Here is a 72089-nt window from a genome sequence, read left to right on the forward strand (position 1 = left end):
GTGGTGTGTTCAAAGAATTTGTCTTGCTATTCATCTTATATTTGAAAAAGAAAATTTGGTTTAGGTGTATTTGCTTTGATGATCCAAAATTCTTTTAATACGTGAAGTTGAATTTCAAGTTCGTGACAAGCATGGAAAATTCATTTGCCAAGTTTAAATAATAGGTAAGTAAATTAATTAACTATCTCATTTTTTCAAAAAATTTTTTAATACTTGAGTTGTAATATATCCATAACAACATCCAATCATGAAATCAAATACGATACATTTACAGAATTTTAAAAAAAAAATTTTCACAATTTTTTTAACTAATTTGATGACTGGAACTTTAAACCTCGACACTTGATTTGACTAGATAAAATATTTTGTTACGTTTCCGAGAAAGATACCAAAATAAGAAATTAAAAAAGAAAAACTCAGAGAGAGATTATGAGCCACCTTGAGACTTGGTCATGGCCTGTGGCAAGTTGGCCACCACATGATATATGATATATAAAAGAAAAAGAAAGAAAAAAACAAAAGAGTAGATAGATATTTTTATTGAAATGGAATAGAAGAAAGAAAAAGGAGGTGGAATTAAGCTTGGAATATTCTATTGATCAGGATTTCAAAGACTCTGCAGTATGAATGCAGGAATCATAATATGTTATTAGAATATACGTATAAGCTGTTTACAGCTTATCATATATATTGAAACAAACCATGAAACTATACACTCTGGTACGGAGACAATCAGTCAATACGTATAAACATCATGCGACGCGATCTTCATCATTGCCTCTTTTTAATTATTTATATAAAATATTAAAAATACTTTTATTTCGTATTTAAAACGAAAAGAGAAAAAGGACGAAAAATTCACTTGCACGTAACTTGTGATTTGGAAACCCTAATGTCGAAAAAATTTCTTTTCTTTTTTTTTAAATAAGAGGAAATCTAAATGATGCGAATAACGTGGGAAGCAAACATACTTGACCTAAAAAAATAAAAGAGAAATCACGAAGTCGTTTTACAGATATCGAGAATATAACTCTCATTTTAGTTTTATTCAGTTTTGAAGAGCTCTGACAAATGTGTTTTAATAAAGGTTTTAATTTCAAGTTGGTAAATGATGAATTTTCGATTTTAGCAGTCAGATTTAAATTTTAATAGCTTTTTATTAAAAAAAATCATAATAATTATTGTGATACGTAAAAAAAATATATAATAAGATGGAAATGCAGTAAAATATAGTGTTATGTAATAATTATATAAAGGATAAGCAAAGACTAATTAACAAGTCCAAGAATAAGGTTGGACCAACTTTTTCACGCGTGCTATGCAAATGCATGCCCTTAATCTGCGCTTGAATCCACGTGCATCTTAAAACGCAGAGTCACGTTCATTTTCTTAGTCGTAATCATTTATCACTTATCTTTGAATAATATTGTAAAATATTTATTTTCTATGTTATTTTCGACTATCCAAAGTAGTTTGTTTAATTGATAAGAAAATTTTTCTTTCATCGTTTATTAGGGTATGATTTTTGTGAGGAGCACTTTAATTTTTAAAAATAAAATATCAAATGCAGTAAATTAATATAAAAAAATTTTAAAATCATTTAATAAAGAAATTAAAACTAGAAAAAATTTGAAAATATTCCTAATCATATTATGTAAAAATATATATATCATGATCGAGAAACAAGTATATTTTTGCTTTTAAGAGTTGCGAGATGAGTTTTTAAGAGTGTTTCTTTTAGAGGAAATGATTGAAGATCCGGAGATAAAGGGCAATGGAATTGGTGGAAGGAGAACATGTGAAGGCAAGATATGAGGCACATGGTTTGAGCTAACTGTTGCACGCCATTAGGATCTTAAGCTCTTAGTTTGAAGATAACTTTTTTTTTTTTTCCAAAAACTCAAAATTACTTGTTTTTTTTATTCATGATTAAAATAATATGGCTAGAAACAAGGTTTTTGGAGTCCCCATGTTAAGCACTCACATGAAGCAATAATTACTATTTATCAAAAAAAAAAAAAGACTAACAGACAGTGAAGGGAAAGAATTTAACATTTGATGTTTAAGGAGTTTAAGATGGAGGTTATAATCGGTAGGAAGAAAAGAGCTGGCAAAGAAAATGTTTTCTAGTGTTGACAAAGATTTCTATCAAAGGGAAAGACTAGGGGCAGTCGATCCCGACACCAGAATTTCAACACTGCGTACGCAAAGAATACCAATCCTCCTCTAATATTAAACTTCATCCTCAATTTTGTACAAACGATAGAACAAGTCTTAAACCTGCTACCCAATACTTCCATTTTCAAACCAAAATACTCTCCTGCTACATGGTAGGTACGAAGGAGAAAGGGAAAGAAAAAAGGACTGCCATTTGCCCGTTCCTCAATTTCACTTTAGGAAACAGAAAAACATAAATTTATAACTTACAAAGAAAAAAAAAATTAATACAATCCACCCTTGATACCGCAGGCAATGACATGAAATATTGATGCAAACGAATTCAATTCCTTATAATCTATTTGTATTAACTAAATACTCAGATTCGACTTATTTGAACTAAAAAAATAAATATTAGACTCAAATAACTCATGGGTGTTATCAATTTTTTTTATTTTTGAAAACTATGTGCATATAGAAATAAAATATAATATTTACTTATTTCAAAAATTTATTAGAATTGCTATGCCAAACTCAGAGCTCAATTTATGTAATAAACTAGTGATATTCAAGTCAAATTGGAGTAGCACAATTAGTTTTCAAACTAAGAACAAGCACAAAAAGAGTTTATTTTTATTTCTAAATGCAACTAAACTCATGTCAACCTGATATTATATAAAAACTCAACTTGATTATACCACAATATAAGCTCTTGCTACTTATATTCCTCCTACCTGATTCTTGCAATAATTACTTCGGATAGTTCCTTTTTTCAAAATTTTTTACTTCTTTAAATCCGTGATGCATATGAGAACTAAACCAAAATTATAGTAATAGCATTAGCAAATGCCAACTTACAAGTGGGGTAAGAAACTAAAATGAAAGGAATTTAACGCCAAAAGACTGCTTTTGAAGTTCAAATTTCAGTTTACGGCCAACAGTTTTTTGCTTTTCTTGGTTTTGTGCTTTGAGGAATTGCTTTGCTTCTTGTATTCTTCATATAACTGCAAAGACGACATAATTTGGTCCAGCTCACCCCTTAATCTCTCGTTCTCCTTAATGTCCCGAAGAAGCATGAAATGCCTACTAAGTTTCTTGCTCACCTCATTTTCATCGAACAAAGTAGGTTCGATACCAGCCGATGCCAAGGGTGCATTTCCTCTTTTCCTCTTTTTATTTAATTTCTGGGTGCTGCCCCGTTGGTCGAATGACTCCTGTTCTAATGACAAGTTGTTAAATGCTTGTTGAGGAGAAATGGAGAGATAAACCTGGTTCTGTGTAGTAGTGTTCATGGTTGAGATACTCAAAGCCAGTGTCGATATGGCTGGATGATAGTGTTTGGATAGAAGATTCAGTTCCCAAAGTACTGAAGCAAGTGCACCACTTAAGTTGGGGTCTGAGGCATATGGTTGGTATTTCTGCGAATCAAATGGTTGTTTTGCGTTTGTTACAATTTCAGAACAAAAAACAACAATTACTTTCATGTCTGTTTCTAAAACAACCAAAATTCATAAACCAGTGCAATAATCGTGATGCCAATGAAACAAACTGCAAGATTTTGGTACTAAGATGTCAAATATATCAATTAAAATTGAATGCCTTAACGAAGATGAAATTAAAGAGCTCAATGCCATAGTAATTTAACAATTTTATACAACATAAAAAAGGCACAAATCACAAACCCGTTGGGTTAATAAAATGCTACAGGCTGGCACATTATGTTCAGAAACTAGAAATTTCATGCTTCATTATTATTCTGTCTGTATTCTTACGTCCTACTCCAAGTCATTCTTTCATAAACAACTAATAAAGCTTATAATGCATAGAAGTAACAGATTTTCCAAATAAGGATAAATCCAGAATAAATATAGGTCAAAGAGGTAACAGGAAAAACTGTAAAAAGAATGACATGTTTTTGCCAAAATGAAAGGAAGATATGTCAATAGAACATCATATGCAACGGTTGTCACTCTCAACACAATGCATATGAGAAAGTATTCTATCATTTTAAGGGTAGCAGAATAGCTTACTGCAATTGAGCCTGACACGGAACCACCACCTGCATCATTTTCTAATAGATTTCGGCACTTTACATTTTTCTGAAGAAGATGCCTTAACGTTACCAAGGCTGCAAAGTTCAAAAAGAAAAAAACAGAAAAAATACCTAAAAATTACCATAATGAATCACTTGAAATCAAATAGTTGAGCAACTCAAATAATTAACACACCAGCCATGGATTCTGCAGATCCAATGCACAAAGAAAATGTGGCTAAGCGTTTCACAAAAGCTGCTGCCTTTTGCATGTCATGTTGCCTATCATCACATAGCATGATCTTCAAAGCCTCAGCTAACACTTCACCTTGATCTCTGCTTCATAAACAAATGTTAAGCAAAAAATTTACTGCAGCTAAGTTTTTTGTGGTGTTGTTAGAGAGACTCAATAATAACTTGATACTTTGCTGTTTTGCCTCTGGTGACTGGCTTTTTAAAATCCAATCTTGTTTGAGAAGGTTGATTTCAGTATTTGAAAAAGGCTTGAAATAGGCAAAGTCTCAACAGGCTTTTGCAGCTGGATAAGACTATCAACGTTTACAGTTACTCCTAAGCTATGAAGTCAATGGATAAAATACAAAGAACAGCCAGTATCCTACTAACCTTCCAGGCCTGTACTCAAGTACAATATTGTAAAGCTGGACAAAAAATTCTTGTAAATCAATATTCAAAGCATCAAGATTGCTCCTCATAACTCTAAAAGCAACAATGCAGCAGCGAAGGCGCTCAGACACAGTCAAGGTTTGCACTTTCTGGGCAGAACTATCTGAGTTGCTACCTCTTGCAGCAAGCCTTTTCAAATAATTCATAAGATCTCCAATATAATCCAAGTCAATCAGATGAGAAAACTTTCCTAATCCAGTCAAACAAGGAGCTAGAAGAGGATGTGCCCCAGATGCACCAGGAGGTATATTACCATTTGCTTCAGAACTGGAAAGAAAATAACAGAATTAACTGGTCTGCTGGAGATTTTAAAATATCATACAAAGGCAAGACAAGCTCAAATTAAATAAAAAGGAGATCAGTGTAAAATTCATTCGGTAATTAACTTTATTATGTGTCAGCATTAACCTTCCTAATCCACCGTTGTTCAGAAATCTCAATCAATGTTAACAACCCTTCTAACAAATAAAATTCTGATTTTATGTATACTACTAAATATTGAGATGCATTTTTCCCCTCTTATGTTTATCAAACACATACTGAAACTTAGCCTATATTTGGATTGAGGGAAGTGGAGGGAAAGGAAAGGAAAGGAAAAGAAAGGAAAGGAAAAGAGGGAATCCTTTCCCTTGTTTGGCTAACTAATAAAACAAAACAAGGGAAATGGAGGGGTACTTCACATCCCTTGGTTTCCCTCAAAAGCTCTATTTTTCAATTCCTTCAAAATTGGGGAAAAGGAAGGTAAAGGAAAGGCAAAAGAAGTTTAGATGCTGAAATGTCTATAAAATCCTCAATTATTTCAGCAAACCTTACAATTTCATATAAAAACTTTCATTTTTTGGAACATTGTCACAAAGAAAAACCCAACATAAAATGATGGATGAGATTTTCCAGTCTGTTTGCACGATGGCATGTCATCATGAATATTTGATGAATACAAAGAGAGCCAATATTGTGGCCAAACTGGCCAAAAAAAAAATTTAGCCTATCGAAATATTGGCTTTCTTTGCATTCATCAAAGGTGTTGATCACTATCGAAGTATCAAAGGTGTTGATTACATCCATAATTACCAGCATACAAAAAGACTATTTTAAAACATTTAAACAATAAAATGGTATAATTATGAGGTTTTTTTTTCATTAAAACTCTTTTAATTCTGTTATCTTAAATTCACTAGCTAGTCCAACAACATAACAATTAAAAACCACCATATAAAAAAAAATTAACAACCACAAACAATTCAAAACAAAATCACATGGGTATTATGTGGTTCAGATGAAGAAAGAAAGGTTCTGCACATAAAAAGAAAAGCCTAAAGAAGCCTCAAGATCATATATATAAGAGATTACTATAGAGGGTGGGGAAAAATGAAAATAGTTTGTTGGGTTGATGTAGTGGGAAAAGGAAAAGAGGATGATGTGAGGATATAATGGGACATGTGTAATCAAAGGGGCAAGTTATAAACAAATTTCTCTTATATATCTTAATAAAATATGTATATTTATTTATTAGTCAAAATATTGAAAATGATAATTATGTATATCAACAAAATGTTATTTTTAGTTTTTAATATTGAAGAAAATATATTTTTAATATATAAAACTAATTTTATTTAAAAATATTATAATAAATCATTTCTTTTACTTTTCACTTTTTGACCAAACAATGGTTGTTATGATTTCTTTCCTTTCCTTTCCTTTTTTAATTTTAGCTATCCAAATAGTGGAGTACATGTATTCTTTCCTTTCTTTTGAAAAACCTCATTTTCTTTTCCTTTCCTTTACTTTCGTCTATCCAAACATGGCACTAAGGAGAGAGTAAAACCTTGAAAGAACCTAACTTTCATTAACTTCCAAGACAAATCAAAACAAAAACCGAAAAACCCATCTACAGTTAATGTCATCAAGATAGCTTGGAGGAGATATAAGAAAAAAAGTTCCTAACTGCCTTCCATTTTGAGAACCTGAAGGAGTCACTTTTCTTCAAACTAAAGAATGATGCAGACTATCGAAAATACATATGATTTTTTCTGGCATATTTTCGGCAACCACTGATACCTTATGAATCAATCAAACTACTCATGAACTTTTTTAGCATTATTTTGTAAACCTACATGGCTGATGGCTAGCACCCCCATGCCAGCACTAAATTGGCCACTAAAAGCTGCACTAATGATTTGTCATGTCCTAGCTTAAATTGCTATTACTACAGGTTGGTAGACATAAGCCTCTCTCTCTCTCTCTCTCTACACCTAGTTCTTGATCACTTGATGTGATCAGAAGAGGAGGGTTGGGGGAGGTGAGGTTTAATCAAAGAGCCACTTATCTGAGAAACAAAATGCCCCTCAAACAGCAGTCATAATAAAAAATGCAGGGGCTCATTTTTGCAATCGGTTAATAATTGCATTGCAACATACACTGCATCTGCAAAAAATATAAAAGGTTTTCCCTTTTTTTTTTTTTGTTTCAGGAACATATTTTATAAGGTTAGAGGGAGTTGAATCCCTAACTTTGACCCTCACTTGGAGCCATAACAACTGTTAAATCAAGCCTAGGTTGTCAGAAATTAGAGTTCTTGCTATTTTCCACTTTTCATGTATATAGTTGTCTTTTATCCTCCATCTTTCATCAATATGATATAGAAGCAGCATTTTTCACTGCCCGAAACAACTTGTGGAAAAATTCACAAAATACCACTAATCAACCACACCAATCATTGCAATAGTGTAATGATCAAACACACCTGGCTACAGATGATTGTGTGGTATGCCTCAAGATGCGGAAGTATGTCTCAAATACAGCAGAAAGTGTCTCAGATTGCATCATCTTCCGTTCCTCAACATTTGGACTATGAGCAACAGCTTTATAATCTGCAGCAACCTGGGCGAGGCATTCAAACATCAATGCTGCGATAATTGTAACAAGAAAGATAATGGAAACATCAAGATTGTTGCTATTTTAGGGATTATTACCTCTTCCTTCATCTTTGCTATCTTTTCTTGCTTACTTTTCTTTCTGTCATTTCCTTGCAATTGATTTGACTCCTCAATATTCTTTCTCTTTTTATTTTTCTTGTTCTTAATTTTGTTATTACCTTCTGCAACTTCGGGCTTCCCAAGATCCTCATCAAATGACAAAGACATCAAAACCTGAAAAAGTATAGGCAATAAACAAAAAAGGTATTAAGGAACAGCAAGACACAAAGTTACACAAAAAGTAAATATGATGGGAATCACAAGGGAAGCATTTCTCCTAAAGAAGTCATCCCACCTTCCAATTATCGTTAGCTAATTTGATCAACTACCAATTGGCAAAGTATACAACAGTTAAAAACAGACGATAATGTTTCCATGTCTTCTTAACATCATAAAGATAACATGCAAAATGCACTCCAAAGTTTTCAGTTGCAGATAGCTCCAACTTGAATTGTTTATAACTACAAATACCTTTTATACAGGAAATAGTTGAACAAACAAAGAGGAAAAGGAACTTCAACAAAGTTATTATCTTCTATGGCAAGGTTATGGATTTCAAACTTAGGAGATAGGCCATAGTCTTTACTTGGGAAGATACTGGCGATACAAAACAGATTCCAACCATGCCAATGATTTCAGCTTTACCGATATTTGCACAAAAACAAAGTGTACAATTAAAGAAAGATAAATGCAGTATAAAATAGGTACGGTTTAAGACTATCCAACACCTCAACAGAATCAGGATGCAGTTGACAATCATGAGCTTTCACATGATCTGCAATCAACCGAACAGCCTCAACAGTAGCTTCACCACCATGTTTGCCCTCATTGGTAAAAAGTGACTTAATAGCAGCACAACAAAGTCTCCTGCAAACAAGTGGTAGGTATTTTAGTTGAAAAGACAAAAGCAACAAAAAAGTATTTTACGTGATAATCACTGAAGCAATTATATTAGCAAGTTTTGAGGAGGGTACAGGTAATTACTATCCTTCCACGGTGATCTAGGGTGATACAGGAAACTGCACTAGCAATGGTGAAGAACACCATAATATTTCTTTCATTGATGATATTAAAGTTGCAAGTGTCAGAAATAAAGTGAAACATTAGACCATAGTCTATTTCATAATTTGCAGGGAATTAGTCTTTTAACAAGGATTAATAGATTAGCACAGCATCTGTGTAGCAAACAGGTAGCTGGGGAAGCTTTCAAGGAACTGGGGGAGCTTTCTTGAAAAGGAAGCCACATAGCAATTACCATTCCTCCATGCATGAAATGATCAAAGGAAAGGTCTGGATATATAATAGGATTAAGCTTCTTCAGCACAAGCTCAGGCTCATTTGACATGGTCGAATGAAATTATCATCTCCTTTGTGCTGACTTCTTGGATATTTTTGAAATACCATTTCTTTAAGTCTGTTTTTAAAATTTCTTTTATTCAAAGATTCATTTTAATTAATAGGATTAGAATAAAGCCTAACCTCTATCCCCCTCTACCAATTAATCAGTAAGGTAAAAGTAATGCCATAACTAAAATACCCAATATTATATATATATATATATAATTTTTCCTTTTAAAGGCCAACTACATATATTGATGAGCATTTTATTTTCTAATAACTCAGAAAGGATGAAATATTATGATGGCGAAGGTAGTTATAGAAAGGCAATGAGGTGAAAGGGAGAGGGCAGTGGTGGCAGTTGAAGAACTGGTTAGTGCTGAGATACCACAGGCAATGCATGACAATGACACAGCACTGGACCAATAGAATAGAACGTGTCTAGCAATTAAGCTAAAAGGATTTTTTTTTAATATTTTGATTTATGACTTTTATTACTCTGTTTCAAGAACAAAAGTACCAAAAAAATGATTATGCACTAATGAAATGACTCCTCCAGCTAAGTTTCCATTTCTTTTTACTGGAAAAAAGCAACAAAAAAAGATGCAGTGCTGAATAGGTTCTATGACCTGATCTTAATAAATATGGAAAATAAGAAATAAAATGAAAAGAAGCAAGAAGAATGTAAACTATTTATCTATATCAATGGATCAATCTTCCAAAACTCAAGTTAAAAGTTTTAGAATAATTTAACATAGATGACCAATAAACAACAAGCTATGCGACTAATGAAGCCTATCTATCACAGAATCTATCTAAACACACTAGATGAGAGTATTAAACTACCTCCATGAGGTTTGACATGCCAGTCCAAAAGATTGTTAAAGTAAATAGCTAAAAGAGGATTTCTGAAATTAAATCAAATTTCATTTTCCTCAACAGTTTTAAGTCATTGAATAAGTATTTCAATCTCCTAAAGCAGGTTTTTATAATTTTGCAAAACAAGCACATAGACCTTTACTATTAATTTTACAATTATTATGATACTGCTTTTGAAGTTTAATTGTGGTGTCTAAGCTCAAATTACAATACTAATACATTAAATTCCCAACATCAATCCTTCAAAGGCCTTCAACAGATTACTTAAGAATTTTTAACTTTTCAAAGCACATGAAAGCACTATACCTTACGACATCATCTGAGGAGCCTATGTTTCTGATAACAGCAGCTAACAAACTTTCACGGAAGTTGAAGTGAGGAACCGCATCAAGCAAAGTACAAATACAACGAACCACAACATGATGAAATATGGGCTGCTTTTCTAAGGCTAACAACTTCTGTAGATATCCCTGTTGCACATTCCCGGGAATAGAATGAAGATGAGAGGGAAATCCCAAATTAATAATAATCTCTTGCACGAACAATAAACTCAAGTACGTGGAAAACATAAAGACTTAGTATTAGAAATCCTATAAAACCAGCTAACAACCTCTTTGGGAAGGAGGAATTCCCACTAGCAGCGTCTTTACCATTAGACTCAAGCATAACTGAAAAGTTGATTCAACCAAGACAATCCATAACATATCTTCACAAGATAATACAATATTTTGTTCATCTTCATGTAGTGACATTACACAATCTTTTCATATTCACCAGGAGGAGATAATATGATTGCACAACTCCATGTGCCAATTAAGCCATGTTATAGGCTTTCAGATAATAGCGGCCTTTCTACAAAGAACATGTGGTAGACATAGCATGCTAAATATTATATACATTATAAACCCTATGATAATTGTGAATCAATGAATGAGAATCCCCTCACCATGCAAATTCCACTCAAGAACTAAACCAAATCATATTAAAATTTCAGAACAGTGGTCACAAAAAGATAGCAGTTCGAACCTTGTACGCCGACAGAAGTGTTGATTCATAGTACCGCATTTTCTTTACTTCCTTGGAAACTTTCATTTCTAGCTCTTTTTCAGTAGGAAGCCTAATCCGGTAGCTGTATTCACACATCTAAAAGTTGAGTAAAAATACAAATACAATGCAGTGAAAAGGAAAATTAATTGGAAAATAAAAATTAAGGGGCAGTAGAGAAGAAAAGAAGTGATAGGTACCCAGGAATAATGTCTTTGAAGACAGCCAACATAGACAGCAGTCCAAGCTTTACAATAGAGTGATTACCATCTTTGGAAAATTGCAACATCTCTTTCAGCGACTTAATATTTGCCTCTGGGTCTGCAAGTAGTGCCATTCCAAGCTCAGCTAGCTTACGCCTTTTGCTTTCAAATGCTTCCTCAGCTGTGAGGTCTTCTTTCACCTCTGCCTAAACAAAGAGCAATATTTAAACATTGAAGATAACAACTGGACCATGAGAATATGGTATCTATGAATTCCCCATTGAAAATGCCAAATGGTAGGAACAAATGCAAACAAGCATATAAGCAGGGATTTAGCATAAGTAACAGCATACACAAACACATGGAGGCAAAATCCTCCATTTATGTATTACAACAGAAACAAGGATTATTCAGAACATCAGAGCAAGAATGTAACGGTATGACCGTGAGCAATCTATGCAAAATTTTAGAACATAACTAGATGTTCAAGCTAATAAGTACAAGTCAAACTAAGATTGCCACTCTTCCATGAAATTATAATACTTAATGATGCAGATAGAGAAGCAAGATAAAAAGCTTTTTGCACCATCTTAATATGTAGCGAACGGAAACCCTTCTAAGAAAAATGCCTATACATTTATATTTAGATACTAACAAACCCTTCACTTAAATTTGCAGATTCAGCGAGAATTGGTTTCTATTAGATTCAAGTAGAATTGTGATAATTGGCAAGTGTTGCTAAAGCTTACACTGCTTTCGGCCCCTTTCTTGTTCCCTTAGAACAGCTAAAATATCCTGAATTACTGAACACAACATAAGAACACTTCCAATAAACCTGAAATATCTTTGTCTCAGGCAGGACAAATTAAACACTTTTCTATATACTTGACAACTGAAGGCCTCGACATATTTTCCCATCAAACCCTACCAATTAACTCCTCCAAACATATCATTCAAATGGCTGGCTGATGCCAGAAAATACTGAAATTTATTTCTTACCTTCCAGCCACTCTACTTTTCAAATCCTGATTGAATGGAACACTAAATGGTAGCTTCTATTAACAAAAATCCTAAAAGTCTAACTTTAAATCCAAGCGCTGCACATAACCCAACTAGGGAATTAACTTGCGTTCAACTTATATCCAACTTATATCATCCAGTTCAAAAGATAATACTTATCACAGGATACGAACTCTGTTTCCAACTTGTTGCGGTGATTGATAAAGTTACCATAAAGATAGTAGAAGATATCAAGCAAAATAGTAAGTGTCAAAATGGTCAAGCAGCTGCCAATTAAATTCCTGAACTTACTTAAGGCACTGCAGCATGTAATCAAGTTAGTATAGATTGTTATAATTGTCTGACAGCCCAGTCCAGCCTCAGTTTCTTATAGTGGTACATGACAGGCAAAGCTTAAGGTATGCAATAAGCCTGCTACGCTATATACGTACTAAATCCTGCTACATCTCTAATGCTCAAAAGGAATGCTCCAGCATAGTGTTTTAAAATGATTGAAAATAACTAAAATGAAAACTAAGAAGATTATCCTCACCATATGAAGAGTTTAAAGCAATTTGAATCCTTTCATTTCAAAAGGTTTCTGTATTACCAAAATTGTCTGAGATGCAAAATGTAAAAATCTAATTCATTCTTTTATTGTTGAATGTAGCAAGAGATCAAGAAAAGCAATGTAACAACATACTACTGCAGCTTCTTGTTGAGTTGGTTGCACTTCTTCAGTTTTAGACAATTCCTTCCCTAGTTTCTTAGCCTCTTTCTTACTCTTTTTAAGCTTTGCCCTCCTTTCAGCTTTTGTCAGCTTAACCATGCTCTTATCTTCATTCCCTTCTTCATTTTCAGCTACTTCTGTTGCCTGAGAAACTGCATTGCATAACAGCATAAAGCATTTCATTCTCTGCCTTCAATGAACCCACTTTCTTTACCAGAAAAGAAAGTAAAAATGATTTCTTTTTTCTTTTTTAAGATAAAGATAAGATACATGTTCGGTAGTAGATTTCTCCATCCAAAGTCTTGACAGGAAGGGCATCAACTGGATCAACTTGAACAACAGTTTTCTCATTCTCATTCTGCTTCAGTGCCTTCCTTCTTCGTTTCTCATATAAAGCCTCCAAAGCATCTTCACTGAAACCCTCCACCCGAGTGACTTGCCTAACCACAAAAGAAAGTTCTCATAATTAGGTTGAGATAACTAATTCTCATTTCAAGTTTTCACAACCAAATAGCATTTCAAGTTTAACTAATTTCCGCATCCAACTATAAAATCTCAGCATGTATAACCAAACAGAAATCGCTAACTTTTTACTTACAATGCAAGAAAACACAATGACACAGTACAACACCCAAAGACAAATTGAAATTGATCAAATGCAGCTTAAAAAAAAATAGAAAAGAAAGACAATGCCCATTGTAAGTTGAGATTATCGATCATCAATTCTCACTATATGTTACTGCAGTCAAATTTACAAAGGCAATAATCTGATTCCATTTGGTTGTTTGTTTTTCTTGAATTTTTTTTTTGTTTCCTAACAAAACTTAAGTAGCAAAATTCACAATAAAATCGATAAGTAACATAAAAATCACTTTCGAACAGTTTCTATTCTAACAAATGAGAAAAAAATTTTCTAATCGTAAGTTGTGATTATAAAAAATTCCACTTCTATGCTAACTGCAATCTAAACAATTCCCAGTAAATAATAAATTATTCTCTTGTTAATAACTAAGCTTTATGAGAAAATAAAAATTGAAGAGAAAATAGAGAAAGAAGTAACGGACTTGGTGATAGAATGAGTGTCCAAGCGAGAGACGAAGCCAGCGTAGTCTTTGTTTTCGTCGACAAATTGAAGGTCCTCGTCGGAGACTTCAATCTCATCCTCGGTTATTTCCGGCGGGAGTTCCGGTGGCAGAATTATTTGCTTCCGCTGCTTGCCCTTGTTCTTACCCATCGCGAAACTTGAACCAGGACGTACTAAGAGTTTTAGGGGTCTGCAGTACGGAGAGGAGACCAGGTTTTAGGGTTTATATGATTTTCCTCTCCGAGGCCAAACCCTTTTATTATGCTTGCTAATGTTAAAACCTTAGCCCAACTTCAGTCCAATGTGAGCCGGGTCGGGCTTACACCAACCCATTAATAGAAAGATTAAAATCTTATATATTAGTAGTGAAATTTTTAAATTTTATAAGTAAAATTAAATAGTTTTTATATATTTATTTAATATTTAATTTATTAATTTTCATAAATATATACTTTAATAAAACACTTGACACCCTTATCATTCGATTTGGAGTTTTTATTTTTTTAAATAAGAGTAATTTCAAATTTTTATTCTTTGATAGGGGTAATTTTAAATTTATTTTAAATAAAAGAACTTATTAGTAGAGGTATTTTAGGAAAAAGAAAGTTGCCGTTAGAATATGCTCCTGTTGCTAAGCCGAACCTGAAAAACGCATTTATAAAAAACCTTATATATCTACATGATTTAAAAATGGTGGTTACGGAGTCCGAGATTGGTGACGTTGAGTCACCGTTACAGCTGGTGGATCATCGGCTGAAGAACCGCCCTTTCTTAGCCCTCGAAAGACAATCTTCAATCTATTCTCTCTCTTGATGAGTTCCAGTGCACGCTGTGTAAGGGTAGGAAGAACTTCGAGTCCATGAATATGAGTTCCTCACAAACATCTGGAATGCTGAAAAAAACCAAGCTATCAACTTCAACAATAACAATCATCAAAACAACGATGCAAATAGCCAACTTGGTAGCCATGTTCATTTATTTTTGAATGAAATAAGTTTGACTGAAGAGAGAGAAAGTGAAGAGTGAGAGTAATTGAGACTTGAGAGAAGGAGAGAATAAATTGATTGAAATTTCTTATGCATGTAAAGGAGAAAGAAGAGGTTGTGAATGGAAGAAAGAAGATCATGACAGTGAATAAATTAATTGCTGGCGTGAAAGTTAATTGACTCAAAGTATCTTTCACTTGGAATAAAGTTTACAAGTATCCTATTTTGGTAATTATGATTAAACATTATCTTAGCTTAGGATAAAACTCATTTGATTTGTGAATTTTTTTTAAGTTATACTCGTAATAAAGTATTACATTCATATAATTAATTAAATAATTAACTAATAAACTATAACTTAACTAAATGGTAAAATTTACACATTATTGGACTTAAACCTAAAATCTCGAGATTTTAGAATTTCATACTTACCTCTAAGCCAATCTCATATATTGATTTGTGGAGTTTAAAAGTATCACATTTGAATAGATATTATTCCTTAATAAAAATATTCAATTTGAAATTTTCAAGCAACCTTAAGGCTCAATAGCTCATTTTCAAATGTATTTGGGAGAGTCAACAAATAGTTGGTTCAAGTGATAATAAAAGTGTATTTTTCTTTTTATTATTTGAATTCGTATTCGTTATGAGTTTGAGTCTGTTAGGAGATTGTAAAAATATAATTTTTTATGAATTCACTATATTCAAGGTAAATAAGTTTATTGGAATGACCCAAAAAAAATGTATCAAGTCCAAGAACCTTTTGTCACTAAATAAGAAAAATGTGCATAGAATTTGATTGAAAATTGGTGGTACGTTATATACAACTAAGAAAATTTCATTAAGTCATTAAGTACTATGTGTTCTCTTATTCCTCATCCGTTCTAATCCTATATTCTTTGTTCCATTTGATTTTCATAATATATATATATATATATTAACACTAATTTAGTGGGGGAAATAAACAAAAAAATTAAAAAATATATTATAAAAATTTAATATTAAAAATACATATGTCTATTCACTTTTTAAAAACAAACTATTCACCCTTTTTTAGATATTTAATTTTTTTCAAAACACAATTTCTTTTTAAAACATTAATTTTCCTTCCACATAATGTGTGTCAAATTCTAATATAAAAGAAAAATCGATTTTGATATATTTTACATTAATTTTTAAGTTTTCATAAAATTAATGTTTCATGATTTAGGGAAAAAGTTTAAAAAATGAAAAATAAATTTAACATATAAAAAAATTGATAGTATTAAGTATTAAAAAAAAACAAAAAAGAAAGTTGAAATAGTTCTTCAATCCTTCATTGTGTTCCTTTAAGCAAAACTTCCCTGCCCATGAGAAGGTTACTCCAGAGATATGAAGGAGAGGCACCTCTTTTGGCCTTTAGGAATGAGCCCTCAGGAGAGTACCTTGCCTTTAATACTCTATAGCACAGAGAGTCTTCATTTTGGACCAGCCTCCATCCTTGTTTAGCTAGCAAAGAAATCATTTTGGACCAGAGATATGTCTTGAATCAAATTAAAGCCAGCAAAGAAAGAATCAGTCGCCTGAACAATTTCCTTAATAGCCATCAAGGAATCACTGTCCACAATTATACTTTCTATCCCGTGTTCCAGAGCAGCCTGTAGCCCCCATCGAATAGCACATATTTCTGCCATTAAGGGATTGTTGATTCTAGCTTCTTTAGATATAGCAGAAAGTAATATCTTCCTAGTAGTGTCCCTACACATCGCTCCCAAACTAGCTTCCTTAGAGGATTCTACAAAAGCTGCATCCACTTTGAGTTTTATTTCCTCCCTCCCAAGAGGTTGCCAAAGCTCTTGCTGGGTGTTTGTAATCACAGCTTCCTGCTGCATTTCCTGTCCCATCCTCCCTTCCCCCATACGTCGTGCCATGCCGCACAAATTTCTAACCGTTGAGCATTTCCCCTGGTGAAAGCACATGTTCCTGCTAAACCATAATGTCCAGAGGCAAAGCATGAATGTCTCCAATGGAACATTCTGTTTTATGCTTATGAAGGCCAGTAGCCAGAAGTCCTTTGGGTTATCGCATAAAGGCATTTCTCAAATTGTCAAGTTCAGTTTAGACCATAGTTTCCTGCTCAAGACGCTGTCAATAAAAATATGGAACCACGATTCGCCATTGTAACCACACACAACACATTGGTTATCCAAATGTATTCCTCTCCTATTCAGTTCACTTCTGGTTGGTAGAATCTCATATATAAGTTTCCAAAGAATGATTTTAACCTTTGTTGGCACATTAGCTGTCCATAACAGTTTCCAAACCGGATGTCTTTGCTGTCAATCTGGACCTCTTCTTTTCAGCACCTCCCTAGCCCGAAAGGCCTACTTGACAGTAAAATTCCCAAGCATGGTATCATTCCAAATAAAAGTGTACTTAGTGTTATATTTGCTCAATGGTAGGTGAAACATTCTTTCAGCATCTTCAGAACAAAACAGCTCCTTTACTGTCTCTGTTTGCCACCTTTTTGAATCTTGGTCAATTAACAAAGCCACCTTCATTGGCGTGGGGTGTTGGTTTTCTAGTAGATTAACTTTATAGTTTGGTTGTTTGTCCACCCATTTGTCGTCCTAGGTGTCCACACTTGTCCCTTCTCCAATCCTCTATCTTGTTCCTTCGAGCAAAACCTCCCTGCCCATAAGAAGGCTACTCTAGAGATACAAAGGAGAGGTTATTGGTAGTTTAGAATGTGATGTATCTCACATTGAGTAGAAAGATTACTTATATATGGTTTAAAAGAAATTACTTATGTTATTTAAATAATTGATCTAAGTGTTGAAGTGGACCAAATTATTTGGGTTTGTTAAAAATTTTTATAGTAGACTAGATAATTTTAAAAGTCAAAGATGAGCACTTGAGTCACTTGGACTTGTTTGACAAATAGATTTAATTTTTTAAATATTGTTATTATTATTATTATTATTTATTTCGAAATATTACTAATTCTAAATAAACATGTTTGAACAGTGAAAAATATGATGATACAAATAAATATATCTGAATAGAAAAATATGATTATTTAAATAAAATTTATTTAAACAATAAAATATGACTATACAAAATATCATGACTTTTTAAATTGACTTGATTAGTTATTGTTTATTTATTATAAATAAATTTTTTTACCTAACAAATTTAACTACTTTTAATTTAAAGAATTTTAAGGCTTTATTGTATCATATAAACATAATTATCTTTAAAATAATGTTATTCACGCGTCCAAGTCATATTTTCTTCTTTTTTACTATTTTTTGTTTTTCTTAAATTTACTAAACAGAGGCACCTCTTTTAGCCTTTAGGAATGAGCCCTTAGCAAAGTAACTTGCCTTTAATACTCTGTAGCACGGAGAGTCTTCATTTTGGACCCGCTTCCATCCTTGTTTAGCTAACAAAGCCAGGTTAAAAGCCTCCAGATCACAGGACCCAATTCCACCATCCAGTTTGGAATAGCACATTGAATCCTAATTGCTCCAATGAATCTTGTAGTAGAGCCCCACCAGAATCTTGCCATTAAAGACGTGAGCTGATTGGTGAAGCTTCTCGTTAGTTTGAAACAAGACATAAGGTGTGAAGGTATAGCTTGTGCAATCGCTTGAATGAGAACAGCTCTTCCAGCTTGCAATAGAATCTTTCTGTGCCACTCTTGAATCCTAGACCATACTTATTGTTTTATGGGACCAAGACGGCCACGTTTCTCCCTTTCAAAGGCAATTGACAATCCCAGGTAAGAGCCATATTCCATTGTCCTATAGATACCCAGAGTATCCATTAATTTAGTTTTTATTTCTAGCCTTTTATTGGCACAGAAAAGTACTGCTGACTTGTCCACATTAATAACTTGCCAAGAGGCAGCGATACTTAGAAGATTCTTTTGCATAGAAAAGTTCCTGTAGACACCCCATTTTGTCCGGGATTCTTTGTCAATTGAGACTAATCCAAGCTCAGTTGTAGGGATTTTTATTCATTTCTATTTTAGATTTTTTTTATTTCATATTTATCATTTTTTTATTATCTAATTATTTTTTTAAAAAAAAAAAAAAAAGAAAGATTGAGATTAAGTTGGATGATGATCAAAAAGCATGATTGGTGGCTAATCTTTAGCGTTGGAGAACTAAGTGGAATAGAACTGAAATTCTATAAAAAACAGCATGGTTTTATAAAACGAAAAAAAGATGGAGGAGAAATCGGAATAGGAGAGAAGAAGAATCCGAATAGGAGACGGAAAAAAAAGAGGAAGGAGGAGAGAAGAAAAATCCGAATAAAAGGGGGAGAAACACAGAAAACATGGGCAACAAGTCAAAACCCCAAGAAAACTGAAAATCCTTTAATCTGGGGTTTAGGGTTTTACCCCCCACCAGCTACCGCCACCACTATTCCATCATGGCATGATTCCCAAGATCCACAGTTCGTCGCCTCCTTTACACCTTTTACTCAACCAAACCGATGCCATTATCTTCCTCCTCGCCACTCCGCCACTCTCTCCTCGTTATCACTTCGTTCGGAGACTGTTTTTTGTGTTTCCTTGTTACTTCGTTTCTTGATAGCTATGGCTTTTTTTAGTCGAGAAAACTTTTAGCGACCGTGAGTACAAGGTCAAGGACATGTCCCAGGCCGACTTCGGTTGTCTCGAGATTGAGTTGGTTGAGGTGAAAATGCCCGGTCTCATGGCATGCAGAGCCGAGTTCGGCCCTGCCCAGCCTTTCAAAGGAGCCAAAATCACTGGTTCTCTCCACATGACGATCCAAACCGCTGTTCTTATCGAAACACTAACTGCCCTTGGAACCGAAGTCCGTTGGTGCTCTTGCAACATTTTCTCAATCCAAGACCACGCCGCCGCCGCCATTGCTCGTGAATCTGCCTCTGTATTCGCCTGAAAAGGTGAGACTCTCCAGGAATACTGGTGGTGTACTGAGAGAGCTCTCGACTGGGGTCCCACTGGTGGACCTGATCTGATCGTGGATGATGGTGGGGATGCTACTTTGTTGATCCATGAAAGAGTTAAAGCCGAGGAGGTTTATGAGAAAACTGAGCAGTTCCCAAATCTGTATTCTACCGATAACGTTGAGTTTCAGATTGTTTTGACGATAATTAGAGATGGGTTAAAGATAGATCCTAAGAAGTACATCAAGATGAATGAGAGATTGGTTGGTGTTTCTGAGGAAACTACAACTGGCGCTGAGAGGCTTTATCAGATGCAGGCGAATGAAACCTTGTTGTTCCCTGCTATTAATGTCAATGACCCTGTCACCAAGAGCAAGTTTGATAACTTGTACGGGTGCCGTCACTCTCTTCCTGATGGTTTGATGAAAGCTACCGATGTCATGATTGCTGGCAAGATTGCTGTTGTATGTGATTATGGTGATGTTGGTAAGAGCTGTGCTGCTGCCTTGAAGCAAGCTGGTGCTCGTGTCGTTGTCACTAAGATTGATCCCATCTGCACCCTTCAGGCTCTTATGGAAGGACTTCAGGTTCTGACACTTGAGGATGTTGTCTCTCAGGCTGATATCTTTGTAACTACAACCGGTAACAAGGACATCGTCATGGTTGATCACATGAAGAAGATGAAGAATAATGCCATTGTTTACAACATTGTTCATTTCGACAATGAAATTGACGTGTTAAGTCTTGAGAACTATCCTGGTGCAAGAGCATCACTATCAAGACTCGAACTGATAAGTGTTTTTTTTTTTCTGAAACCAACTTAGGCATCATTGTGTTTCCTAATGGGCGTCGGCTGGTGGGAAAAAGCAGAAAAAAAGTGCCCTGACTGCAAGTCCAAGAAAGAGAGAAGCAAACAAAAGAAAAACAAACAGTTTAGGGAAAGTTGAAAGTATCAATTTCCCTTAAAAAAAATTTTTTTTCAAATGTTTTGAGGAAAAGTTGAAAGTATCAATTTTCTTTAAAAATAAATTTCCAAAAAAATATTTTTGGGGAAAAGTTGAAAGTATCAATTTTCTCTACAAAAAAAAATTTATTCTTTCCTTCCTTTCTATCTTAATTTTGATTTTGTTTTTTTTTCTTTAAATAATCCGACGACGGAGCCTCTGCAAGTGAAACAATAGTTTTTCTTGCATACTCTTGAGGTGAGAGAATTTTCTCAATTTTCTGCTAAAAGTATTAGAGTCAATTGAGAATAATTTTCAATAATTAATTACTTGGTAAAATTTTAAGGCTTTTGGATAACACGAATTTCAGCTGGTACCATCTTTTGATGGGCGTTGTGAGGGTGCTATAACCTTTCTCACACGTAACCGAACTCCCGAACTCTGTTTTGGTTAGTAGACCTGAACCTATTCTTTTAGGGACCCTTAAACTTAGGTGTTCCTTAAAAGGACAGATTCTTTAGGTGGCCAATCGCACCTAGATAAAAAAGATTGGTGGCGACTCCCTTAAGTCAATGTCTAGCGATAGATCCCCGGATCTAGACGTTATGACAGCTTGGCGACTCCACTGGGGACCTTGAGAGTCAGGCCAGCAAATAATTTGTGTTATCCAAAAGCCAAATGAAATTGAACGTTTTTGTATATATGTGTTATTATTCATTCCTGTTTATTTATCTTATTAATTATGTCATTCATATGCATGTGCATAACATGAGCTCTACACCCGAGCTCCGTCCCTCTAGGAGGGAGTAAAGTACCTATTGCTTTCGTGAGGTCTAATACCTCCGCAGTGGCTAGCGAAATACTCCCACTCAAATTGAACCTTTTCCGCTTGTAGCCTGTAATGGGTGAGGATTATGGTGCCTTACTAGTCTGTGATGGACAAGGATGTAAGGAACAATTTGAGGACCTTTAGACTTTGACCCTAAAACCGCATGTAGTGAACCTTAAGAGTGCCTACACCTAGGATAGAGCCCTTTCTGCCCAATGATAGATATACCCTATAATTAGGACACAAAAAATGGTGGTTATCTAATCATTTTGATTGTTTAACTTTGTGTGTTATTTTTATTATATGTAACATTATGCATCAGCATCATTTTCGTTTCATCCACGAAACTATGTTGTTTGTCTGATTGTATGCATCTGTATTCTTTTCATGATCATGTTTCAACACAATTATTTGCATTCATTTCATACTAGATTTCATTCAGAAAAATGTACATTTCAATTGTGTATCAAAGCATTATACATAAGGCACAGCATGACATTTCTAATCATAAGTATGGTACTCAAGGTCCCAGAATAGCTCCATCTAGCAAAAACCCTGCTCATCCATACAACACAAGATCCAGAGCAAGGCAAATGGAGGAAGAAAGTTCTCATAGATTTGAAAAGCTAGAAAAAGCTCAGGAGAAGATTGAAAATGAACTTAGCAAAATTCTGGAGGCTCTCAATAATATGAATAAAGGAAAAGGAGTTGAAAGAAGTACAAGCCAGCAAGAAGTGGCTGACCCTTTGTACCCTCCAGGTTTTGGCCCACCTCAAGCCCAGTCTGCCCAAGAGGTCCCGCCACAACATTTCGCCTATCCTGGAATGCCATCAGCTTTCAACCCAGGGCAGTATAACAGCTATATAAATCCTGTCTTCACTGAAAAGACAGCAGAACCAATTCCTGATCTAGATGATTTAAAAGAGAAGGAAAAGGAAAAGATGAGAGTAGAGGCTGAGGAAAGTTCCAAGATTAGCATGTTAGAGCAGAGGCTACGGGCTGTAGAAGGATTTAGTTTTTATGGGTCAGTTGATGCTGCTGGGCTCTGCCTAGTTCCTGATGTGGTTATCCCCTATAAATTCAAAGTACCAAAATTTGAAAAATATGACGGTACAAAGTGTCCTAAAACCCACATCACCATGTATTGCAGGAAGATGGCAGCTCATGCACATGATGAAAAACTCTTGATGCATGTCTTTCAGGATAGTCTTACTGGTTCTGCTGCCAGGTGGTATGTTCAGTTGGATAGGACCCACATTCGCTCTTGGAGCGATATGGCTCATGACTTCATCAGTCAATATCGACACATTATCGATTTGGCCCCAGATCGTTTGTCTTTGCAGAATCTGGAGAAAAAGTCAAACGAGTCTTTTAAAGAATATGCCCAGAGATGGAGGGATATAGCTTCACAGGTACAACCTCCACTGACAGAGAAAGAGACCACAGTGCTGTTTGTTAGCACTTTAAAACCTCCCTATTATGAAAAGATGATAGGGAATGCAACAAAGAATTTTGCTGACATGGTAATCTCTGGAGAAATTATTGAAAGTGCCATAAAAAATGGCAAGTTAAAAGGAGGAGAAACCAAGAAGGCATCAGAAAAGAAAGAAACTGAAGCTCAAGCTGTGAGCTTTGATAGACAACAATTCAGGGGTTATCAACCCTATCCATCCCAAGGTTACTCTTCATACTATCCTGCTGTGAATAATGCCTCATCCTACCCATACCAGCTAGCCCCACAACCATCTTATTCATCCACTTACCGCCTCAACATTCAAGCTCCTGCAAGAACCCAAATTCGCCCTATTAACCCAGCAAGTGGCTCACGAGAACAACGGACTACTCGAGAAAAACCTGTATTTGACCCAATTCCTATGACTTATACAGAGTTATATCGAGAACTCTATAATAGCCATTTGATTGCCCCCAGCCATGTGGAACCGCTTAAACCACCCTATCCAAAGTGGTATGATCCTACAGCCCGTTGTGACTACCATTATGGAATTACTGGCCATTCTACTGAAAATTGCACTGCTTTAAAGTATAAGGTGCAACGGTTGATCAATGATGGAATGGTAAGTTTTGATCAAGAAAAAGCAACGGCACCTAATGTTAGTGTACTGAGCAAAAGTCAAGAACAGAAAGGATCCGGAGATTCACAATGAATTGAGGGGCAAAATGTCAATGGAGATAAGGCTGGTTGAAGGTTTCTTCTGTCATTTTGGGATTTCTTTTCAAACAATGTTAGATTTTTTTTTTTTGCAATATGACTTCACTTGTTATCATTTTAATAAAGGCAAGTCAATGCATTTCATTACATTTTTCTCTTTCACTTGACCATTATTCCATGCCTTGTTACCTTCAATAACTTCACATTCTTAAATTTCAGATGATGAATATTTAGACAATGATAACAATAATTCTGGAATTTAATTTTGAGAACTCATTCACAGAGGAGATGATTTGAGCGAAAATAAAGAGGGTAAGCCATCACCAGAGATGAAAGAGATATATCTTGAAGGGGTGCAATATTTTATACAAGTTCATGAGCTTTGTTCAATAGATGATGTTCAAGAAAGGTATTCACAATTGAGATGAAAAATGGCCATCTTTCTTTTACCATTGGAAAAACCATTTATTGCTACCCCTTTGAGCCAATCATCATTTTTTTTTTTAAGAACCCCAACCAAGGATCACCCTCTACACTGAAGGGTAAATTTTGAAAAAAAAAAAAAAAAAAAAACACCACAAAAGGTCTCGAAGATGAAAAGAGAAAGAAAAGCAAAAAGAAAAATAAATGCCACACATGATTTGAGGCAAAGTAATGAGATCCTTTGTGTGAGGAAAGAAAAAGTAGTGAAATGATGTGGGGCAAAATGCCAAGTTGTATCAAATGATCCTTTGGTTTTGAACCTTTTTAATATATGTTTTGAGCCTATTATATCCATTTTTTTTTTTACCCTTCACCTTGGCCTACATTACAGCCTTGAAAAGTCCATTTAGATCAAGTGTGAATACTCAACTTGAATGATCATATGTTGAACAAAGGTATGCTCACGAGGAAGCAATGAAATCATGCTCTAAAGTTAGACGTATGAAAGATATCAACAATGGATGAAAAAAAGATGATGAAAAAAAAAAAAAGAAAAAAAAAAGAAAAAAAAAGAAAAAATGAGAAAAAAAAAAGAAGGAAAAAAATGAGAAAATGAAAAAAAGAGATTCAAATTGAAAACCTGAAAGGGTGATCTTAGTAGAAAAAAAATTAGGTCAAATGGCTCACATGAATGAAAGATCAAAGACATCTGAAGATCCCTCAAAGACTGGGGCAGAGTTCGCCAAGCTCAAGATGACTTCAACAGTAAATGGAATGAGTTTTTGAAAAAAAATCCTAGATTAATGTTGAAAATTGTCTGAATATTCATCATTTGGACATACCATTCACCCCAATGACATGTATCCAATTTATTTCGTTTCCCATTTGTTTTGTACCAAAACAGATCTTCATTATTTATCTTTACCATAATTCACCTTGTGTTCTCTTATCATTACACCCCTAAAATGAATTGAGAAAATGCTTGATTGCATTGTATTTGTCAGGATTTGAAATGATAATGAATGAATGAATATGTGCTTAAAAGAGTCTTGCATTCATTTGAAAAGAAATCTAAGATGATGGTGGAGACAAAATGAAGAAATGGTAGAAACCTGGAGGAGATGATTTAGAAGGATATATGATGAAGAAATGGGGCAGTGATACAACCAAGTGATGAGTACGAGGATGAATTGATCAATATGACCTGCAAGTTATGATTGAATGATGAGAACAATCACTGGACAGAGTTTGTTTTGGGAATGGTTAATGCTGAGACAATGACCCAGTGATGGTGGATGAAACTTGTTTTGAAATTTACTAGTGCTGAGAAATTCATTGAATGATGGTCAAGTGATGATCGATTGATGAAGCTTATTCCAAAGTATTGAAAAACAGAACAAGGAAGAATCTGAGTGGAAGAGACAATTAAGAGCTACACTAGTTCGATCTTAGAAGAGCAGTGCAATTGGATCCTTGAGGAATCAAAGGGCTTGACACCTAAGAAAAAAAGAGCTTGAGAAACTTGAGTACCATACATTGAACAAGAATTAATTGGCCAACATTTGCATAGCATGCATTGAAAATCATGCACATTGCATAGCATACACTACTTTCAAGAAAGTATAGTGTACAAATTCAAGAAGCAGGGGTGTTCCAACATCTCACATGGAAAAGACAGATATGAAAAGACTTTGCAAGTTTGAGAAGAAACTTGTCAGGTAAGTTCCTAATCCTTGAAATAGGATGTCTCTTGGTATCAGGGTTGATTTATAAGACCTTTGGGCATAATCTCCTGAAATCCCTTCAAACACAACTTTCAACTCCTTCAGACATGATCGTCTAGGAGTATTTACTTTTCAAAGTTCGTTGCCTCTGTTTAGAGGAGCAATTTACTTTTCAAAGTTCGTTGCCTCTGTTTAGAGGAGCAATTTACTTTTCAAAGTTCGTTGCCTCTGTTTAGAGGAGCAATTTACTTTTCAAAGTTCGTTGCCTCTGTCTAGAGGAGCAATTTACTTTTCAAAGTCGTGGTGCCTCTGTTTAGAGGAGCAATTTACTTTTCCAAAGTCGTGGTACCTCTGTTTAGAGGAGCAATTTACTTTTCAAAGTTCGTTGCCTCTGTTTAGAGGAGCAATTTACTTTTCAAAGTTCGGTGCCTCTGTTTAGAGGAGCAATTTATTTTTTCAAAGTCGTGGTACCTCTGTTGAGAGGAGCAATTTACTTTTCAAAAGTCGTGGTGCCTCTGTTGAGAGGAGCAATTTATTTTTCCAAAGTCGTGGTGCCTCTGTTTAGAGGAGCAATTTACTTTTCAAAGTCGTGGTGCCTCTGTTGAGAGGAGCAATTTATTTTTCCAAAGTCGTGGTGCCTCTGTTGAGAGGAGCAATTTACTTTCCAAAGTCCGTTGCCTCTGTTTAGAGGAGCAATTTACTTTCCAAAGTCGTGGTACCTCTGTTTAGAGGAGCAATTTACTTTTCCAAAGTCGTGGTGCCTCTGTTTAGAGGAGCAATTTACTTTTCAAAGTTCGTTGCCTCTGTTTAGAGGGGCAATTTACTTTTCCAAGTTCCTTGGCTCTGTTTAGAGGAGCAATTTACTTTCCAAAGTCGTGGTACCTCTGTTTAGAGGAGCAATTTACTTTTCAAAAGTCGTGGTGCCTCTGTTTAGAGGAGCTTTGGTAAAAAAAAAAAAAAAACAAAAAACAAAAAAACAAAAAAACAAAAAACAAAAAAATAAAAAACAAAAACACAAAAAACAAAAAAAAAAAACAAAAAATGACAATGTTGATTTGAGTCTTGATTGGGTGTCTATGTCTTTGCGCAATTTCTGTTTCACAGAAAATGTGCAAAGAGGGGCAGCTGTAGACACCCCATTTTGTCCGGGATTCTTTGTCAATTGAGACTAATCCAAGCTCAGTTGTAGGGATTTTTATTCATTTCTATTTTAGATTTTTTTTATTTCATATTTATCATTTTTTTATTATCTAATTATTTTTTTTTTTTAAAAAAAAAAGAAAGATTGAGATTAAGTTGGATGATGATCAAAAAGCATGATTGGTGGCTAATCTTTAGCGTTGGAGGACTAAGTGGAATAGAACTGAAATTCTATAAAAAACAGCATGGTTTTATAAAACGAAAAAAAGATGGAGGAGAAATCGGAATAGGAGAGAAGAAGAATCCGAATAGGAGACGGAAAAAAAAGAGGAAGGAGGAGAGAAGAAAAATCCGAATAAAAGGGGGAGAAACACAGAAAACATGGGCAACAAGTCAAAACCCCAAGAAAACTGAAAATCCTTTAATCTGGGGTTTAGGGTTTTACCCCCCACCAGCTACCGCCACCACTATTCCATCATGGCATGATTCCCAAGATCCACAGTTCGTCGCCTCCTTTACACCTTTTACTCAACCAAACCGATGCCATTATCTTCCTCCTCGCCACTCCGCCACTCTCTCCTCGTTATCACTTCGTTCGGAGACTGTTTTTTGTGTTTCCTTGTTACTTCGTTTCTTGATAGCTATGGCTTTTTTTAGTCGAGAAAACTTTTAGCGACCGTGAGTACAAGGTCAAGGACATGTCCCAGGCCGACTTCGGTTGTCTCGAGATTGAGTTGGTTGAGGTGAAAATGCCCGGTCTCATGGCATGCAGAGCCGAGTTCGGCCCTGCCCAGCCTTTCAAAGGAGCCAAAATCACTGGTTCTCTCCACATGACGATCCAAACCGCTGTTCTTATCGAAACACTAACTGCCCTTGGAACCGAAGTCCGTTGGTGCTCTTGCAACATTTTCTCAATCCAAGACCACGCCGCCGCCGCCATTGCTCGTGAATCTGCCTCTGTATTCGCCTGGAAAGGTGAGACTCTCCAGGAATACTGGTGGTGTACTGAGAGAGCTCTCGACTGGGGTCCCACTGGTGGACCTGATCTGATCGTGGATGATGGTGGGGATGCTACTTTGTTGATCCATGAAAGAGTTAAAGCCGAGGAGGTTTATGAGAAAACTGAGCAGTTCCCAAATCTGTATTCTACCGATAACGTTGAGTTTCAGATTGTTTTGACGATAATTAAAGATGGGTTAAAGATAGATCCTAAGAAGTACATCAAGATGAATGAGAGATTGGTTGGTGTTTCTGAGGAAACTACAACTGGCGTTAAGAGGCTTTATCAGATGCAGGCGAATGAAACCTTGTTGTTCCCTGCTATTAATGTCAATGACCCTGTCACCAAGAGCAAGTTTGATAACTTGTACGGGTGCCGTCACTCTCTTCCTGATGGTTTGATGAAAGCTACCGATGTCATGATTGCTGGCAAGATTGCTGTTGTATGTGATTATGGTGATGTTGGTAAAAGCTGTGCTGCTGCCTTGAAGCAAGCTGGTGCTCGTGTCGTTGTCACTAAGATTGATCCCATCTGTACCCTTCAGGCTCTTATGGAAGGACTTCAGGTTCTGACACTTGAGGATGTTGTCTCTCAGGCTGATATCTTTGTAACTACAACCGGTAACAAGGACATCGTCATGGTTGATCACATGAAGAAGATGAAGAATAATGCCATTGTTTACAACATTGTTCATTTCGACAATGAAATTGACGTGTTAAGTCTTGAGAACTATCCCGGTGCAAGAGCATCACTATCAAGACTCGAACTAATAAATGTTTTTTTTTTTCTGAAACCAACTTAGGCATCATTGTGTTTCCTAATGGGCGTCGGCTGGTGGGAAAAAGCAGAAAAAAAGTGCCCTGACTGCAAGTCCAAGAAAGAGAGAAGCAAACAAAAGAAAAACAAACAGTTTAGGGAAAGTTGAAAGTATCAATTTCCCTTAAAAAATTTTTTTTTTCAAATGTTTTGAGGAAAAGTTGAAAGTATCAATTTTTTTTAAAAATAAATTTCCAAAAAAATATTTTTGGGGAAAAGTTGAAAGTATCAATTTTCTCTACAAAAAAAAATTTATTCTTTCCTTCCTTTCTATCTTAATTTTGATTTTATTTTTTTTTCTTTAAATAATCCGACGACGGAGCCTCTGCAAGTGAAACAATAGTTTTTCTTGCATACTCTTGAGGTGAGAGAATTTTCTCAATTTTCTGCTAAAAGTATTAGAGTCAATTGAGAATAATTTTCAATAATTAATTACTTGGTAAAATTTTAAGGCTTTTGGATAACACGAATTTCAGCTGGTACCATCTTTTGATGGGCGTTGTGAAGGTGCTATAACCTTCCTCACACGTAACCGAACTCCCGAACTCTGTTCTGGTTAGTAGACCTGAACCTATTCTTTTAGGGACCCTTAAACTTAGGTGTTCCTTAAAAGGACAGATTCTTTAGGTGGCCAATCGCACCTAGATAAAAAAGATTGGTGGCGACTCCCTTAAGTCAATGTCTAGCGATAGATCCCCGGATCTAGACGTTATGACAGTTCCCATTAATTTTTTTTTCATAGTAAATAAAAATGTATTTTTTTCTAAAGAGGAATATTGTAAAAATGTACATCGTACTTTATTGTTAGCATCATATGCATCATAACCAGAGGCGAAGCCTCGTTGGAACCTAGGGGGGCCTTGCTCTATTGACGAGCCTAATCATATAGCTTAAAAAATTGGTAGCTTATAAAACTAAAACCGACAACTGTTGGTAATAAATTTTTAACTTTCTTAACTTTTTAAAACTTCATAATTTATTATTCGAAGAAAAAAAGAAAAAACTAGCCGTAACATTTCCCACTCTTTCATATGACAGCATGATGTACTTCTTTATATGAGCAGTGTTGAAAGACAATTGTATAAGCAATTATTTTTAGTACTCTTTCACTGTTTAATATATTATATTATATATATTATAATTATTTTATATATTTAAATTTAATTTAGTTGGCTCTCACATTAAAATTGTTATTTGTTAATTTTATTTTTTATTTTTAATTTAAGTTTGATAATTGTAATTTAGGAGAAATTAAAATCTTATTATTATTTGTTTATTTATTATATCCGCAATCATTATTCACAAACTCTTAAAAATAATAAATTTATATTAAGTCACATTTATGTAAACTTAAAAAATAATAATAATAAATTAACTTTCTAGTTTCTCAACAAGATTACAAACAGAGATATATTTTACCTTCTTATATCTTTGTGATCTTTTTTTATTTTTTTTATTTGATAAAACTTTAAATAAATTATGCTAATTGATGGGAATTTTGTTTTGGAAGTATTTGTGTTTGATACATATATAATAAATGTGAATATGGAGATTGAATTGTCTAAAAATAAAGAAAAAATTAATATATTCTTATTGAACACATATTGTATTCGACATTAACTCGAATTTGAATAACATAACAAATGAAAATATATATAGTTTTAATTGGCCCCTCAAGATCAAATTTCAAGATTCGCAACTAATCATAAACTTGATATAAATATCTAAGGATAGGATTCTAAGAAAGATCTAGTTTAGCATTGCTATTGAAAATAGCTTTTGCATTAAAAAACTGCTTATGACCCAATTTCAATACCAAATAACAAAAAAAATGTGGTTTTTCAGTTCAAGAACCTAGTTAATTTATGATTTTATTAAACAAAATATTTTTTAAGTGACCAATCACACTTAATAAAATAATTGATGATGATTTTTTGTATTTATTTTAAATCGTCTATTGGTTGTTATCGAATCACACTTATTGGATTTCAAACATTTAGCACAACCTTATTAAAAAAGTTACAAGAAAGCAATGCAAAATCTTTCATTGCTCTAACTTTTTAGGCTAAATTGATAATTAGGAGTCCTCAAAATTACTCTAAACATTTAGCACAACCTTACTAAAAAAGCTATAAGAAAGTAATGTATAATGCATGTAAATGTATCATGTATTGTAGTAAATGTATAATGCATGTATATTTAAATAAGAGAATCGGTTGCCATGATAAGAAATTACTGTAGACACCTCAATCTATCTAAGGTTCTAATTGATTTTGTTTTTGTTAATAAAAATAAAAAAATAAAAAAATGAAAAATGAAAAAAGAAAAATCTGGCAGGTTGAGTTTGTGTGAAACTGTGTTTGAAGTGAAAAGTTTATGTTGGACTTAAAATTTGGAGTTAAAATTTAAAGGGAATCAAAATCCTTTTTGGTTTAGGGTTTTCTGATTGAAACCCTATAAATACAAACCCAAATCAACCAAGCAAGATGCATAAGGATATTAGAGAAAAAAGCAACACATGAAAACAGCCAGAAAGTGTAAAATTTTTAGGGAAATGTTTGGTTTGAAAAGAAAATTTTGCAATTTTTTTCTAAAATTTTTTTGGAAAATTTTTAGATTTCGACATAATTTTTCAGCAACATTCATCTTTTTTGATGGAGTTTTTTAGTTTCTAGCGAGATTTTTTCAATTTTTGATGAAGGATTTAATCGGAGTTCTTCAATTTTTGAGAGAGAAATAGAGGAAAAAAAAAAGAGGAGAGAGAGACAAAAAAAGGAGATTTGAAGAAAAAGAAGAAATTTGGGCTTTTATACCTTTTGAAAACGACGTTGTTTTGCTTTAAGAAATGCTAGGATCCATGTGTTTTCCCAGTGGGTGACCTGACTCAAATGCCAACCCATTATGTTGCCTGCATTCTAGCTGTCGAGTTGAGCCGTTTCTGTTTTGGTATTTTTATTATTTTATTTATTTATTTATTTTTAAAGTATTTTTGCATAATTAAATTTTAGAAAAAAATTAGAAAGTTTTTTTTACAAAATAAAAATTCTTGAGAATGGATAATAATTATCCAATGATGGAATTTTGAGAAATTTCAAATAGTAAATTTCTATAAAATTCTTAGGTGAGAAATTTTTCCTAAAATTGTTCCAAATGGTGGAATAATTTAGATAAAATTTCAATAGTAATAATTAATATTTATTTTCAATTCAAAGAAAAAATAAATAAAATAAAATAAAAAATTTTAATAAAAATTTTGGAATTAAATACTAATTACCCAAGGATGAAGTTCTTAAAAATTTTAAATGGTAAATTTTTATAAAATCTCTAGATGAGAAATTTCTCTAAATTTGTCCCAAATAGTAGAATAATTTAGATAAAATTTCAATAAAGGTAATTGTATTCTTTTCCAAATAAAATAATTTGGTTGAAAATATTTGACAAGGATGAGAATTTTAGAAATTTCAAATGGTAAATTTTCTAAGAAATCTCTAGGTGAGAAATTCTTTAAATTTGTCCCAAATGGTGTAAGAATTTAAATGAAACTTCAAGAAATAGTTGTCATACTATTTTCTTTCCAAAGATAAAAAACAAAAAAAAAAGAATTTTCAAATAAACCCAAATGGTAAAAAATTTAGAAATAAAAATAAATTTCAAGGATGAAATTCTTAGTAATCACAAATGGATGATTATTTAAGAAACTTCTAGGTGAGAAAATATTTCTAATTTTGGCCCAAATGGTGGATGAATTAGATATATTTTCAATAAAAAATCAAAATAAAAATGATTAAATCTTTTTCCTCCGACGGAGCCTTTTCAAGAAAACAAATAGGATTCTTGAATACTTTTGAGGCAAGAAAATATTTTTAAGAATTCTACCAGATTGATGAAGAATCTTAAAAGTTATTTCGAATATTCAACATTAAAAGTTAAGACCATTAGAATCAAGACCTTAGGATAATTTAAAATAAAATGGTATCATCCTTAGGATGGGCATGTAAAGGTGCTATAATCTTCTCCATATGTAACCGAACTCCCGAACCCTATTCTAATTAGTAGACTAGAACCTATTCTTTTAAAGACTCTTAGTCATGCTTGGGAGCTCCTTAAAAGGATAGATTCATTAGGTTGCCAATCACACCTAGTAACAAAGATTGGTGACGACTCCTCTTGTTAAGCCTAGCTATAGATTTTTGGATCTATATGTTATGACAGTTTAACGACTTTGCTGGGGACGCTATAAAGAGTCTGGCCATAACAAATTTAAATTTATCCTATCCTTTGATCTAATGATTTTAAAGTGTAATGATTCTGTTATTTGTTCACTAATGCTTTTTCTTTTTTATCTTGATTTATAAGGTTTAAAACCTATATGTTCTTTCACACACATTATCACATGCATTTGCATTACATGAGCTCTACACCCAAGCTTTATCCCTTTTAGGAAGGAGCAAAATGCCTACGCTCTTGTGAGACAATAATCTCTGCATGGCTAGTGAAATACTCCTACTCAAATTGAATCATTTTTGTTGGTAACCTATGATGAGTGAGGATTAGAATGCCTTACTAGTTTGTGGTGAACAATGATGTAACGAACAATTTGGGAACCTTTAGTGATTAAAATCACTTAGCCTAGCATATAATTTATACTTAAGAGGCCAGCCTTAAGATTGAGCCATTCTTACCTGTTGATAAATATATCCCAAAATTAGGACACAAGAAGGAATAGTTTAGTATCTAACCATTTTGTTTGTTTGACTTTATGCATTTGCATTATTATAATATCACTTAATCCTATGCATAATTTTCATGATCATATTTAACGTTGTCATTTGCATCATTCTCATAAAGGAAATATTTACCACATATCAGTTATTGATAAACCAGATCTCATACTTACATCCATAGAAAGCCAAATGCAATCAAAGTCTACATCAATTTATTATGAATTTGCTCATCAATTGAAAATCAAGTTAGAGAAAGGTCAAAGAAAATAAGGTAATTGCTTGCCTAAGGGTTTTATTTCATTGTTACTTAAGAAAGTTCATCTCGATCTCCAATAAAATGACCTGACTAACCTAAGTAAGTAATATTTAGGGATGCATGAGTAAAATAGGGTGTTTGAGAATAAATATGGAGACATAGCTTTATTGCTCTAAGTGGATGTGGACAATAATTTGATTAGAACCATCTTTCAATTTTAGAAGCTTTCTTATAAGTGTTTCATCTTCAATGAAATAGATATGGTGCCAACAAATAAAAAGTACAAAGTCTTACTTCACTTTAATTTGTCAAACCCAAATAAGATTTATTGATCAAATAAGGTGGGTTATCGTAAGAAGCTTGTGCAAATGCTTGGACTTAGTTTGCCTCAAGTTGATTCATATGTCAAGACAAAAGGTGAAAGTAAGGTTATCCTATGGGGTTTTCTACGAGACTTTATCTAGGGGCATTTAGATGATGATTAGGGTTTAGTGGCAATGGCTATAACTCTATATGAATTGGTAATCTTTCTAAAAGTCATTGGATATGTTAATGTCATAGTAATAGACTCTGTCGATTAGTTAGAATACAAAGTCAATGCAGTACCAACCATTTTAGTAGAAACCATTCGTTCCTTGAATTTTTGTCACAGAAATGGTAAAGGTCAATTTGTGTTTACAACTGCTTTATGTATGGATGAAGTCATATTGAGTGTGAAAAAAGCAAATTTTGCAAACCATACCTTCATTTTAGCTTTTCAATCAAGGAGTTTTGTTGCAGCATATGGCTTAAAGCAAAGTTGTAAGAAAAATGGGTTTCATATTTTTGTGCGCTTGATAGCTAAAGGATAATTTAGAGAACACCTTGGATGCATCATGATATAAGGTTATATAGTTATAGGAATCACCTTGGGTTTTCTTGTTGAGCCTATGGGGTGTTGTTACTTATGCCCCAATTTTGGTAAGAAGATAATTTGGATGTGAGTAATTTATTCTAGAACCTATAGACTTAACCAGTGGGAATTTTTTCACTGAAAATGGGTATATAGAATGATTGAAATGATAAAAAAAAACATGGAAACAAACCATCAGGGTTAACTAGGGGAGGCTTACTTATGATGTCACCCTAGAATATATTGTGTGGCATATAAAGAGGGGCAAGGACAATGTGCTTTCTTAAGAATGAATAGTTTACCATTCCTTAAAGCTAATTCCTTAAGATCCCTTACTTAAAGTGGAAACAGCTAAAAGAAAACTACAAATTGAGAAAGATGAGCTAAAGCAAGAAAATAGGTGATTGAAGGTAGAAATAGGAGAAAGTTTAAAGTTGCAAAAACAAAATATCCAAAGCTTCAGTGAGCAAAATGATCAGCGAAAAGCTTTATTCAATGATCTGACATATTCATCAGTCACATCTAAACTTGTCTGACTTTTAAAAGAAAATGAATTATTAAAAGTAAAGGTAGAAAAAAGATAAAAAGCCATTACTAGGGCGCATATGCATAACTAGATGCTACAAAGAATAGTGGGTCAGCACATAGCACAGGTATAAGCTTTGACTAATGAATGCAAGAAACATGCTAAATAAAATGAGCTATGGAAAGACATGTGCATGGAAAAAAACAAAAACATCTAAGGCACTTGTTGTAGATAAAATGTCAAAAATGAAAGAAAAAATGAAAGATTTGAAGGCCATGGTGCAACCGCTAGGAGCTCATGGGTAGCGGTTGCTTGACTTCCTAGATGAGGCATAAAATTGTTACTAGCAAGCTAGAAAATTTATAAAGAGGCATTAGAGTAATGTTTAGGAAGTATTACATTAATGTTTAGGACTTTAGAATGTTGTTTTAGCTTTATTAGGATGTGGTTTTGAAATTTTATTAAATAAAGTTTCGAATTGAGATTTCTTTTATCAATGATAGTTATGTGGCAAATATTAGTACATTCCATTCATGCATTAAAATACTAAAAATAAAGCATAGCATTTCTAATAATAACATAATTATGGTACTCAAGGTTCAAGAATAGCTCCACTAAGCAAGAACCCTACACAATCAACTCACCAATACAATATAAAAACTCGAGCCAGACAAATAAAGCAAGAAAATTTTAATCGTCTCGAAAAGATAAATAGAGTTCAAGAAAAGCTTAAAGAGGAGTTGAGTAAGATTCTAGAGGCTTTAAACAAGTTAAATAAATGGAAGCATATAGAAGAAAATACTAGCCAATAGGGCTATCCATCATAAGAGGTCACTAACCTTCTATACGCTTTTGGTTTTAGGCTGCATCAAGCCCAGTCCATAGAGGATGCACTACCACAACAGTTCACATACCTTGTAGGGTATATACTCCCCAGAATGCCATCAGTTTCAAATCCAAGGTATTACTAAAGCTATATAAATCCTGTATTTATTAAAAAAGCAATAGAACAAGTCCTTGATCTGGATGATCCAAAAGAAAAAGAAAAAGTAAAACCAAAAGGGGGTAAGTCACTAGAGGACTCAATAGCTAATAAGAAGATGAGTATGCTGAAAGAAAGATTACGAGCGATGAAAGGAATTGGTTTTTATGGTTCTATAGATTCTGTTGGGCTCTATTTAGTCCCAGACGTTGTTAGCCCTTTGAAGTTCAAAGTTTTGAAGTTCGAGAAATATGATGGTACAAAGTGTCTTAAGACTCACATTACCATATACTATCGAAAAATGGTTGCCAATGCTAATAATGAAAAGCTATTAATGCATGTATTCCAAGATAATCTTACTAGCTCTACTGCTAGATGGTATGTCTAGTTGGACAGGACCTGCATTCAGTCCTGGAGTGATTTGGCTCGTGACTTCATTAGTCAATATTAGTATATCATAGATATAGCTCTTGATCATCTATCTTTATAGAATATAAAGAAAAAGGCAACTGAATTATTCAAAGAGTATGTCCAGAGGTGGATGGACATAGTTACTTAAGTTCAGCTTCCTCTAAATGAGAAAGAGACCATAATGTTGTTTGTTATCATTTTAAAATTTTTCTATCATAAAAAATTGATAAGGAATGCAATAAAAAAATTTGCTGACATGGTGATCTCAGGTGAAATTATTAAAAATGCAATTAAGAATGACAAGTTGGAAGGAAGAGAAGCTTTCACTAAGAAGGCACCAAAGAAAAAAGAGACTGAAGCTCAAGTTGTGAGGTTTGACAAACCACAGTTTAAGGGTTATCAATTTTATCCACCACAAGGTTATTCTTTATATTACCCTGCTATGAATAATACCTCACTTTATCCATACTAGCCAGTTTACAGTAATCTTAGCCACCAACATATTAGCCCACTTTTAGACCCTAAATTGCCATGTACAATCCTAACACTCAACCTTTCACAAGACTTTAAATTCATCATGTTAGCTCAATAAGTGGTTCACGAGAGCTATAAACTACATAAAAAACAATCATATTTGATCCAATCTCCATGACTTATAATAAATTTTATTGAAAGCTCTACAACTACCATTTGATTGCTCCTACTATCTGGAACCACTTAAACCATGCTATCCTAAGTGGTTTGATCCTACAGCTCACTATGATTACCACTATGAAATTGTTGGTCATTCTACAAAAAATTGTACTACTTTAAAGCATAAGGTGCAATGATTAATCAAGGTTGAAATGATAAACTTTGATACAGAAGGGATAACAACACTTAATGTTAGTGGCAATCCATTGCCCAATCACAATCTCTATGCTCTGAATGAAGATAAAGAACGAGTTTCATTCGAAAAGGCTTAGTGAGCTTTAATGAATCAAGGGAGCCAGATCTCAATAAAAACCCTTCACCTGATCACATGTGGGCATAATTTTGAAAAGGACAAGGGTGTTAAGGCTAGTTGAAAGTTGCTTGTCATTTTGAGATTTCTTTCAGAGTAATGTTATGATTTTTTTTACGTAATAAAATTTCATTTTTTATCATTTTAATAAAAGACAAGTTGATACATTTCATTACATTTGCTTTTTCATTCAAACCATTATTCTATGCTTTGTTATATCTTTTTATTCTCATTCTCAAATTTCAAATGATGAATGTTTAGAAAATGATAATAATAATTTTAGAATTTAATTTTGGAAACTCATTCAATCTGGGAGACTATTTGAGCAAAAGAAGCAAGTTGCTAATAGATACGAAATATATATGTTTTGAAGATATGTAGTTCTTTATAAAGATCCATGAGTTTATTTTTATTCAATAGATGATTTAAAAAAAAGCATTCATGTTTGAGATAAAAAATGGTCATCTTTCTTTTACTATTCGTAAAACCATCCATTGCTACCATTTTTTAGCCTATTAGGGTTTTTTTTTCCTAAAGAACCTCAACGAAGGATCATCCTTCATACTGAGGCAAATTTAAAAAAAAACATACTTGAAAAGGGAAAGAAGCCAAAGGTCTAAAAAGTAGAGAGTTAAGAAAAAAGAGGAAAAAATAACTCTTTTATATAAAAAAAAAAGATAAAAAAAATGAATGCCACAAATGAGTTGAGGCAAAGTAATGAGAATTCTTTTATAAGGAATAAGATGAATGAAAAAAGAAGAAGTTGTAAAATGATGTGGAATGGGGCAAAATGCCAAATTGCATCATATGATGAGAAATGATCTTTTGGTTTTAAACCCTTTAAACATACCTTTTGAGCCTATTTTATCAATTTCTTTCATGACCCTCACCATAGCCTACATTACAGCCTTTAAAAGTTTATTTTGATCAAATGTGAATGCTCGAATTGAATGATTATACATTGGGTTGAGGCATGCTTGTGATGGAACAATGAAATTATGCTATGTTGTTTTAGCGATTAATGTGTAGGAAATATCAATAATGGATGAAAAAATGAGAAAAGAAAAAAATGAAAAAAATTGAAAAAAAATGAAAAACAAAAAAGGAAAAAATAAAAAGTAAAAAATTAAAAAATGAAAAAAATGTAAAAGAAGAGAAAAGGAATACTCAAATTGAAAACTTGAAAAGGTGATTTGGGTAGAAAAACTTTTAAGTTGGGAGTTGGATGGATAGTTTAAATATATGAAAGATCAAAAACATCTGAAGATCCCTCAAAGCTAGGGTAAAGTTCAATGAGCTCAAAATGATTTCGAAAGTCAATAGAATGAGTTTTTGAAAAAAAATTCTCGATTAATGTTAAGAATTGTCTAAGTATATTCATTGTTTGGATATTGTGGTATCATTTAATATCATCCCTAGTGATATGCTTTGAATTTGTTCCTTTGCCCATTTATTTTTGTACCTAACTCATTCTTGTATTGATTACCTTTCTCTTAATTCATTTTATACTTTCTTATTTTTGCATCCCCATAATAAATTAAAGAAATATTTGATTGCATTATATTTGTTAAGAATTGAAATTATAATGAATGAATGATAATGTTCATAAAAGATTCTTACATTTTTTTTTTGAAAAGAAATCTAAGATAATGGGGTAAAAAAAAACAAAAAAAATGAAGAGATGGTGGAAACTTGAAAGATGAATTAAAAGGACACATGGTGTGACCAAGTGATGAAAATGGTGATGGATTAGTCGACATAGCTTGTGAGTTGTGATTAGATGATGAAAATAATGTGGATCAATTGATAGAATTTATTGTAAATGGCTAGTACTGAGAAGCTAAAAAGGAAAATGAGAGATGGTGGAGTCTTTAGAACTATATTACCATAATTGATTAGAATTTCATGACATTAATGTTAGTCATATCCGCATTACATGTATTTTGTTTGCATTGTAGTTTGAACAATACATGTATGTAATTTGGTTTAGTTATACACTTGCATTATACAGTAAACATTTGAATCATGATTTAGAATAGGGCATCTATAGTATTGTGAGAATCTAGACTATTGCATTTGCATAATTATAAAAGCATTTGCATTATTATTAGGATATTCTTTAGAAAGTTTTGACTTTGATGAAAGATTGAAAATTTTCATGATAAGAGATTTTGAACTTTTGGAGGAAAGCTTGACATATGTATAATATGCATTGCATTTTTGAATGTTAAGTGCATAGAATGCATTACATTTAAGAATGTCTAGTGCATGAAGTAGAGATATTTCAAGATCCCACTTGGAGAAAATAGATATGAAAACTTTTCAATGAAAGAATTTCAAACTCTCATTTGAAAAAAGAAGACATTTGAGGTAAGGTTTTGATCCTTGAAAAATGATATTTCTCGATATTATGAACGATTTGTAAGACCTCTGGGCATAACTCCTATCATCTTTTTGATGATTTATTAGTCCTCTAGATATGATTATTGAAAAGCTTTATTTATCTTTCAAAGTTATTGAGCCTCTGTTTAGAGGAACTTTTTTTATTTTTCAAAGTTTTTGAGCCTCTGTTTAGAGAAGCCTTATTTACTTTTCAAACTTATTGAGCCTTTACTTAGAGGACTCTTATTTATTTTTTCAAAGTTGAGCCTCTGCTTAGAGGAGCCTTATAGTTTTCAAAAGTTATTGAGCCTCTGTTTTGAGGAGTTTTATTTATTCTTTCAAAGTCATTAAGCCTCTACTTAGAGGAGCCTTATTTATTTTTCAAAAGTTGTTAAGCCTCTGCTTAAAGGAGCCTTATTTATTTTCAAAAGTTATTGAGCCTCTGCTTAGAGGAGCTTTATTTACTTTTCAAAAGTTGTTGAGCCTATGTTTAAAGGAGCCTTATTTACTTTTCAAAAGTTATTGAGCCTCTGTTTAGAGGAGCCTTATTTATTTTTCAAAAGTCGTTGAGCCTCTAGGAGCCTTATTTATTTTTCAAAGCCATTGAACTCTACTTAGAGGAGCTTTATTTATTTTTGAAATGTTGTGGAGCATCTATTTAAAGGAGTTTTATATTGTTCAAGAAGTTTGAGTATGCTAAAAAAAAAAAGAAAAATGTGTTGGGTTAATTTTTGATTGGGTTATCTATATTTTTGCACAATTCCTATTTCATAGAAAATGCATAAAGAGGGGTAATTGTAAATACTCCAATCTATCTAGGGTTCTAATTGATTTTGTTTTTGTTAATAAAAAATAAAAAATAAAAAACAAAAAACAAAAAAAAAGGAAAGTCTAGTAGGTTGAGTTTGTGTGAAATAATGTGTATGGACTGAAGGGTTTAAGTTGGATTTAAAATTTGAAGTTAAAACTTAAAGGGAATCAAAATCCTTTTTGGTTTAGGGTTTTTTGAATTAAAACCCTATAAATACAAACCCAAATCAACCAAGCAAGATGTACAAGGAGATTAGAGAAAAAAGCAACACACGAAAATAGCTAGAAAGTCTAAAATTTTTGGAAAATTTTTGGTTTGAAAAGAAAATTTTGTTTTTTTTTTTTTTTGAAAATTTTTAGATTTAGGCATAATTTTTCGATGACATTCATCTTTTTTTGATGAAAATTTCCAATTTTTGAGGAGATTTTTCAAGTTTTCGATAAAGGATTCAATTAGAGTTCTTCAATTCTAAAGAGAAAAAAAAAAGAAAAAAGAAAAAGAGAGAGAGAAGGAAAAGGAAGATTTGAAGAAAAAAAAATTTGGACTGTAATACTTTTTAGAAATGACGTCGTTTTGCCTTAAAAAACCCCAAGATCCGCGTGGTTTCCTAGCGGGTGTCTCAACGCTAGCACCAAACATTATGTTGACCTGTGTTTTAGTCGCCGAGTCGAGCCATTTTTGTTTTGGTATTTTTTCTTATTTTAGAATTTTATTTATTTATTTTATTTATTTTTAAAGTATTTTTGCGTGACTAAATTTTGGGAAATTTTGAAATTTTTTTTAACAAAATAAAAATTTTTGAGAATAAATAATAATTATCCAATGATGGAATTTTGAGAAGTTTCAAATGGTAATTTCTATAAAATTCGTAGGTGAGAAATTTTTTCTAAATTTATCCCAAATGGTGGAATAATTTAAATAAAATTTCAATAGTAATAATTAATATTTATTTTCAATTCAAGGAGAAGATAAAATAAAAATAAAATAAAAATTTTGGAATTAAATACTAATTACCCAAGGATGAAATTCTTAGAAATTTCAAACGGTAAATTTCTATAAAATCTCTAGGTGAGATATTTCTCTAAATTTGTCCTAAATGGTGGAATAATTGAGATGGAATTTCATAAAAAAGTAATTGTATTCTTTTCTCGATAAAATAATTTGGTTGAAAATATTTGACAAGGATGAGAATCTTAGAAATTTTAAATAGTAAATTTCCTAAGAAATCTCCAAATGAGAAATTTCTTTAAATTTATCCCAAATGGTAGAAGAATTTAAATAAAACTTTAAGAAAATAGTTGTCGTATTATTTTCTTTTCAAAGATAAAAACGAAAAAAGAATCTAAATAGGCCTAAATGTTGAAAAATATGAAAATAAAAATAAATCCCAAGGATGAAATTCTTAGTAATCATAAATAGATAATTATATAAGAAATTTCAAGGTGAGAAGATATTTCTAATTTTGGCTCAAATGTTTGGTGAATTAGATATATTTTCAATAAAAAACCAAAATAAAAATGATTAAATCTTTTTCTGACGATGAAGCCTTTTCAAAAAAACAAATGGGATTTTTAAATACTTTTGAAGTGAGGAAATAGTTTTAAGAATTCTACCAAATTGATGGAAAATCTTAAAAGTTATTTCAAATATTCAACATTAAAATTTAAGACCATTAGAATCAATACCTTAGGATAATTTAAAATAAAATGGCATCATCCTTGGGATGGGTATGTAGGGGTGCTGTAACCTTTCCCATATGTAACTGAATTTCGAAATCCTGTTCTGATTAGTAGACCAGAACTTATTCTTTTAGGGATCCTTAGTCATGTTTGGAGCTTCTTAAAAGGATAGATTCATTAGGTCACCAATCACACCTAGTAATTAAATATTGGTGGCGACTCTTCTTGTTAAGCCTAGCTATAGATTTTTAGATCTATATGCTATGACAATTACCAAACTTGATATATTTGCCATACTATATAATTAAAATAATGTTTTTAGTATGCTTGCTTTGCTAACTATGTCAGATATTTTATTTACCTTATCAAATATGCCTCATCCATAAGCATGTAGGCTATCATTTTAGTAAAAGTGAAAGTTTTTCTATTACATCAACTTTATTAAAGTTGGTCTATTAAAGTTGTTTATCTATTTAACTAAAATTGTTTGTCTTGTTATATAAAACACCTTAAAAGTTATGCTAGTCTAGTTGTAGTCCATTTGTCAAGGTATTGCCACTATAATATTGTGTAATAGTACTATGTAACTTTTTAAAACTATAAATATGTGTAATTATTTCACTATGAAGGAGGAATCCTATCTTCCTTCTAACTTCTCTTGTAAGATATTGTTTGAAATATAAGCTATAAGTTTTTAAACTTTCACTTTTGGCTATCTTCTTTTTCCTAGTCTAGTAGCTAATTAATCTATTACTTTATTATCTCGATTTGCAATGACATAAGTAGTATACTCTGCAATTGCTACTGTAACGAAAGGCTTAATTTCATAAAAGTTAGATTACTTGCTCAACGTTTATGCTAAAAAGGCATTTGAGTCAGGACCACCTAACTAGAATATCTTTGTTTATACTTGAGCTATAAACTGCTTATATTTAATAATCCTTTGTGAAAGTAACCGATCCTCCTATTTTAGTATACATGCATTATACATTTACTAAAATGCATGGTACATTATATTTATGTATCATGAGTATTTCAGTGGATTTATTAGAGTTATCTTTTGAAAATATAGTTTCATTTAACAATAATTAAGTACAATTTCTTACGGCTCTGTTTGATTCATGAAAATTTTGAGAGAAAAGAAATATAGGAAGGAAATGTAAAATTAATATATATTTTTTGTTTTTCATGATATGATCTAGGATATTTTCAAGTTTTGCTTAGACCTAATCCTTTCTAAAAAGACTTTTGTCATAACGTATAGATTTGTGAACCTACCGCTAGACATGGATTAAAAGAAGTTGCCACCAATCTTTTTTGTTTAGGTGTAATTGGCCACCTAATCAAATATGTTCCACTTAAAGAGAAGTCCCAAGATTGACTTATGTATCTTTAAATAGAATAAATTGATCCATGAAATTAGATTTTAGGTTCGGGAGTACGGTTACGAGTGAAGAAGGTTATAGCACCCTTACAGCACCTATCAAAAGGTGGTACCAGTTTGATTTCAAATTATCTAAGCCTTAAAAATATTTATGCTTTACCAAAATATTTAATATTGAGAGTTAATCTTAAATTACCCTAATAATTTGGTAGCTATTTAAGATAATTCTCTCACCTTAAGAGTATTCATGAAGACTAGTATACTACTCTAAAGAGGCTTTGTCGTCAGATTTATTAATGTATTTTATTCAAAACAAATTAGTAAAGTCCTGCAATAGTTTGATAGGATTTACTTTGAAGCAAATCTCCCAATAGTTTGGTGAGATTTTATTTGAAAATATTTTTGAAAATTTTATTCCTCTGAGAAAGTTTATTAAATTTCTCAATAGTTTAGAAAGACTTAATTTGAGAAGTAATATTCCGATAGTTTGGTAGGATAAAAATTATCTTTTTTCATTTTTTTGAAATTTATTTATGAAATTTTCCAATAGTTTGGTGGATTCTATAAAATTTAAATCCATGAAAATTCTCCAATAATTTGGTAGGATTCATGAATTTATTTTTAAAAAGGTTTTTTTTTAATTTTTCTTTATTTTTTTGTTTTCCAAAAATAAAAATTTTATTTTTTGCAAAATATTTAATAAATAATAAGTTACTCAATAAAATAAATAAGTAATAAAAATTAGTAAGATAATAAAAAAACTAAAAATAAACTAAAAAAATCAAAATATAAAATAAAATAAAATAAAATAAAATTAAAATTAAAATGAAAAACAAATCAATGATCGGGTTGGGTCAAACCACGAGCGGTGCAAGGATTTTATTCAGGTTACACGCGGATCTGGGTTCTCCAAAACGGTGTCATTTTAGGATGCTATAAAAGCCAAGTTCTACGTTTTTTCTTTAGAAGCCATATGCTCTCTCTCTTTAGCCTCGATTCTCTTTTTTTTTTTCTCTTGAGAAAACTAAGAATAGCTAAAGAACATTTAATCGAAAACTGAAAAAACCATCGGTTTTGGAAAATTGGCTGAAAACTAGCCAAAAAACTCAAACCCTGTTGGAAAATTTAACCAAAAAATTTAAAATTCATCGAAAAATTCAATTCTTTAACCTTAAGACCTAGTTTTTCCAAAAAAACCCAAAATTTTCCAGATTTTTCTAGATTCCTTCAGAAACTTTCTAGAACTTCAATCCAAACTCCAAAAACTTCAAATTAAACCCAAAAATCCAAACCTAAAAACTTCAAATTAAACCCAAAAATCTAAATTCAAAATTCTTGAAACCTAAACCTAAAAGTCCTAACAAAAACTTAAACCAAGAGTCTTTTCCCAAAATTTTTCTTCCCCCCAAATTAACTGTGTCTTGTTCATTTAGTCCTTTATTCAATTTATAGTCATCTTTAGGAGAGTTTTTAGGAATCAGACAAAACTAATCCAGGCTTAAATCCTAGGATTGGGTTTTGCTCGAACTACATTTTAGGCTAGGTCTCAGCAATCTATCTGGATTAAATTAAAAACCTTTGACTTGATTCTAGATTGTGATCCTTGACTGTGCAGAGTATATGCTTCTGATTCAGGGGAGTTAATTCTTCAATTTGCTTAATCGAACGACAGTTAAGAAAAAAGGAAAAAAAATAAAAATAACGATAATAATATGACTACAATAATAATAATAATAATAATAATAATATAATGTTATTATTAAATAATAATATAATATAATTATTATATAATATAATATACACTAGACTATACTATAGTAATATAATATTAGTAACAATAGTAATAAATAATAAAAATGACATCGATTGACCCCGAACATAGATAGATGTTTACAGTTGCCCCTTTTTACACATCCTTATTATATATGGATAATGCAAAGACCTAGACATCCACTCTGTGTCAGTCCAAAAATAGAAATCAAATCAGTAAGCAGAAATGACCAAGATTGAGCTACAAGTCTAAAAATGATTTGGACTGAGCCAAGATCGAATGACTAGGATTGAACCATAAGTTAGGAAAATGATCTAGACAGGATTGAACCGTAAATTAGGAAAATAATCTAGACTGAGTTGAGATCGAATGACTAGGATTGAACCATAAGTCAAGAAAATGATTTGGATTGAGCTGAGATCGAATGATCAGGATTGAACCACAAGATAGAAAAATAATCTGAACTGAGCTAAAATCGAATGATCAGGATTGAACTACAAGTTTGAAAGATGATCTAAACTGAGTTGAGATCGAATGATCGAGATTGAACCAAGATCGAATGACCAAGATTAAACCACAAGTCTAAAAGATAATCTGGATTGAGTCAAGATCAAATGATAGGATTGAACCACAAGTCCAAAAGATGACTTAGACTGAGTCGAGATTAAATAACCGAGATGGAACTGTAAGTCTAAAAGATATTTAGATTGAGTCAAGATCGAATGACTGAGACTGAACCATAAGTCAGGAAAATGATACGGATTAAGCCGAGATTGAATGAATGATAAGTGATAATGCAACGATGCAAATGCATGTCTTATCTTGACACCGGAGTGTCTGCATTACATACAACTTGGGTTGAGACTAAGGTAGACTTATTCAAAAATAAGATGGGTCTATCCTTAGTCCAAATCCACTAAATAAATGAAGAAATAGGGTAGGCTGGAGCAAGGAGATTGAGTTCACACTAGCTGAAAAAGAAAAGCATGAATATGGATGAGATTGTGGTCAGGTTCATTATCATGTAATCTATATGAGTAAATGGGTAGATTATGTTCACATGCAAATCCCATGATTTTAGGCATGATTCTAGCAATGCAATCTGAAAGTTTCCATGCTTAGTGGTATGTTCCTAACCTATATGTTTTCTGTTATTTTTTAATAAATGGGAGACTAGAGTTTTCTTTATGATTGTTTTTCAAGTTTTATATCTCTTAGGTGGATGTCCTAAAGTGGTGAACTTTTATTATTCTGTATCTTTGATTAGAATTCTTAGGGTAGCATTTTTGTATCCTTTAGTTTCTAGTCTTGGTGGTGAACTTTTATCCCTTTTAATCCAATAATCATATTCTACCATTATTCAAATTCTTGTGAGTTGTCTTATTTGTGAGTTTTTTCTATTTGTAATTAATCTCCACATCTCAAACTTTAATTCCTAGCATCAAATTGGTATCAGAGCTATGGCTAGTTATCGTCATCAGGCATAAATAAAAGAGGTTGAAATCAACACTGATGTTGCAGCAACTACCAATGTTGACCTAAGGGATGCCCTTATAGATGAGATGTAGTAATAGATCCTTCAACTACAATATCGACTGCATATACAGGAAGAGAGAGAAGAGATAATGAGACAGTAAAGGAGAAGCGAAAAAGATAAAGAAAAAATTAATCCAGTCCATGAAAACAATAACGATTATGATGATAGCACCCTATCTCACCCACGGTAAGTTTAAGACTGTTTACACAGAAATCAACTTCAACCTAGCATATTTAATCCAAAGATAAAAATTTTTGAGTTTGAGGAGAAGATACAACTTGAAGAATTCTTAGATTGGCTACACACAGTGGAATGAATATTTGAATACCATGATGCCTCTAAATATCACAAGGTGAAGATAGTGGCCATCAAACTTAAAAAGCATGCATCTTTTTAGTAGAAAAATATGAAGAAGCAAAGGGAAAGAAAAGACAAAAGAAAAATTACAATTTGGGAGAAGATGAAAAGAGAGTTGAAGAGAAAATATCTCCCAGACAACTTTCGATAATATGTCTTCTTTAGGCTCCATAACTTGAAGTAAAGAGATCTCTTAGTGGAGAAGTATACGACTGAGTTTAACCACCTCATGTTAAAGTGTGAATTGGTGGAACAAGAAAAGCAGACTATTACCCAGTATCTTGGAAGATTGAATATTGAAATAGCTAATGTGGTGTAGCTATAACCTTATTGGACTTTTAATGATGTATGCAAGCTTGCCCTTAAGGTGGAGAGACAACAAAATGAGGCTCGTGGTAGTAACTTGAGATTTGGGTCCTAAGAAAGCTATATCAATAGAGGTGGCTCATCCAAAATTGTTGTTCCTTCTAAGCCTATTCCAAAGTAGCCCCAAAAAAAAGATGGGACCTTAACAAGCAAGCCTCAGTCTAGTGCATAAATTGAAAGGTGTTTTAAATGTCAAGGGCTTAGACAGATTGCCTCAGAATACCCAAACAAGAAGATTGTGACTCTAGTAGAAGAAGACTTGAAGAAAAATAAAGAGAAGCTGGCTGAAGAGGATCAAAACCTTAAAGAGGAGAAAGAGGTAACATATGGTGATTGTGGAGCATCTTTAGTCATACAATGCAGTTTGAGTACCACACCTACTAAGAAAAAAGATTGGTTGCGTAATAACGTGTTCCACACTCAATATACTACCCATGGGAAGGTATGTGATGTTATAATTAGTAGTGGAAGTTTTGAAAACATTGTTTCTACCTTTATGATGCAAAAATTAGGCCTCAAAGTAGTGGATCACCTTTAACCATATAAGCTATATTGGTTGTAGAAAAAGAATGAAATCAAGGTTAGTAAGAGGTGTTTGGTTTTTCTTTTCTATAGGAAAATAATACAAGGATGAAGTGTGGTGTGATGTCGCTTCAATGGATGCTTGCCATTTACTGCTCGAAAGACCTTGGCATTATGATAGAAGGGTATTTATGATGGTTACCACAACACTTACACATTTGTGAAGGATAAATGCAAAATCATCCTAGGCCCTACCAAGCCCATACTGATGTCAAAACTAACCAAAAGGGAAGGAAATAACTTGTTTACCAAGACCAATTACAGAAAGGAAATTAAGATGGGTGGCACTATGTATGCACCAGTGTTAATTAAGAAGAAAAAAAATAATAAAAATCCCCTTGCAGTGATATAACCATTATTGGTAAAATTTCAAGATGTTGTTTAGAATGAGTTACCAGCTGGTCTACCACCAATGAGAGACATTCAACACTGTATAGATCTTATCCCAGAAGCTGTTTTACCTAACAAGGTAGCCTATAGAATGAGTCCTAAAGAGCATGCGAAGTTGCATTGCCAAGTTGATGAATTAGTGAGAAAAAGAATGGTGCGTGAAAGCATGAGCCCTTATGCAGTCCTAGCCTTTTTGGTGCCTAAAAAAGATGGATCGTAGATCAATCAACAAAATCATAATTGACTATCGCTTCCCTATTCTGTTGTTAGATGACTTACTGGACCAATTACATGTAGCAACTATTTTCTCCAAGATAGACCTATATAATGGTTATCATCAAATCAGAATGAGGCATGGAAATGAGTGGAAAAAAGCCTTCATGATAAGGAATAGTCTCTATGAATGGATGGTAATGCCTTTTGGTTTATCCAATGCTTATAGTACTTTCATGAGATTTATAAATCATATCCTTAAACCTTGTATTGATAGATATGTAGTAGTATATTTTGATGATATTCTAGTGTACAGCAAGAATGAGAACCAACACTTGAATCATTTATGTCAACTGTTTTACATATTGAAAAAATAAAAACTTTATGCAAACCTTAAAAAGTGTAGTTTCTTTACTTCCAACCTTATGTTCCTAGGGTTTGTGGTGTCAAAGAAAGGAATAAAGATGGATCCCAGTAAGGTTGAGGCAATTTTAAATTGGCCAACACTAGCATTTTTGCATGATATCCGAAGTTTCCATGGTCTTGCATCTTTTTATAAGTGTTTCATTAGGAGTTTTAGCTTCATTGTGGCTTGCATCACTGAATGTTTGAAGAATGAAGTTTTTAAGTGGACCAAAGAAGCCCAACATAGCTTTGAGCTCATCAAGACCAGGATCACTAAAGCTCTCATCTTCTCCCTACCAAATTTTGATCAAGTGTTCGAGGTGGAATGCGACACATCCAATTTTGGAATAAGTGCTATTTTAAGTCAAGAAGGAAAACCTATAGCATTTTTTAGTAAGAAGCTCAATGAAGCTAAGATGAAGTATTCAACCTATGACAAAGAGTTTTATGCCATATATAGAGCTTTATTCCACTGGAGTTAGTATCTTTTTCCTAAGCCACTTGTCTTATATTTAAACCATGAAGCCCTAAAGTTTATCAATAGCCAACATAAGCTCAATCGAAGGTATGCAACTTGGGTAAAGTTCCTTCAAGCCTACAACTTCACTATCAAACACAAATTGGGAACCTAAAATATGGTAACAGATGCTTTGAGTCAAAAGCACTCTTTATTAGGGACATAACTATTGAAGTTATTGGATTTGATGTGATCAAAGGGCTCTATGAGACAAATCTTTACTTTGGTTGAATTTAGAAAGAATGCAAGCAAGGACCATACCATCAATTTTTGTTGCATGATGGATATCTCTTCAAGGCTAAGAGCTTTTGCATTCCCTTATGTTCTTTAAGACAAGCCTTAATCAATGAGGCTCATGATGGTGCACTGGGTGGACACTTTGAAAGAGACAAGACACTTGCTCTTTTGTAAAATAGATTTTATTGGCTGAGAATGAAAAGAGATGTGATGAAACATCTTGATCGATGTAAAGTGTGCCATATTACCAAGAGTCATAGTTAAAACACTGGATTGTATACTCCACTGTCTATGCCAAATGCTTTTTGAAAGGATGTTAGTTTGGACTTTATGGTTGGATTACCTAGAATTCAAGGGAATAAAGACTCTATCATAGTGGTTGTGGATCATTTTTCCAAGATCGTTGATTTCGTTCCTTGTAACAAAACTATAGATGTTTTTCATGTTTTTAATCTGTATTTCAGGAAAACTATGAGGTTACATGAAATTCTTAGATCCATGATGTCTAATCAAGATTTCAGGTTTCTTAGCCATTTTTTACTCACTCGTTGGAAGAAGCTTGGCACCAATCTCAAATATAGTTCCTCCTATCATCTTCAAATAGATGGTCAAATAGAAGTAACCAACTGTAGCTTGGGTAACCTTTTAAGAAGTTATGTGGGTAAGAATACCAAGTAGTGGGATTTTGTTTTACCTCAAATAGAATTTGCCTACAACCGTTCAACAAGCCAAACCACTGGTTGCAGCCATTTTGAGGTGGTATATGGTAAGAATCCAATCAGTTTTCTAAATTTAGTTTCTCTCCTTGCTAATTAATAATTTAGTGGAGATGCAGAAGAAATGGTTAAGGGTATCAAACGATTGCATGAACAAGTTATAATTAAGATTTTACTACAGAATGAAAAGTATAAGAGGGCAACAAACAAGCATAAAAAACATGTGAAGTTCAAAGAAGGTGATTTAGTGTAGATTAACTTACAAAAAAAAAGAGATTTCCTCTAAGAAAGTTTGGAAATTACAACCTAAGGTAGATGGTCCATTTAGAATTCTTCAACTTGTTGAGGAGAATGCCTACAAGATAAAGCTTCTTGACACTTATGGAATATCTTTCACTTTCAATGTTGTTGAATTGTCACCCTACTATGGAAAGAATGCTAGTTCAGACTTGAGGACAAGTCTTTTCCAACCAGAGGAGATTGACACCAGAGTGTCTGCACTACATACAACTTAGGCTAAAACTAAGGCAGATTTATTCAAAAATAAGATGAGCTTATTATTGGTCCAAATCTATTAAATAAATGAAAAAATAGAGTGGGCTGGAGTAGAGAGATTACATTCACACTAGCTAAAAAAGAAAAGCATGAATATGGATGGGATTGTGGTCAGGTTCATTATCATGTAATCTGTAAGAGTAAATGGACAGATTATGTTCACATGCAAATCTCATAATTTTAGGCATGATTCTAGCAATGCATGCTTAGTGGGATGTTCTTAGCCTATATATTTTTCATTATTCTTTGGTAAAAGAGAAAGTAGAGTTTTCTTTATACTTAAGCAATCTTTTAGATTGTTCTTCAAGTTCTATATCTCTTAGGTGGATTTCCTAGAGTGGTGAACTTTTGTTGTTCTATATCTTCGATTAAAATTCTTAGGGTGGTGTTTTTGTATCCCTTAGTTTCTGGTCTTGGTGGTGAACTTTTATCCCTTTTAATCCAATAATCATATTCTACCATTATTTAAATTCTTGTGAGTTATCTTCTTTGTGAGTTTTTTCTGTTTGCAATTAATCTTCACATCTCAAACCTTAATTTGAGTTTCATTCATTTATTTATCATCATTCAAATTAGTGATAGACATGATACATTTTCTTAATTTATTCAGGAGATGTACATTTGGTAAAGAATAAGAAAATTAGGTTTTTATTATTGAAAAGAAATATGGTCAACAACAAATCAAAGGTGAATAAGGGCAAAGTATTTTGACTGTTCAAATAGGATATCAACATCCAAATAATGACTGTTCAGAACAAATGTAAACTCCAACTCAAAATCTTCTTTCAAAAACATATTCCATCAATATCCTTGGTCTTTAAGCCAATCATCTTCATTCCTTGGATTTTCATATGAAGTTATTTTTCCAAGTTTTATCTTTACTTAAACTGCTCTTTCGAGTTTTTAGTCTAAGTCTCCCTTTTTTTTTTAATTTTTAATTTTTTGTTTTTGTTCACACCTTTTCCTCATTTTTTTCTCATTTTTTTTCCTTTGATCCATCAGTGATACTTTGATGAAAGTCTCGAATAATCCAATGAAAAATCTACCTTAATTCAATTTATGATTCTCCAATTCGAGTATTCACATTCGATCAAAATGAACTTTTAATAGATGTAATGTAGGCTAAGGTGAGGGGTTATAAAAGAAATAAATAAAATATGCCCAAATTGTATTTAAAGGGTTATCAAACCAAGAATCATTTTGTCCATATGGGGCACACTAGCATTATATTCTATTAATTTTTTTGTTATTTTCTTTCTTTTCTTTTCTTTTTTCTCTTTTTCTCTTCTTTTTTTTTATTATTTTTAAGAAAAACTTAAACATAAAAGGGCTTTGCCTTTGAAATAAATAAAATTTTCAACTTTGCCCCATAATGTAGGGTTAATCTTTAGTTAGGGTTCCTTAAAAGAAATTTTCCAGAGGTTCAAATAAGATAGCAAAGGATAATTTTACTTTTTTTTTAAGGATGGAAGAAAGATGGCCATTTCTCATCTTAAATATGAATACTCTCAATGATGAGCATTTATTAATCAAGAGCAGATTTGTAAATGAACAATTACAAAGATCATGTGTTGCATCCCTTTTGAGATTCTTCATCAAATTTATCTTCTTTTTATTTTGCATTCCTAATGAATCATCAATTTCCATTATCAATCAAATCATTATGAATGATGTTTTCAAAATTGAATCATAAATTATCATCATGATTATCTGAACATTCATCATTTGGATTCAAAGAATGGGTATAAGAAAAAGGTATGAGAAGGTAAAAGTAAATAATGGTGATTCACACAAAATTAGAATCTCATGAAGATGCACTAAATTTGTCACTTTTATTAAAATGATGAAAAATAAGATAAAATCCAAGTACATAAAAAGATCCATATTCTCAAGAAATTTTAAGATGATAATCAGTTCCAATTAGCCTTCTTAAAATCATGCCCTTAGGTGATTGGGCAATGGGTTACCACTGACATTAGGTGCTGTATTTCCACTAGTGTCAAAGCTTATCAATCCTTCTTTAGTCAGACTTTACACCCTATGTTTCAAAGGGATACAATTTTTAGTAAAATGGTTAGCAACCCCATAATGATAATCATAGTAAATAGTGTAATCATACCATTTAAGATAGGAAAGTTCAAGTTATTTTACATGAACGTGAGCAATCAAGTGGTTTTTGTAAAGCTCTTGGTATAGTTCTATGTAGCTCATGGGAATAAGATCAAATGTAAGCTTTTTCTAAATCCAAGATTTTTGTACACCACTCGTTGGGGTAGTTGGATGAACATAGGGCCTAGTTATGGATGGATAAAAAGGTCGTATAGTTAATTAGTAGAGTGAAGCATAAGCATAACTTACAGTAAGATGATATGTGGGATAGATCGATCGATGGTAGTTTTTAAATTGCTGCCCTTCAAAATTCATAACTTGAGTATCACTTTCTTTTTTCTTGGGTATCTTCTTAGTAGTAGAGGATTCTTTCTCTTCTAATTTATCATTTTTGATTGGATTCTCAATGATCTCATCCAAAATCACCATATCAACAGAATTTTTAGTCACATTCCCTATCATTTTCTTATAGTATAAAGACTTTAAAATGTGTACAAATAGCATCATAGTTTTTTTTTCTGTTAGTGGTGGTTTTACTTGAGCAGCGACATCCTGCCACTTTTGGACATACTTCTTGAAAGACTTAGATGTTTTTTTTTATACCTTGTAATGAAAGGTGCTCATGAGCCATATATAAGATATGATGGTATTGGTTGATGAAGGATCGAGCTAAATCTTTCCACGATCTTATAGGAGTCCTATCCAACTGAACATATCACTTTTTAACAGACCCAGTTAAGCTATCTTAGAACACATGTATGAGTAGTTTCTTATTACTGGCGTGTACTGCCTTCTTATGATAATACATTGTGATGTGTGTAATAAGACACTTAGTATCGTAGTACTTTTCAAATTCTAACTCTTTAAATTTTAGAAGAATCATAATATCTAGGATGAAACAAAGGTTGACAACTTCTATAGATCCATAGAAATCAATGCCTTCTATAGCCCGTAATCTTTCTTCAATTATGGTTTAATTAGTCTTAGACTCTTCTGAGGATGTAACCGTTTGCAACTTCACTTTTTTTTTGTCTCATCATCCAGATTGGGGATTTAAATGGGCTTAATTGTTTTTTCAGTGAAAACATGATTAGTATAACTCTAAACATTCCTTTGACTATAATTTGAGAATGTGGTATGTTATGGCTGAAAGCTTGGAGTGGTTTGAGTTTGATGTGGATTGAACCCTAGAGGATACAATGACTACGTAACTTCATGCGGAATATCTTTTTCCATATCTTTTTCCTTTGTTTATCTTTTCTAGAGCTTTAAAGATATTAGTTACTTCTTTTTTATTATCTTTTGAGCCTTTTCCAATATTTTGAAGTAGTTTGCATTATCCTGATCCATCTTTTTAGCTCTAGCCTAGGTATAATATCGGTGTTGAGCTATCCTCGAACCTTGATTTCACACAATGTGTAAATTTAAAATGATGTTTATGGAACCTTTAAATTATGCATGAGAATGAATGCAAAAACAAAAGGCATGAATGCAATAAGGAGAATTTACCATATAATAATTGTTATCAAAGAAAATCTTTATTGAATTAAAAGTCATTTTTAACCAAATCTAACATTACATCCATGAAAAGTCTAGAACTACTGGGAAAAGAAACCTATAACTTGTCGATATTGGCTTTGCATTTCATTAAGAAATCTATCAATTTTTGACCATGTGTTCCCATCGGTGCACCCTTGCTTTCCATTTTTTAATCTGTTCTACCATGTCTTTAGCTTTGTAAATAGCCACAGTGATTCGATCAAATAGAGACTTCAACTGGTTATGTTTCTTCACATATGCTTTCTTTATTTGCTTACATTTTTTAGTCATAGCCCTCATTTGCACTTTGATTCCTACCACTACTCCATTTAGAGTTTGGATTTACCTTTGTGCTTCAAAAAACATCATATCCCTTTCTTGTAGTTTTGCTTGCAATTGTCTATTTTCTTGCAAAAGTTGGGTCAATTCTTGATTAGTGACCGTGTTGTATTAAGGTCAATGCACAAACCCCTTCATCTATCCTTTTCTTATTCTAGCGTTTGGACTTCTTTTTTTAGCCTTTTGTTTGCAAGCTTCAAGTTTTTAGATTCCCTTTTTAGTCCAGTAAAGGACTTTTTAGGCTTTCCATAGATGTAACTGAGGTTTTCCTTGTTAAAATTTATTTCGTGGCAAATATTCCTTATGATAAATCTAATGATATGAATGCATGGTAAAAGAAAAGAGTTAGTAGGTAGGCATAAAATAATACATAAATACAAAGAATAACATACAGGACTAAAGTATACAAAAAGGATAATATATAAACTTACAAGTAAAATAAACATCCAAACATGTGTCATATTTAAGATTTTCTAACACAATGGAAGGCATGGTTCTACCTATGGTTGGGCTCTTAAAGTTAACTATAGGTAGTTTGGATTACTTTTAAAAGGTTCTCAAATTATTCTTTATATATTCGTCCATCATATACTAGTAAGGTACCTCGATCCTCGCCCATCTTCAGTTACAAACGAAAAGGGTTCAATTTGAGTGAGAGTGTTTCACAAGCTTAAGTGGAGACATAAAATCTCATGAGGGCATAGGTGCTTCACTCTCTCCTAAGGGTAGAGCTCAGGTGAAAAGCTTATGTTACACATATAAATGAATGACAGATATATATATATATAAGTGAATAACTAAAAAGAATATAAGCAATGAAAATGAAAAGAAAGAAAACAAACTCAAATTTATTAAGCAAGGCTTGGATAACAAGAAATCATTTATTGGCCTGACTTTTGATATCCCCAGTGGAGTTGCTAAGCTATCATAACGTATAGATTTGTAGACCTACTGCTAGATATGGATTAAAAGGAGTCACTACCAATCTTTTTTGTTTAGGTGTAATTGGTCACCTGATAGAATTTATCCTATTTAAAGAGAAGTCCCAAGATTGACTTAGGTATCTTTATATAGTAGATTCTGATCCATGAAACCAGATTTTAGGTTTGAGAGTACGGTTATGCATGATAAAGGTTATAGCACCCTCACAGCACCCATCAAAAGATGATACCGATTTGATTTCAAATTATCTAAGCCTTAAAAATATTTATGCTTTACCAAAATATTTAATATTAAGAATTAATCTTAAAATTACCTTAATAGTTTGGTAGCAATTTAAATTAATTCTCTCACCTCAGGAGTATTTATGAAGACTAATGTCCCACCCTCAAGAGGCTTCGTCGTCGATTTATTAATGTATTTTATTCAAGAAAAATTAGTAAAGTCTTCTAATAGTTTGGTAAGATTTACTTTAAGGTATATCTCCCAATAGTTTGGTAAGATTTTATTCAAAAATATTTTTAAAAATTTTATTCCTCTGAGAAAGTTTATTATATCTCCTAATAATTTAGTAAGACTTAATTTAAGAAGCAATCCTCCAATAGTTTGGTAAAATAAAAATTATCTTTTTTTATTTTTTTTGAAATTTATTTATGAAATTTCTCAATAGTTTGGTGGATTCCATAAAATTTAAATCCATGAAAATTCTCCAATAATTTGGTAGGATTCATGAATTTATTTTAAATTTATTTAATGTTTTTTTTTATTTTTTTGTTTTCCAAAAATAAAAATTTTATTCTTTGCAAAACATTTAACAAATAATAAGTTACTCAATAAAATAAATAAGTAATAAAAATCAATAAGATAATAAAAAATAATTATATAATATAAAATCAAAATATAAAATATAAAAAATCAAATCAAAAAATAAAATTAAAATAGAAAAAAGAAAACATGCGATCAGGTTGGGTCGAACCACAGGCGACGCATGGGTCCTATTCGGGTTATGCGTGGATTTGGGTTCTCCAAAACGGTGTCGTTTTGGGATGCTATAAAAGCCAAGTTCAATGTTTTTTTATTCATAAGCCCTCTGCTTTCTCTCTCTCTAGCCTCGATTCTCTTTTCCTTCATTCTAGAAGACTAGGAATAGCCTAAGAACATTTAACTAGAAAAATGGGAAAACCCACCAGTTTTTGGAAAATTGGTTGAAAACTAGTTGAAAAACTCAAACTCTACAAGAAAATTAAATTGAAAAATTCAAAGTTCAACAGAAAATTCAAATCTTCAACCTCAGAACCCAGATTTTTCCAAAAAAACCAAAAAAATTTTGGATTTTTTTAAATCATTTCAGAAACCTTCCAAAACTTCAATCCAAACTCTAGAAACCTAAATCCAAACCCAAAGACTTCAAATCAAACCCATAAATCTAAATCCAAAATTCCCAAAACTTAAACCTAAAAATCCCAACAAAAACTTAGACCCAAAATCTTTTCCCAAAATTTTTCTTCCCTCTATATTAATCATGTCTTGTTCCTTTGGTCCTTTGTTCAATTTATAGTCATCCTTAATAGAGTTTTTAGGGATTGGATAGAACCAATCTAAGCTTGAATCTTGGGATTGGGTTCTGCTCAAACCCCATTTTAGGTTAGGTCTCAGCAATTTGTCTGGATTAAATTAAAAACCTTTGACTTGATTCTAGATGTGATCCTTGATTATGCAAACTATATCCCTCTCATTTAGGGGATTCAATTCTTCAATTTCCTTAATCGATCGGTAGTTAAGAAGAAAGGAAAGAAAATAAAAATAAAGATAATAATAATAATAATAATAATAATAATATAATACAATACCATTACTATACTACAATAATATACTATACTAATATACTATAATAATATAATATAATATATTATATTATACTATAGTAATATAAAACTAGTAACAATAATAATAAATAATAAAAACGATACTGATTGACCCCAGGCACAGATGAGTGTCTACAACATTTAAAGGTGTATTCCCCAACATCAAGTTGGGACATTTAAGATTGTACCCCTAAAGCGTTTTCCACAAGAATTGAATCGTGATTGACAAAGGAAAAAACCTATTTCTCTTAGAGATTGGATTAACCCTTATGTGTTTTTTTAGATGAAATATAATAAGATAGAAGAAAAAAAATCAAAATTTTAATGCCACAATTTCACTTGCCTCATCATATTAATTCTAGAGTTCTCATAAAAATTTATAATTAAAAGTGATAAAACGTAAAATAAAATAAAAATAAAAATTAATAGATTAGTAAGATTTATTTAGTACTACATCAATAATATTAAGAGTAAATTATAAATACGTACCTAGTGGTTTGAGGCGCTTTTAAAATGCTTTCTAAGATTTAAAAATTTACAATTAACTGATTATTGCATTTTTCCCCTACATCTTGACTTTTTTTTTTTTAATATTTAATATTGAATATTAAAAATTTGCATTTTCACTTGATATATTTCAAGCTTATAGCTTATAATATTAAACATAACTCATGCAAAAATAATTTTAATCACAAAAGAAAAGATTTCAAGTAATCCACATATTTCTTTGTTACTATAACATTTGGTTATTAACTATATTTCTTTAAATTTATCAAACACCATTTGTTTTTGAATTTAATATTTTAAACTCACACTTCTAATTCAACAAGTTTAGAAGGTAGATCACTTTATAACTCTTAAAGGCACAGTTAAATAAATGACACGTGATATGTTATTCTTGAATTTAATCATTCACTAATGTTCATAATTACTCTCTTTATTAAATTTTAAGTGAACATTATTGGAATCATATAATCTTCATTTTTCACCTTATTAATTTATTTCCAAATTAATTGTTTTTTTTTTGTTAAATGAGATATTTTTGTAAAGTATTCATTGTCATTACACATATAGTATGAGCATTTTTCTCCCTTTAAACCCTCACCAATAATCAACTCAAGATTTTTCAAAAATCAATGATGTTAGTACTATAAATCTCATATAACAATATAAAAATATATCTTTAATCATGGATATGATAAAAGTCATGAAGCATAAATTTCATAATATATGTCTCAAGATTAATCTTGTTTACCTAATCAAAATCAAGATGAAAACTATAATGACCAATATATCTAAAAAACAATTATCACTCATCTTGTATTTATCAAAACTCGTATTTATACAATGTTAGTGCCAATCATGCTTGTTCTCATGAAACAATTATAAAATGTTCTAAAATAATTTTTCAAATTAATAAGCATGCATTATACTAATAATTAACAATGTAAGAAAATGAATTAACCTCAAACAATATGTCCATAATAAAATCACTTTGTTATCCATAATATGCTTCAATAACTTCTTGCTAAAATAAATAGATATTGATCATTCAAAAAACACTAAATATATAAGAAGAACTTTTTCACTTAGAGATTTTCTGAGAATCACTACTCGGACTTTTCAAGAATCCCATTATTAATGGTTCATATTTATCTTTAAAACTAATATCTAATAAAATGATATTAATATTTTAACCCCAAATAATATATTCTTTTTATGAAAATTGATTTCTTATTTTTTATTAAAGGCAAATGAAAAATTTGTATTAAAAATTATTCTAAATGTCCAAATACTTTGATGATGTTTTTAAAAAAATTTTTCACCTAAAAACTCTTAAAGAACTACCACTCAGACTTTTTTAAGATCTTGTAGTCGAAAACTTTCATTTTTGTTTTCCCTTTTCTTTTTTTTAGGAAAATAACTAATAATTAATTACTACAAACAATTCATTTTTCCATTCATCATTTTTATTAATTTTATTTTATTATTATTATTTTATATATTTCCTTAGGGAAATAAAAAAAATAAAAATCCTTTGTATTAAATATAAAAATCCTTTGTATTAAATATTTTTTTAAATACTCCATTATATTGATAGTGTTTTAGAAAAATATCTTCATTTAGAGAATTTTAGGAATCACTACTTGAACTTTTTTAATATCTCATCTTTGAAGATTTTTAGTTTTTTTTTATTATATTATTTTTTATATATTTTATTCCTATATTTTTTGATTTTCTAATTTTTTTAACACCAAATTTCCTATTTCTTAAAACGGAAAATATTATACCAGGGATTTAAAACATAAATATGCCTTAATAAATAATTTAAATAATAAAAAATAAAAAATTACCCAAAATCGGATGATCAACGTTAATTAATGGTCCAAGGGTGATCCTGCCGATTCAATGCGGTTTTCTACGATCCAGAGCTGTTTCTGCTTGTTTAAAACGGTTCAAAGTGATTTGTTGGCGGTTGGGGCAGTTCAAACCGGTTTTGATTGGTTCAGATGGGTTTGCCTCAGTTCAGAGCCAGTCGAGTTGGTTGTGTGGATTTTGGATTTGGTTTAAGTCAGTGCGCAGGTTTCCAACCTCCTAAATGACATCTTTTTTGACCTTTTTTTTCCAACTATAAAATGAATCCTTTTTTAATTCATTTCATTAGCCTTTCAGAAAAAAGTCTTCTGCCAAAAAAAATGCAACGATCAAAGCTTAACGCTAGGCCAGAATTCAGCAGGTGAGCTACCATGTGCCACGTGTTGTCGGCATCGGTCGTCAACGATCATCCTTGGAAAAGTTCCCAAAAAATGCTAAAAAACTCTTTGCGACTTCTTTTTCACTGTTTCAGCCTTAGTTTTGCCTGAAAACTCACCAGATTTCCTTAAATCTAAGCCAAAAGCCGCGGCTTCACGTTCTTAAAACACCCTTTCTCACTGCTCCTTTCACCTCCATTTTCAACTATGTTCTTCACCTTGTACTGGACTCCCTATTCTCGAAAAATCCTAGCCTAAAACGTCATGGAACCCCAGAACCCAAAAGGTTTTGGAATTATTTTAAACTATAGGTGTCGAGTAGATTTTGTTTTGGGGTTTCTGAATTATTTTATTTTTTAAAAATAAATTTTTATATTTTTATTATACTCAAATAAACTCTAATTTATATTTATATAAACCTTTATTTCAAAAAAATAAAATTGATTTATATTAAGAGTTTATTTAGATACTAATTAAAAATTAATGACATATTTGAATACAATTTAAGATTTACGTTTTATTTTAGTGCTATAAAAATATATGAAATTATCTAAATAAAATGATAAAGTTCAAGAAATTTTTTTTAGCCATTTTTTTCAATACTTAACATTTCATATTTGAACACTTAGACTATATATTTTGAAACTCTTTAACATTTATCTTCAATGTGATTTGAGCTTTAATTAGTTTCTCATTCACGCTTTTTTACCTTCTAGAGGGTTAATAAGAAATTAACAAAAAAAAAAAAGTCATTTTCGTATTATTCAACCGATACATTTATTAGATATAATACCAAGTTTGATCAAACCTAATGCCATTCCTCATTTATTTGACATGTCAACTCCCTTTTTCAAATTATAGCCTTCCAATAATATCTCATATTCCATGTGTACCTTAAATGTAAGAGTTTTATTTAGTTTAACAATTTTTTTTGAAATGAGTTTTAACGAATTTTAATGTTCACAAAAACGAATCCTGATATAAGGTCATAGGTATTATAATGATTAAAGATAATTAAAATATGAGAGCTTTTAAATGCATCTCTTAAATTACTTTCTACGCAAATTTTTTATTATAAAAATATCCTTATAAGAAATTACATAATTAATCATTGTCAAATTGTTATTTTACCTATCGATGCATCATTTTGACTCAATTTCTTCTTCTCTTCTTCTTCTATTTCCTTCCAAACACCCATATCTATCACAAACCATAAATCATAAAAATTACAATTATTATTTAGTATATATATAGTGAAAATGGATATGAAGGAGGAAAGAAAAACGACGGGGATGAAGAGTTAGGATTTGGGGTATGAGGTTGGGAATACAAGCTTTCAGATATACATTTTTGGAAGCTTTCAGCTTTTGGATTTGCATATTTGGAAGCTTTTTAAAGCTTATGGATTCACATTTCAAAATTTTTTCACAAGTTTCCAAAAGTGCAAATCCAAAATTAATTTCATGCAAAAAATAACTCAATATCAGATTCCAATTTAATCAACATTTAACCAAAGTCAAACAAAATCAAAAGCAATTTATTTCTAAATTGAAGCTTGGTGATTGGATTAACTTCGAAATTTGTGATTTAAGGGTTTGGATTGAAGTTTTAGGATATTTTTGGGTAAGGATTTGAAGGTTTTGGTTGAATCGAAAATGGAGAATGAAGTGCAAAAGTGTGTGAAAGGTGTTTAGAGAAAATAAGAAATGTGGTCAAGAGGTGTTAGGAGTAAAAGATATTTTTGATGTTTTAAATTTGGGGTGTGAAACGTAATTGGATGTGAAGAATTTTTTAGATGTAAAGAAAATCTCCCTTAAAATATTATTTGAGAAAGTTGTTTGCATTTAATATATTGTTTTCATTAAATTTAAGAAGACACAATACATTAAGGAAAAAGATTTACATGAGGTTTTTTAAGTGAAGTTTGTGAAGTTTTTTATTAAAATTATCAAATAAAAAACTAAAAACGAAAATAAAAATTGATAGGTTGAAAAGTTTTGTTATATAGATTAAGTATGCAAAATTTTTTAAAAAATTTAATATATTTTAGTATTTTTTTAGATAGGTATTTTTAATAAAAAATTTGATAGAATTTTACTCTTGAATAAGTACCAATTAAATTCAAATTATTAATGACATTTTAAATATTTATTTACATGTTATTAATTTTCACATTAAATTATATCAATTTATCAATTTAAATTTTTATTTAAATTTTTATAAATCAATTTTAAGAAAAAATTTTAAAAGTTTCACCTAAAAGTTTTATATAAATTTTGTCCATACATTGATATGGTTTTCATTTTTTAAAAAAATTATCTTAATCCATGTTACTAGGCACACTATCTTAACCAATGTCACTAGGCAACATGGTTAACTTTTTTCTTTGGTCGACCCCCACGTCAATTTATTGCCACGTATAACTGAAATGCCTTTAAGGTTTCATTATGTCAAATATAAAGATTAATTCAAATAGTTCACTCACTTCTCTTAAAAAATTAAATTTTCACAAATATAAATTTCAATATCTAGCAATTACAAATTTAACTGCCCAATTTTGCCTGAGGCTTAGCCGCCTTTTAAAAAAAAAAAAAAAATCCACTAGAAATATGATAATTTTCATGTGCTGTTAATGAAAAGGGTGGATCTTTTAATTATGTATCAGATCTTGACTTTTAGGATTTATGGATATGTGATGATACGAAAGGTGTAATTTCTATTAAGGTTGATAGAAAGTAACTCTTAATGCATTGCACAAGGATTCTTAGCAAGTAAGTGACTTTAATAGTGTGGGAGAAGGGCTGAATGTGATGAAAAGAGGAATGGTTTTGTTCATTAATTTTTTATCTATTATATAAATTTAATTGCCATTTATAAGTATGACTTCCGCGACCATGAGTGAATCCTACATATATGAATGGTAATGATGCGTGTATTAAAAAATAATGGACTAAATTTTCACCAAATTAAATCCGTTTCAGGTTGCATTTGGATTGCATTGAACCTCCAATCTTTTGGAGGTTCGGTTGTAATGGATTTCAATGGTCACAGGTCGGTTGAGATCTAAATGGGTTTCTGGCATGCTGAGGCTGGTGGCAATTGGCCACCGGACCTTTTTGGTTTAGTGGCTGATTGCACTTAAGCTATTTTTTCTTTCATTTTTGCCCTTTCTTTTTTACACTAAACCATAAAATGCCCCTTGATTTTTTTTTCTTTTTTTCTTTTTATTTAAAAATTATAAAATAATTTTATTAGTTTAATATAGGCTAAAGGGTATAAAAAGTTTCCGAACTATAATTAAAAAATCATCCAAACTTTTAATTTTTTTATTACAATCAATCAATCCCTCCAACATTTATTTGCATTCAAGCAAACTTTGTTTGGATGAAAAAGTTAATACCGTTAATTTTTTTTGTCAACTAAAATAAAATTCCATGTGATATTAATAAAATAAATGAAAGTTTACCATATGGCACAATTAATATACGTAAAAATAAAATAAAATAAAATAAAATATTTCTTTTTTTTTCAAAATTTTCTCTATTTTCTCTTTCCCTTTCTCTCTAAGATCCTCTTAAGTATTCAATTCATTGTAGTTCGAGATTGATTAAATTTTGTCACGTGACTCGATTTAATCTATTTAAATGTTTAATTAAATCAAAATAGAAGATTAAGAGTTTGATTAATTATAATAAAATGTTAAGACAATACAAGGAATAGGTCTTTAGCGACTTTTTTTTTTCACGTTTAGCAAAGTTTATAAATGCCGCTAAACGTAGCATTTGTTAAAAATGCTGGTAAGAATGTCAGCTATACTTGAGTTGGGAAAAATAGTGGCATCTAATTTGAAGGTGGTTTTGCACACAAACGCCACTAAATTTAGCAACGTTTTTGTTTACAAACGTTGCTAAATTTTCTAATTTAGCAGCATTTATGTACAAAAATAGGAAATTCAGTAGCATTTGTGTACAAAAAACTGCTAAATTAAGAAATTTATTTTTTTTTTTATATTTCTTTCAAATAGATAATTTTTTTAAATTCATAGAAATGAATTTTAATTCATAAATGAATATTATAAATATTTAAATATTTAAATATTTAAATATCTAAATACATAATTTGTTCTTATATGCATTTAACACAAAGTTTAATACAATAACATTCAAATTGTTTTAATACATTAACTAGAAATTTAAAATGTACGAAATTGATAACCTCTTAGACTTGGAGCAGTGTCATTGATGAATTTTTTTTTCCATCTTGATCATTAGTGTGCTCAAAAACTATTGAATAGAGTAAAAGAAGTTTTTATATTTAATAATAAGTTATTTCTCATATTAAAAAAAATATAAATATTTACTAAATATAATACCTAAGTTGGTGGACCATTTAGATTGGTTCCTGGAAATTGTTGTTGCATAAAATTCATAAAAGTGTCAAATTGATCGTATAATTGTTGAAATCTTGCACGCTCTTGATCCATTACAACATGCTCCTCTTCTTTTTCTTCTTCCATTTGCTCAACATGTTGTTGCATAGTTTGCAATCCCTTCTCTTAATATGAAGATGTCTTGTGAAGTTTGACTTGTTGAAAATGTAAATTGTTAAAAGCTACATCCATAGTAGCTAGATGGTGTTGGACCCAATCCAAGACATCGGACTTGTCCATATTTTTCTTTTCCAGTAACTTATGCGAAAATCTGATCTTCCAATTCTTACATGTTGATAGAATAATCAGATGCTCTTCAATCTCAACAGTCATTTTCTCTTTCTCTTATAAATTAATTAAATTAAACTATCAAATTTAACAATTAATTCATAATATATTTGAAAATAGTAAATATTCACTTTTTGTATAAAATGAATCCAAGAAATTACCACAATTGCTTATGTTTCAACATTCAAGTAAGATCTACATTTTTTTCATATAGGTTAATTCAAGAAATTACCTTTTGATGTCATAAAAAGTTCTAAACAAACATAAATCATAACTTATTCATACATATCAAGCGTGGCAATCAGGTTCAAATATTCAGACAAGTTTAATTTAAGCTATCTAAATTGTTAAAACATAAATATAATTGCAACATTACATTTTTACCTTTTAACAGTACTGTTAGGAAAATGGGGTCCAATCCCATGTAAGTGGTTTTGGACCAAGTAAAGGCCATGGGCCTTGATCTTTTATTTTACACAGAGCCCTAGCTACTTAATAAAAAAGAGGTGGGGTTGTTTAAGGTGTGTGTCGACAACCAAGCAGAGAAAGAAGAAAAGCTAGGAAAAGCAGAGAGAGAAAAAATAGAAGGGAGAGTTGGTTAAACGGAAGTCGATCCGTGGTCCGATTGAGTTGGAACCTTGTCAGGAGGTTTATGATTCAGAGTTATACATTCTGAACGGTGAAGATCGGGTTTGAAGCTCTCTAGGAACAAATCCAGGGTGTATTTGTTGAGTCACTTATTTGGTGAGATTTCTCCAATTGTTTCTCTAGTTGTTGATTAGCTCTAGTTTTAGCTAGAGAAGAACTTTGTATAACTATTATTTGATAGTGAAGATTTTTTTGGTGGCCCGTGATTTTTTCCTCTACACTGGAGGGTTTTTCACGTAAATCTTGGTGTGCTTTATTTTTCCTGTGCATTTGATTATTGATTGTTGTCTATTGCTTCTGTATTGTTGTGATTATTGCTTCAGGCGCAACAAGTGGTATCAGAGCGAGAGTTATTTTGAGACATCGATACAGAAGCAACCCAGGATAGAAGTAAATTCTGTTTGAGATCATGGAGGGTGATACAGGTTCCATGATAAAATTGACAGCATCAAATTATTCAATTTGGAAGCCTATGATGGAGGATCATCTATACTGCAAAGATTTGTATGAGCCAGTATTGGGTGATTCGGCTAAACCAGCAGATATGAAAGATGAAAACTGGAAGAAGCTAGGTAGAAAGACGCTAGCTACAATCAGAAAATAGGTTGATATCAGTGTGTTCCATCATGTAGCGCAGGAATCAGATGCTCACATTATTTGGGAAAAATTGGCAACATTGTATGAGAGAAAAACATGTATGAATAAAGTTATGCTTGTTAAAAAGATTGCAACTTTACAGTACAGGGATGGACGATCTGTTACAGAGCACTTGAGTGATTTTCAAGATATATTTAATCGGATGACTACTATGGAACTTAAGATGGATGATGAAATGAAGGCATTATTTCTTTTGGGTTCATTGCCAGACAGCTAGAATACTCTAGTTGTGACTGTTCTTAATTTAGCTCCTGATTATAAGGTGACATTGGAGATGGTAAAGGACAGTATGCTTAATGAAGAAGCGAGGCGAAAAGATGTAGACCCTGGGAATCAAGCTCTGGTCACAGAGAACAGAGGTAGAAACATCGACAAAGGTCAGGACTCAAAAGGCCGTGGTAAGTCTAAACATAGATCCAAGTCTAGAGGTAAAGTGAAGTGTTTCCATTGTGGTAAGGCGGGTCATATAAAATGAAACTGTAGAATCTTGAAGCAAGAGCGAAAAGATGAGAAAGGCAAGAGTTCAGATGATGGCAATGTTGCAGCAGTAAATTCAGATAGTGATTCAGTTACTTTGATTTATACACATGATGATTGTAATCATGTTAGTGATCCCGGCATTGAGTGGATAGTTGACACAGGAGTGGCATATCATTGTGTTCCTAAGAGAGAGTTGTTTACAACTTACAAAGCATGAGACTTTGGTTGTACCAAGATGGGAAACAAGAGTGTGTCGCAGATTGTTGGGATTGGTGATATTGTTGTACAAACTAGTACAGGCTGCATGTTGACTTTGAGGGATGTCAGACACATTCCAGATATGAGAATGAATTTGCTTGCTATTAATGTCCTTGATAAGGAGGGATATGAAAGCCGACAAAAGAATGGACAGTGGAAGCTTCTCAAAGGATCTATGGTAGTTGCAAGGGAAAAACTATGCTGCACAATGTATAAGACATGGATGCAATTGAACGGTAACCAGGTAAATACCGTTGAAAATGATGCTTCAGCAAACTTGTGGCACAGGAGGCTGGCACACATAAGTGAAAAAGGGTTACAGGTTTTGGCAATGCACTCTCTCATTCCCTTGACTAAATGTATGTCTCTCGATTTATGTGATTATTGTTTGTTTAGTAAGCATCATAGAGTTTCTTTTCGTAAAAGTTCTCAGAGAAAAGAAAATAGATTGGAATTAATTTATTCTGACGTATGTGGTCCCATTGAGGTTGAGTCATTAGGTGGTAGCAGATATTTTGTTACTTTTATTGATGATGCTTCACGTAAGACTTGGGTGTATATGTTGAAATACAAAAGTCAGGTACTGCAGTATTTTCAAAAATTTTATGCCATGGTTGAAAGGATGACAAGGTTACCCTTGAAGTGTATTCGAACTGATAATGGTGGGGAATACACATATAAAGGCTTTGAAGAGTATTGCTCAAAGCATGAGATCAGGCATGAGAGGACAGAACCTGGAACACTGCAGCATACTGGTATAGCTGAAAGAATGAATCGCACCATTGTGGAAAAAGTCAGATGTATGTTGAGGATGGCAAAATTACCAAAGCCATTCTGGGGTGAAGCAGTCAACATAGCTTGTTATTTACTTAACAGGTCACCATCAGTTCTTTTGGGCTTTGACATTCCAGAAAGAGTGTGGACAGGGAAAGATGCTTCATACTCTCACTTGAAAGTTTTTAGGTGTAAAGCATTCATGCATGTACCAAAAAAGCAGAGGTCAAAGCTTGATAGTAAAGCTACACAGTGTGTGTTTGTAGGATATGGTGATGAGGAATTTGGCTACAGGGTATGGGATCCAGTAAAGAGAAAGACAGTCAGAAGCAGAGATGTGGTCTTTCATGAAAAAGAAACCATAGCAGACCTTGAGAAAAATGAGAAGACTACACGAGTTACTGTTGAATGTGATGTTTCAACACCGACAGGGATTTCACAAAAAAGAGCCACAGATGGTGAAGATGAGCCAGAAACAAAACTTGGGGATATGAATGAGCCAGCCATAGTTGGTGATGAGCCAGATGCTATTAGTTTTGAGCAGGGGGAGCAATCCTCTCTACCTGAGAGTGTTGAGCAGGGGGAGCTACCTTCAGCATCAAGTGATGTAGAGTCTCAGCTCAGGAGATCTACTAGAGAGCGCAGGCCATCTACCAGGCATCCAAGTTCAGATTTTATTTTAGTTACCAGTGAAGGGGAGCCAGAAAGCTTTCAAGATGTGCAGGCTACTCCGGATAGAGAGCACTGGTTAAAAGCAATGAAAGAAGAGATAGAGTCATTGCAAAAGAATGGTACTTATGATCTTGTTAAACTTTCAACAGGGAAGAGGCCATTAAAGAATAAATGGGTGTTCAAGTTGAAAAAGGATGGTGACAAACTAGTGAGGTACAAAGCTCGATTGGTAGTAAAAGGTTTTTCTCAGAAACCAGGCATCGATTTTGATGAGATTTTTGCTCCAGTTGTAAAAATGAGTTCTATTCGAGTGGTACTGGGATTGGCAGCTAGTTTGAATCTTGAGCTTGAGCAACTTGATGTTAAAACTGCATTTTTGCATGGTGATTTACAGGAGGACATTTATATGAATCAGCCTGAGGGTTTTGAAGTGAAAGGGAAAGAGTACTTAGTTTGCAAATTGAAGAAAAGCTTGTATGGCTTGAAACAAGCTCCGCGACAGTGGTACAAGAAGTTTGATTCTTTTATGGTGAGTCATAGCTATAAAAGAACAGTAGCGAATTCTTGTGTGTATATTAAACAATTCCCTAATGGTAACTTCATTATCCTATTATTATATGTTGATGATATGTTGATTGTAGGACAAGATGCTAGTATGGTTTGCAGGTTGAAAGAACAATTGTCTAAGTCCTTTGATATGAAGGATTTAGGTCCAGCAAAGCAGATTCTTGGTATGGACATTATCCGAGATAGGAGAGCTGGAAAACTATGGTTGTCACAGGAAAAGTATGTTGAACGAGTGCTTGGTAGATTCAATATGCAACATGCTAAATCAGTTAGCAGTTCACTTGCCAACCATTTTCATCTAAGTAAGAAATCTTGTCCAGTGTCTAAGGAAGAGCAACTAGCTATGTCTAGTATTCCTTATTCTTCTGCAGTCAGTTTTTTAATGTATCTTATGGTTTGTACAAGGCCTGACATTGCTCATGCAGTTGGTGTAGTGAGCAGATTTCTTTCTAATCCAGGGAAGGTTCACTGGGAAGCAGTAAAATGGATTTTTAGATATTTGAGGGGTACCTCAAAAATGTGTTTGACTTATGGAGTTTCACAACCAATTCTAGAAGGGTTTACTGATGCTGACATGGCAGGCGATCTTGATGGTAGGAAATCTACTTCAGGGTATTTGTTCACTTTTGCAAGAGGAGCTGTATCTTGGTAGTCTAAGTTGCAGAAGTGTGTTGCTTTGTCAACTACAGAAGCTGAGTATATTGCAGCAACTGAAGCATGTAAAGAAATGCTTTGGATGAAACATTTTCTTTTTGAATTGGGGTTGAATCAGAAAGAGTATGTGGTATTTTGTGATAGCCAGAGTGCTTTAGATTTCAGTAAGAATACCATGTACCATGCTAGAACAAAGCACATTGATGTTAGATATCATTGGTTACGTTCAATGATTGAAGAACAGCAGATGCTATTGAAGAAAGTCCATACTGATAAAAATATGGCAGATATATTGACTAAGATACTTCCCAGGGAAAAGCTTGAGCTTTGCAGTAACTTGGCCGGAACGAGTTCCCTGGCCAAGGTAAGTTCCAAATGAAATTGCTATGGTGATGAATCTCCTTCTAATGGGACTGGAGGGGGAGATTGTTAGGAAAATGGGGTCCAGTTCCATGTAAGTGGTTTTGGACCAAGTAAAGGCCATGGGCCTTGATCTTTTATTTTACACAGAGCCCTAGCTACTTAATAAAAAAGAGGTGGGGTTGTTTAAGGTGTGTGTCGACAACCAAGCAGAGAAAGAAAAAAAACCAGGAAAAGCAGAGAGAGAAAAAAGAGAAGGGAGAGTTGGTTAAACGGAAGTCGATCCGTGGTCCGATTGAGTTGGAACCTTGTCAGGAGGTTTATGATTCAGAGTTATACATTCTGAACGGTGAAGATCGGGTTTGAAGCTCTCTAGAAACAAATCCAGGGTGTATTTGTTGAGTCACTTATTTGGTGAGATTTCTCCAATTGTTTCTCTAGTTGTTGATTAGCTCTAGTTTTAGCTAGAGAAGAACTTTGTATAACTATTATTTGATAGTGAAGATTTTTCTGGTGGCCCGTGGTTTTTCCCTCTACACTGGAGGGTTTTCCACGTAAATCTTGGTGAGCTTTATTTTTCCTGCGCATTTGATTATTGATTGTTGTCTATTGCTTCTGTATTGTTGTGATTATTGCTTCAGGCGCAACAAGTACAAAGAGTGCTAAACAAATATAAACGACAACATTTTCACGCATATCAATCATGAAAACCAAATTCAATCATTAAGACAAGTTTAATATTATGTATTTAAGCTATCAAAACTATTAAAATATAAATATAACTATAAAATTATAATTTTGTCCTTTAACGGCACAAAATGTCCTAAACAGATATAAACGGTAACTTTTTTATATATATCAATTGTGGAAAAGAATACCAATCATTCAGACAAGTTTATTATTAAGTATTAAAGTTATCCAAACTGTTAAAATAGAATAATAACAAAAAAAATGTTTTTCTGCCTTTTAATGGTATAAAAAAATC

At 32.3% G+C, this 72089-nt stretch overlaps 2 protein-coding genes and 2 pseudogenes across 2 annotated transcripts; 2 read left to right on the top strand and 2 right to left on the bottom strand.

Moving 5' to 3' along the window:
- Positions 1 to 2762: 2762 nt before the first annotated feature.
- LOC111276063 (nucleolar complex-associated protein 3) lies at positions 2763 to 14481 on the bottom strand. The gene is made up of 13 exons (XM_022861813.2): positions 14106 to 14481; positions 13312 to 13481; positions 13015 to 13193; positions 11310 to 11518; positions 11092 to 11194; positions 10372 to 10535; positions 8577 to 8715; positions 7846 to 8022; positions 7617 to 7753; positions 4814 to 5140; positions 4386 to 4525; positions 4188 to 4285; positions 2763 to 3575 (listed from the first exon to the last, which is right to left on the bottom strand). Exons 1-13 carry the CDS (start codon positions 14273 to 14275, stop codon positions 3081 to 3083), a joined length of 2508 nt encoding a protein of 835 aa, XP_022717548.1. The 5' UTR covers positions 14276 to 14481; the 3' UTR covers positions 2763 to 3080.
- A 2114-nt stretch (positions 14482 to 16595) lies between these two features.
- Positions 16596 to 17186, bottom strand: LOC111276376 (uncharacterized). The gene has a single exon (XM_022862113.2). It carries the CDS (start codon positions 17184 to 17186, stop codon positions 16596 to 16598), a length of 591 nt encoding a protein of 196 aa, XP_022717848.2.
- Positions 17187 to 19487: 2301 nt separating this feature from the next.
- Positions 19488 to 20917, top strand: LOC149511569 (adenosylhomocysteinase 1 pseudogene; annotated as a pseudogene).
- A 6978-nt stretch (positions 20918 to 27895) lies between these two features.
- Positions 27896 to 29125, top strand: LOC149511570 (adenosylhomocysteinase 1 pseudogene; annotated as a pseudogene).
- Positions 29126 to 72089: the final 42964 nt, after the last annotated feature.

The sequence above is a fragment of the Durio zibethinus genome, chromosome 25 (assembly GCF_047325235.1).
Source record: "Durio zibethinus cultivar Kanyao isolate XHJ-2024 chromosome 25, ASM4732523v1, whole genome shotgun sequence".
Taxonomy (NCBI): Eukaryota; Viridiplantae; Streptophyta; class Magnoliopsida; order Malvales; family Malvaceae; genus Durio; species Durio zibethinus.

Bases quoted from the DNA above. Each gene is read 5' to 3' on its own strand.
- LOC111276063 (XM_022861813.2), bottom strand. From the start codon at position 14,275: ATGGGTAAGAACAAGGGCAAGCAGCGGAAGCAAATAATTCTGCCACCG. The intron at 8,716-10,371 runs GTATAGTGCTTT...ACTTGTTTGCAG, and splicing joins TCCTCAGATGATGTCGTAAG to GAGACTTTGTTGTGCTGCTA. The intron at 3,576-4,187 runs GTAAGCTATTCT...TTTGATTCGCAG, and splicing joins CCGTGTCAGGCTCAATTGCA to AAATACCAACCATATGCCTC.
- LOC111276376 (XM_022862113.2), bottom strand. From the start codon at position 17,186: ATGCCTTTATGCGATAACCCAAAGGACTTCTGGCTACTGGCCTTCATA.